Raw genomic sequence first — 65107 nt, 5'->3', positions numbered from 1 at the left:
ACATGTTTGATTCAAGAAATCATATTTATACACACCAAGAATTCAAGTATTATTCTAATTGAATTAGCAACCACTTAATATTGACAAAGCTGGTCAAACATGGCCGCCATCATTGTCAAAATGGTACACGCTATTTTTATATTAAAATATAAAATGAAGACATGGTGATACCACATGTTTTAATATAAGTAAACAATAAATGTAATACATTCAACTATATAGTTTTTTTTTTTTTTTTAAATTCACTTGTATTATAATATACTGCACAGTACCATCACTATGTATCACTATTCTTCGATGAATTTTGACCATTTTCGACCAAGGGAAGCCTCGAAATTGGTCCCTATCATTGTAGATCGTGACTAGGTTTATGATTGGTAAGTTTTTGGGTGGTTTTAGTGGTGTAGGAGCTTGGAAAACACAATGGAAGGTCACTGTTCATTCCGGAAATTTCCCATCCATGGTCGTTTGGCCTCTTTCCAGCCATTTTTTCGACCAACCCCGATCTCCATTGGGCCTCCTAAGGGTGAAACGCATTGCAAGGATCTTCGAAGCCCGCGAGGCAGGTTCGACCCGACATCATGTTCTGTGAGTGGGCATTTGCTTTATATATATATACAATTTCCAGAAACGTTTTTATATGGAACTATGATTTGCTTGCCATGTCGTAAATAAGTTACATTTTAAATATTGCATTGTTACACTTGTGAATTGTATTGTGTAATGCTACGGAGACTTATGTAAGCTTCAAGTGAGTATTATGTGATTGAATGGGTTGTATGGCATTGGTATGCACACATTTATTTAGAGCTCATCATGGTTGCACCCCGGTATTAGTGCTCCTGCTCGGGGCTAGGGCTAGCCCTCACGTGATTGTTCACCTCCCACATTGCACACTCACCTTGGATCCAAGTCTAGTGTCAGCCTATCATACAGACCATAATAGGTGGTTCCGACTTGTAGGTGACCCGCGAATTATTGCACAGCCTTCATGTGATCATAGCACTTAAGCGTACATATTTATACCCAGCTTGTTGTATAGGTCACTCTAGGTGACTCCGACTCGTGTGCTAGCCTAGATTGATGAGCTACAAGTCCAATCGTACAGGTCATGTTAGGTAACTCCGACTGGCATACTATTTTATATTGGTTTCACACCTAGCTTACATTTATTATTGCTGAGATATTATGACATGGCATACTTCAGTTTTCGCTGCTCTTATGCATTGGTTTTCATACCTACGTAGTAGTATTTTCTGAAAATTATATGGGTTTTACAATGAGGGGTTAGTACTTTCAGAAAAGAGAAATGTGTTTTCTAAAGCTTTGTTTTTGCCCACTCACCCTTCTGTTTTTCACGCCTCTAGGTTCTAGTAGCAGAGCTTTTATGCCGACAAGGAATATTGGCAAATCTTGGTGCAGACGAATACCTTCGATGGTATAATTCTCACCCTATTATACTATACTTTACTTATGCTCTGACGTCACATGTGAGATGGGTTCAATCCCACTCCACCAGCGCACTCTTATGTTTAGGCACTTTTAGGTTTAAATTTATTCACATCTTCCACACAACTACACTTCATGGCTTCGTCACCTTCTAGGTGTCGGCCAACACAACTCGATTCAGAGTTCTAGTGGACATTCCGGGTTGGGGTGTGTCAGTTTTGGTTATAAAAGAATGCACATATATATTTGGAATGAGCATTGAATTTAATTTCTTTTTATATTTACTAACACATGAATATTTAAATGATACACATAACTATTGTCCCAAAAAATGCCATTGTCTCAATTATACACATAATTATAATATTTAAATGATACATAGCGTCTCAAAGAGATTGTATTTGAGTAACAAAGTTAGATTTGTTATGCCGCATAAGAAAAAAGCTACTCCAACGGAGGTAGCAACCCAATATATAAGGTTAGTTTCTACTTCTTCAAGTTAGCAAATTGGATTCCACAATATATTTTATTTAAAATGATTGTTTCGTAAAGAATTTGAAAATAAAATTCGAGCCCCACAAGATTAGATAAAGTTAAGATATTAATATTTTAAATTTAGGCTCAAACTTTACTTCTAAGGTCTTTAGATCATCTTCAATAGAAAGAGCTAAATATAGCATTGTCTATAATTATAGCCTTGCAAAAATTATTTTAAATGAACAATGTAAGACCATACCCATCAATTTGGTCTCCATTTCTGGTGGTTGGAGCTTGACATCTCCTGAGCTCTTCCATGGCGAAACCACCATTTCCGTCCAACTAAATACCAACCGCCACGATCGGTTGATAGCTCTCATCCATGGGTCCTGATTGCCCGTTGGTGTAGCAAGGGTGGCATGGGCATGCCACTTTTTTCTGGCGATCTACTACATTGAATTGTACTCCCAGCGTTGTAAATTACCTCATGTTGAATTTTGAGCCATTTTGGTGATTGTCGAAAATTACAGCAAGGTGGCACCGCTGGTTGCTGCATGCAGCAACATATGACCAAAGATCGGACCTTATTTTTCTAAGCTAATTGCGATTCTCTGAATCCATATTTGATATTTGTTTGATGTGATTTCATTGTTTGAGCCTAGTTTCGTGAATATCTGCCATTCGACCCTTGTGCTAGGCAAAGATTTAATTGTTGGATTGTCGAGAAATTATAATATGTTGTTGTGTGATTAATGTGAGGCTCTTAGGAATTTACTGATCGAAAATCTGATGTGCGGATCTTCCATATTGATTTATATAGAGTTGTTGACTCTACCGTTGACCAAGTTGATCGAGGGTTGACTTTTGGTTAACATTGCTCTGAATCATTCTTAAATGCGTAAATTAGTATTACTAGGGGCCAGATAAAGCTTAGTGGCCTACTTCGGTCAGTGGGCCATCTTGGGGATGTGCATCTCAGTTTGCATACAGGTGGATCCTTAGCGAGATTCACGTGTGTATTGGATTTTTAGGTAAGATAAATGATAAATGTGATTGCTAGTAAGGATATGAGTTGGAGATCATATTAGAATTATCAAGTAGAACTTTTGTATATGTGTGACTAGATATTTGGTTGTCATGTGTAATTGATCATGTATGTACTCACAATGTAAATCATATTGTTGAAGTCGGATGTAGAATGTATGACGCATGTTGTATGATATATGATGATGTGACTGGACCTTGTAGCAATGTGGTACATGGATAATCTGCATTTGGGGACCATATTGTTATGTGTATGCCTATGGTTCCGCCTGGTTACTCCGCATTATAGAAGTGACTCCGCCTGGTTAATTGGTAGTGGGAGGTCACTACCTAACTGGTTACATTATTTCTATGGGTGGTTCCGCCTAGTTCATCCGCATTGGGGAACCACAATATTGGAGACATGTCTATAATCCTGCTTGTTTAATCTGCATTAGGGGCCGTACGCACTCTACGTGTGACTTTGCTGATTAATCTGCATTAAGGGGCCTCTGCCTACTTAATCACAGGGGGACTAAACGCACTCTAGGGGTGACTTGGAGAAGTCACTACCTACTTGATGACATTATATATATAGATGATTCTGTCTGATTAATCTGCATTGATGGGTCACTGCCTACTTGATTACATTATATCTCTTTCACCTAGTTAATCCGCATCAGGGAACCATACTATTGGATGCATGCATATAGTTTTGCTGATTAATACTCATTGGGGGACCATGCGCATTCTAGAGTTGACTCCGCTTGGTTAATCCGCATTGAGAGACCATAGGATGGAAACCTGTGGTTTTACCTGGGTAATCCGCATTGGGGAGCCTTATCTTCGTTGAATTTTATTGAGTGGTCCGAAATCCCTTTTCCTATTCGGTTCCGTTGAGTTGGTCCAGAATCCTAGATTCTCAAGCATAGAATTTTTTTAAGTTTACTCTAGTGTTGTGACTTTAGGTTACAATGCTGGATATTTGGATTTCAAGTAGAGAACTATGACAAACATTATGGAGTTGGCTTGTTAAACTTAGTGAGGTGATGTTTGATCATAATAGTTGATTAACGTAGTTAAATGCTAATAATGTGTATTTTTTATTCATTGAATCAACTATTTGTTATGATGGTGGAAATTGCCGTTGGAAAACAGTGCGTTATATGTGAAAAGTGACATGACAATCTTGGTTGTTATAGGAATTCCTTAAATAGTCTGAAATCTAGTAATTCGTGCTTGTTAAGTTCTATTAAGTAATTCTGGAGCTTTATATTACCTACAAACCTCAATCCAGAAAATGAATAGGGTCGTTGCCAAACACCCCAAAATGCTGACACTCCAAAACAAAAAGGCCTCTCCAGAGAGGGTGCCACAATTGTCAAAATTGCAGTCACGAAGGCAGCGCGAGTTTCAGTGAGAGCACTGAGCTTCAGCAGTCGAAAAAAACCAGAGCGGTGAGGTTCATAGAAGCAGCAGAAAAGGAGTAAAAAGACAGAAATTTAAATCTGACATGACCTTCAGAGCGTCACGCATGGCAGCTCGATCCTTCAGGCTCCTCTCACATTTGCCTTCCATGCACGCCCCAACTCCTCTTCTCTCTCGCCAGGTAACCCACCACCTGTTTGTCATCTCTCTCTCTCTGTGTATTTATGTTGCCCAACAGTTGCAACACCCTCACGCTCTTAACTGTGAGCAGCACTAGTAAGTGACTCTCTCCCTCTGCTTGCATTGTATGATCATGGATGTGTATATTTTGGGTTTGATTAAATTTGAGTTTGGTTTTGGATATTGACTATCAATTTGATTGAGGTTGATCAGGTTGGCAATTGCCTCAATGTTCTATGCGAAATATTGTTGCTTTATGTAAATTTCTGGGTTTTTCGTTTTAAAGTTTCTAGCTTTGCTGTATCCCCATTCGATTGCTTTGTTATATGATCGAGATGGGTCTCCGTGATGATGGATTGGATTGAAAATGGGATGTTGCTAAGGTTTGGGATGTTGAAGGTATTAAATTTGAATTGTTCACTGAATAGTTTATTCTCTCATAGTTCATTCATACAAGGATACAAGCTTTATACAATCAGATGCAGCCTATTCTAGGAAATAAATCTCTAATTACAAGTTGATTGCAATCTGGTCCTAAGATAGATTTAACCAGATCATTGACTATTTACATTCCCTACAATCATGTTTAACCAAATATACTTTCCTTTAACACTCCCCCTCAAGTTGGAGCGTGGATGTCAAGAACGCCTAACTTGCGGAGAAGCAAATGGAAAACAGGTGTTCGCAGTGGCTTAGTAAACATGTCAGCCACTTGTTCCCCAGTGTGCACATAGGCTGTCTTGATTTCTCCTCTTTGAATCCTTTCACGAATGGTGTGACAATCAAGCTCAATATGTTTGGTGCGTTCGTGAAACACAGGATTCACTGCAATGTGTAACGCAGCTTGATTATCACAAAACAGCTTCGCCGGACTAGGATGGGCTATTTGCAAATCCTTCAATAAGTATCTCAACCACGTGAGTTCACAAGTTGCTGCAGCCATGGAACGGTATTCTGCTTCGGCAGATGATCGTGCTACCGTGACCTGTTTCTTGCTCTTCCAGGATATGAGTGAGTCACCCAGAAAAATGCAATAACCTGTAACTGAACGGCGAGTAGTCGGACACCGTGCCCAATCCGCATCACAATAGCCAATCAAGCTCAGCTTACTTTGAGAAGGAAATAGCAAACCTTGTCCAGGAGCATTTTTAAGGTATCGAAGAAGTCTATGTGCTGCGTCAAGGTGATGTCGTCTAGGTTCCTGCATGAATTGACTCAAGGTGTTGACGGCATATGTGATCTCTGGCCTTGTAATTGTCAAGTATATTAATTTCCCAATCATTCGTCGGTATTGCGTAGGATCTTTGAGAGGGTCACCACCAGTGGGTAGTAGCACTAAATCAGGTTCCATTGGCACCTTGGATGGCTTCGCACCAAGTAAACCCGCCTCTTCCAGTATGTCAAGTGTGTACTTGCGTTGACTGATGGTAATTCCAGCTTTAGACCGTGCAACTTCAACTCCGAGAAAGTACTTTAGGGGTCCAAGGTCTTTAATTCGGAAGCAGCGGCTAAGGAATTGCTTGAGATCATTGATTGCTCCATCATTATTTCCTGTAATAACCATGTCATCAACATATAATAAAACAATGGTAATGGAGCTGCCAGAGACCTTGGTAAACAAGGAATAATCCGCCCGAGATTGTGTGAATCCAATGTCGTGGATGGCTGAGGAAAATTTCTGAAACCAACTGCGGGATGCTTGCTTAAGTCCATACAAAGATTTGTGAAGTCGACATACAACGCGCTCCCCCTGTCGACGATAACCAGGTGGAGGAATCATATACACTTCTTCGTGAAGTTCACCGTGAAGGAAAGCATTCTGTACATCCATCTGATGTAAGGGCCACTGACGGACAGCAGCAACAGTCAATAAGCATCGCACAGTGATCAGCTTAGCAACAGGGGCAAAAGTTTCTTTATAATCGATGCCTTCGCGTTGAGTAAAGCCCTTGGCAACGAGCCGGGCTTTGTACCGCTCAACTGTACCATCTGAATTGTATTTTATTTTGAAAACCCACTTGCATCCAATGGCACGATGACCGGCAGGCAGGGAAACCATGCTCCATGTCTGATTTTCTTCGAGAGCTCGGAGTTCAGTGTGCATGGCAGCGATCCAATGAGGGTCATGGCGAGCTTGTTCATAGGATGTGGGTTCCATATGAGAAGAAACATTATGAATGAATGTCTGATGAGCAGGAGATAAGGAGGCATAAGAGACATACCGGTGGAAGGGATGGCAGGTGCTGGACACGGAGGAAGAGGCGATGGCAGGTGCAAGCAAACCAGCATGATGGGCCACGTAATCGTTGAGATACGCAGGGGGTCGTGTCAGCCGGGAGGAGTGTCGAATGGGGGGGTGTGGAGATGGTGCAGGTGGGGGGACAGGGGGGGATAAGGTGGGGACGGTGTCGGGTAGAGATGAGGAAGGTGTGGGATCTTGGGAAACTGGAGCGGGGAAAGTGGGATGTTGGGGAGTGGGGTGGGCCAAGATATCGGGATGTGGACTAGGAGGAAGTGGGCCGAGAGTGAGTGGACTGGGTAAAGAGGGTGACGAGTCCGAAGAGATAATGGGAAGAACAAGGGAGTCAGCCTCATGTTCAGGTGGTGAGTGGGAAAAAGGAAAAATGGTTTCATGGAAGTGGACATCGCGGGAAGTAGATATTTGATGCGTGTCGAGGTCATAAACCCGATAACCTTTTTGACCAAGGGGATATCCAAGGAAAAGACAACGGCGAGCACGAGGGTCAAACTTGTGTTTGGGGTGAAGGTTGGTGACATAACAAAGACAACCGAAGACGCGAAGGTGAGAGTAATTTGGCAAGTGACCATGTAAAAGTTCGTAGGGAGATTTATGGAGTAATAAGGGTGTGGGAATGCGATTGATAAGATAGCATGCGGTTTGAACACTATCTCCCCAAAATTTTAGTGGTAAATTGGCTTGGAACCGAAGTGCACGCCCAATGTTCAAAAGATGGCGATGTTTACGTTCAACAACCCCATTTTGTTGAGGGGTGTGAACGCATGAATGCTGAAAAATAGTGCCATAGGTGTCTAAGAAGGTGCGCATGGAGAGAAACTCTCCACCATTGTCAGCGCGTAGGATTTTGATGTTTTTGTGGAATTGAGTCTTGACCCAAAAGAAGAATGATTTCAATAGTGTTTGTGTATCGGATTTAAAACGCATAAGGTGCACCCATGTAAAACGAGAAAAATCATCCACGATGGTGAGAAAATAACGTGTCCCGGAATATGTGGGAACTTTATGAGGCCCCCAAATGTCACAATGAATTAAGTCAAAGGGTGCAGTGGATTGAATTGAACTAGAATTAAAAGACAATCGAGTTTGTTTGGCCAAAGGACAAACTTCACAAACATGTTTGGAATCGAACATAATCTCCGGGATTGTTGTTGACAAAAAATGTAAAGGATGTGTAGAGGGGTGACCCAAGCGTTGATGCCAGAGACTGGTGGTGCAGCTAACATGGTTGGTAAGATGGGGATTTTGACTTGGCGTAAGATAATAGAGCCCATTAAATTGCTTGCCCAGGCCAATCGTCCTCTTCGTATCCATGTCCTGTATGACACAAAAATCCGGGAAAAATATTACGATACAATGGAGAGCCCGTGTGAGTTTACCCACAGACAATAAATTGACACGAAATTTTGGAACATGAAGAACTCCATCAAGTAATAACTCATGTGATAGCTGTACGGAACCAATACTCTTAATGTCTGCCGTGCCCCCATTTGGTAATCCCACAAAATCATTCTTAGCATCAATCTGATTATGTGTTAAGGGTGAATGTGATATGTGATCAGAGGCCCCGCTATCTATAATCCAGTAAAGATTTGAATGCAAGTCATGTTCCGTCATATTACATGTGGGTGTGATAATACCTGTTGCATTCGCAAGTGGAGGAGTTTTACCAGTTCCAGATCGAAGCAAGGCAAGAAGTTGATGGTACTCTTCAGTTGTGAATGTTGGCCCATTGAAGGATGGAGCCTTGGGTGCGTCGGTATGAATGGCCGGTGACTGGGACGCTTCGACATTGTGGGCTGTTGGATTGGGGCGTTTGTTTCTGGGCAGCACCTGTTTCCCATGCCATTTATGACCTTCAGGAAACCCAATGAGGAAATAGCAGCGCTCGACGGAATGCGAGCCATCACAGTAGCTACATTTTGACGATTTGCGGGTATTGGAACTCCCAGGTGCAGACCATCCCTTCGGCGTGGTGGACCGATGTGTTTGCATTGCATGCGCACCAGGTTCACGATGATTTGCCACATCCATTTGGCGTTCGTGTTGCAGAACCAACCCGTGGACACGTCGAGTATCAGGGAGCGGATTCATCATTAAGATGGAGCCGCGTATGGTTGAGTAAGTCTCGTTCAAACCCATTAAAAATTGCATGACTTTCTCTTTTTCTTCCCTTTCTACACGAGTCTTGGATCCCTCACAATCACAAGCAATTGGATCATAATACGAAGCCAATTCATCCCAGAGAGCCTTTAACTGGGTGTAATAGTCTGAAACAGATAGTTGTCCTTGTCGGTGTTCGACGATTTCTTGTCGAATTTGGTAGATCCTGGAATCGTTTCCTTGTGAGAATCGATCCTCGAGATCCTTCCATGCTGCGGATGCAGTTTTGCAGTAGAGTACGCTGCGTGCAATGTTGCTTTGCACAGACTGCCAAATCCATGACAACACCATGTCGTTGCATCGCTGCCAAGTTGAAAATTTGGAGTCCGTAGTTGTAGGGCACTTGATGGATCCATCAATGAATCCAAGTTTGTTCTTGGCATTGAGGGCGATGCGCATAGATCGACTCCATTGTCCGTAGTTGTGTCCGTCGAGGAGTTGTGAAACCAAGACGAGACTGGGTGAATCTGAGTGGTGTAGGATGAGGGGGTCGGATGCATGTGGCACCATCTCGGCTGATTTTTCATCGCCCATGTTGGTTGTGTATGCTGGAAAAAATTTGGGTTTTGTTTGTAGCGGAAGTGGAATGGACGCCTAGAGTCACCAGGATCGGTGCTCTGATGCCATATTAAATTTGAATTGTTCACTGAATAGTTTATTCTCTCATAGTTCATTCATACAAGGATACAAGCTTTATACAATCAGATGCAGCCTATTCTAGGAAATAAATCTCTAATTACAAGTTGATTGCAATCTGGTCCTAAGATAGATTTAACCAGATCATTGACTATTTACATTCCCTACAATCATGTTTAACCAAATATACTTTCCTTTAACAGAAGGAGCATTCCAATTTTTATTGGAACCACTAAATGCTGATATACTTTGGTTACGTTCTATGCATTTTGAATGTGTTCTCAGACTTGCAGGAGGATGTCAAGTGTTTTCATGCTTACACTGTGGATTAATATCTATTTTTTTCCTTCGCCATCCTACAAAATTAAGGGTCGTCTTTTATTTTTTTAATACATACAAGATTATTATGTGTTTCTTGATATGAGGATATTTCTTCTTCTTCCCACTCTAGTAGTACTGTTTGATTATGTTTGGATTATTCTTCGTTATAGTCAAGAAGTTGTAACATGATCTGATTTTGTTGTCTACAATTTATTTTTAGAATTGTCTATCTTGAAGTTGTATTCTTTTGTGTGTATATATATCAAAGTTTGAATGCCGGATTTGGATGTGTCAGATTAGCATGGACATGAAAAGCTTTGTCTCTCAGCTTAATGGTGCTGGTCTTTTGCGTAGCCAAGGCCTTATTGGGGAGAAATGGTCTGATGCATATGATGGGAACATTATAAAGGTATGTACAAAAGATCTCTTTATTTGCCCCTTTGGATGACTGGTTCTGATCCTTAAAATATCCATCTATTTCCTATCATGCAGGTTCACAATCCAGCAACCGGCGAATTTATAACAACTGTTCCATGCATGGGTCAAAAGGAGACAAATGATGCAATATCTTCAGCCTATGGTGCATTTAGTTGTATGGGAACTGATCCATGTAGTGAATTTGTGATTACATTAGACGCTTGAAGACATTTATCTTCTGCATTTAGCATACTTCTTTAAACTGAGTTAACGGTGCTTATGTATTCATCACTTTGTAAATATGGAGGGCGTCATATTTAACATAGCTTGAGGTTGTAAAATATTCTTTTATTAATTTAAATATCTAAACTTTCTTCATGTAGCTTGGAGCAAGCTCACTGCTTCTGAAAGGAGCAAATATCTGAGGAAATGGTATAATTGCTGTTCTGTGATTCTATATCTGTTTGTTGTAGAACTATCATTTGATCTTGAATCTTGATATTCATATTCCTTCCCTTCCTTCAAGGTATGATCTACTAATTTCCCACAAAGAAGAGCTTGGGCAACTCATTACCTTGGAGCAAGGGAAACCTCTAAAAGAAGCGATTGGTGAGGTATCTTACTTCAGAGTTTTGTTTAAGGAATTTAAGCAATCAGCTTTAGCTTTGAATGCATTGCATTTTCATTCATCGTCATCGACATGTCACACAGATTGATATTGCAGGTGAACTACGGGGCTGCATTTATTGAGTTCTATGCTGAGGAGGCAAAACGTGTATATGGTGATATAATTCCAGCTACTCTTGCTGATCGGCGACTGTTTGTTTTGAAGCAGGTGATGCATCTTTGATGTTCTGATGTCCTATATTTACTCTGAATTAGAACTAGTTCATCCAATAACCAAATATTAGGAATATTTTTTATTTGTTTGCTGAAAAATTCTTTAGACAAGGAAAGACACAAAAGATACATTTCTGTTTATGTTAAACTTGCTGTTCAATCATATAAGTACATCAACAAAAAACTCTTCAAAACCCGTCCAATGAACAACTTCAGGGTTTTGAAGATTGCTATTATATGCTTACCGTATAATAGACCAACAGAAAGATGTTTGGCCTTCTTTTTTGGTGGAAGGCAGGGGGCTGTATTTAGTTTTATGTTAATTTGTTGACCTCTTATTAAATTTTAATTTGCAGCCTATAGGTGTTGTTGGTGCAGTTACTCCCTGGAACTTCCCATTGGCTATGATTACCCGCAAGGTATTTTAGTATTACTGAATTGTGCAGATTTCATTGAGGGAAAGCATTCCAATCATTTAGTGCATGACTATCATTCACAAAATCTCATATTCCACTCCCCACTTTGTTTAAGGTTGGTCCTGCTCTTGCATGTGGCTGCACAGTAGTCATAAAACCCTCTGAGTTTACTCCCCTCACAGCTTTAGCAGCAGCTGAGCTTGCCCTTCAAGCTGGAATACCACCGGTAATGTTTCTTACATGTACACACACACACACATGTATACACTTCATATTAAGGTTAATGTACATTTTTTTCACTTAAGTGCTGGAAATGAATGTCTTAATTTCTTGGTTAGTAGTATTTATAAAGCTGTAGGTATTTATGTTTTAACAATTATGGTTTTATGAATGGTTGATTTTGGTAGACTTTTCCCATCATGGCCACAAAATATGTTTTCCATCTTCACTCTTCCAAAGAAAAGAACAGTTGAGACCAAATATCCATTTGGAGATTCAATCATCGATGGCTTTTTACTATTCTTCATCTCAGTGTTGAGTATTGACAATTTTTATTTTTAGAATGAAAATTCTTGATGCATGACCATGTTCTATGAAACATCTGTTGTAGCTTCGTGTTGATTTTACATCTTCTCTAAGGAACATATTGGCTTCCCAAACTTTGCTTCAGTCATCACTCATCAGTCATCGCAGTTGACTTTTACTGACTCTTCTGTTTCTAATAGTGTTTACCCTTTGTTATATAGGGTGTGGTGAATGTGGTTATGGGAAGTGCTTCTGAAATTGGGGATGCTTTACTTGCAAGCCCACAGGTGTATAGTTTATACATAAGCCAGTCCTTTCTCAAGTGACACAATAATGCATTTTTCCTGTGGAGGTGTATGGCTTTAGAAACTATAAAACATTAACCATTCTTGTATCATACAACTTATCTAGGTAAGAAAGATCACGTTTACAGGCTCAACAACAGTTGGAAAGAAGTTGATGGCCGGTGCAGCTGGGACTGTTAAAAAGGTAAAGATTTAGGTTATTGGATATAGAGTTTTGGAAAGTTGATGGTCCGAGCAGTTGAGGAATCATGTGGTAAATTGCTTTTATTTGTTGATTATTTTAGGTATCTCTTGAACTTGGTGGCAATGCACCTTGCATAGTCTTTGATGATGCCGACCTGGATGTGGCTGTGAAAGGAGCTGTAAGTAAAACTGTCTAAATGCATTTTAATCGTGTTGTTTCCATATTGTATCTATGTTGATTTATTTCACTTTTGTACCTATTTTAATTATTTCCCATTCAATTACTTTTCTTTGACTACTTCGTGGAGGAGGCTTTCTCCAAGTCCAACTAGGACCTAAACTTCTCAATCTGCGATAGGGTAACATTTTATCAGCTAACATTTGCATTCATTAGTTACTTACTCAACATGGAAGTAATATATGCATCCAACCTGATTGTTTGGTTTCTATTTGGTTGTTGATTCCGAAGAATTAAAGCATCAATCGTGCACAGTAATGTTTTCCTGAATAGGAAGTGTCGAGTGAATGTTGTAGTTTCAAGTTTGTCTAGCTATGTACTAGCAGGAAATATGTTCCCATTTCCGGTTGACAAAGTTAGCTACAGCTATATTCTATTTGTGCTGTTGGTACCTTGTACCTTTTTTTTGTTTGTTTGAAAGTACTTCCTTTTTACATTCATCAGCTGAACCATCACCCACGATTTGTTTTGTAGCTTGCAGCAAAGTTCCGTAATAGTGGACAGACATGTGTTTGTGCAAATAGAATTATCGTACAAGAAGGTAGGGATCGGAACACATTTAACTAATAAGTTACAAACTTTATGCTTTTTGAAATCATACTGCTGTTCAGTTTGTATTACTTTTCTAATTGAGTGAATGCTCCCTCATGTATAGATTCTGAGACTAATCATTGGCGTATGCTTCTATAAACATTGGAAGTTCAGGTGTCTGTTTTTCCATTAAGCAGCAACTGCTTTCAAATGGCATGTATGAGATTGTGATAGTGAGGCCAGCTAATTCTTGAAAGTCCATGTTACAAAACGTGCTCCCTACTCCCTAGTTATTTAAACACCATTATTTTTGTAGTTTGCAACTTTTATATCCTTTATTATTTTTCAAGTATTATGCTCACTACGGGGGGGGGAATTACATGTGATGGTGGTTGGGAATAACGGAATGTGTTGGCTTCTTTTATCAATAAAAATTGTTTTCCAAGAGTTCCAACCTTTTGGATATATTGCTCTTATAAAAAACAAGATTTTGTATGCAGACTAGAGTGGGTAGTTGTGATGTTAGATCTGTTGATTCTGATTTTAATGCTTAAAAGCTCTTGTTCCTGTCTGAACAAATCCAGATTTTTACTCAAGTTTATGTCCTGATTTTGATTCTTGCGTACTGAGATTTTCATGCAATTTAGGATTCAAAATGTATAGTGCTGGTTTGTAAGTAAGTTTTTATCTGTTCAGGTATCTATGAGAAATTTATGGATGCTTTTGTGAAAGCTGTCCAGAATCTGCAAGTTGGGAATGGCTTCAGTGAAGGTGTGGTGCAGGTAGTCTCTCTCATGCATTTTGTTCTAACTTCTATCGTTATCGCCCTTTTGGTTTCCAGGGTTTACACTTGGATCCAACACGATGTAACCATGGTTTAACCTAATGCTTTCATTTTTTTGCAGGGCCCTTTAATCAATGAAGCAGCAGTACAAAAGGTTTGCTTTTCTTTTTCAAATTTGTATTCCATTAGAATTGATGTATGACATCTTCCCTTCAATCTTTATGGATTTCTGTATATCACTTTGGGAATTCACATTACAGGTCGAATCATTTGTTCAAGATGCTGTATCAAAGGTTAGTTTTCTACATTTTCTTTTATGATGTTGGTACCATAAGAATATAACCTTGACCTGGAAAAACTATGTGACTTTGTTGCGGCATTCAAGCTGGTTGGAACTAAGATCAGTTTGATGAAACATTGACTGCCATTTATCTTCCTCTTTACTGTTATGTTGCTATTCCACTGTTTTTTGTGTTGCCTTACTTATTCAATTAGTTGAGGACATAAAATAAAGGAAACTTTTCATTCAAACAGTACTGACTCGAATTCTTTAATGATTGATCCTTTTTAGGGAGCACAAGTTGTCGTTGGAGCCAAGAGGCATAGCCTTGGAATGACTTTTTATGAGCCTACAGTTCTCAGGGATGTCAAGAGTGATATGCTAATATCAAGGTAAATACTTGGAGAAATTATATGATATGTTAGCAATATTTGAGTTCCATAATCAAACTATTAGGATTTTTTATTTGAACTAATGAACCTTAACACTCGTCACTCTGGCTGAGATGATCGCAAGGGTGCTTTGGGGTCTGCAAATTTTTATTTGGTTATGCTCAACAACTATTGGCTTCTGTTATTTAGTAGATTATGTGCACTCAAAAAACATTGTATCTTGGTTCAGAGAGGAAGTATTTGGGCCAGTGGCACCCCTTTTGCGTTTCAAAACTGACGAGGAGGCTATCCGCATTGCTAATGACACCAATGCAGGTTCTTTTTCGAGCTTCTTTTCCTATTTTGATACCTTGTCCTCCATTAGACCCTAGAGAAACTGGTGAACTTTTTCACTCAAAATTGTATCCTGCTGCTCGTAAACACATTCCCTACATGCATATACAGGGTTAGCTGCTTACATATTTACAAATAGCATTCAACGTTCATGGCGTGTCTCTGAAGCTCTTGAATATGGACTTGTTGGCGTCAATGAAGGCCTAATTTCGACAGAGGTGGGTCCCAAACTGCATCCACCAGCAGTTTTCTTTTCTAATTATTGTGTTATTTATGAGATTATCTGAATCAATGAAGGTGGCTCCCTTTGGAGGTGTCAAACAGTCTGGTCTTGGACGAGAAGGTTCCAAGTATGGGATGGATGAATATTTGGAAGTAAGTTTACTGAATATACCACGTTTTGTTATAGTTAACATAACATATCGAAATGGCCCGATGCATCAGTAGATTCAAATGTTGCAAAAATGTCCGTTCACGCCTGTACTTGTAGATGAGATAATTAGGCACTACATACAATACTCTCCTAAGAACGATAATTCTATGTGTAATGTTAAGGCAATTCTCAATGCTGCATTGCAGGTTAAATACGTGTGCATGGGGAATATGAGCGGTAACTGAAGTGCTTTGTTTCTAGCTGGATCATTGCCAAGCTTAAAACGCAAGTTGGAACTTGATGTAACCTTTGTTACTTCGAAAATGTGTTGTACTGGGAAATTAAGTGTCTAGTTTGATGAAGTTTTGCTACAACACAAAATAAAAGTCTTCGTTGTAGTAGAAAAGTATGTTTTAAGTTCCGTTGTAATTTTATGAGAACATAAATAAATTTTCAGTTTTGATGTTGCAATCATAGTTGGTTTTTTTTTTTTTTTTTTTTTTTGGTACCAATTGAAATCCATAGCAAAATTTCTAGGTATCCAAACGACCATTGTTTTATGACATTTGAATTTGGGGTTTTTTTTTTTTCAGAGTAAACTAGTGGATGAGATTGAGGTTTAACCTCAAATTCAATTGGCAACAGGGGATTAACCATACTCCTTACACAGTTTTGCAAGGTTTCTTAACTTTTGGACGTGGAACATTTATTCGCATTTCCGTACGTTATTAAATTTAAGCTTAACACATGAAAAGACATATTGGTGACGTAGAGTATGCGTTGTCATTGGACTTCACATCCAGATAAGATTAAGGAAGTTGATTTTTCACCCAAAACTAATTGGAAATTGAGGGAGTGCCTAACACTAAAATATTTGCAGAGTTTTGACTTTCAGATGGGAGACATTACTTCACATCGAGCAGACTTAATGGCAGTTCCCAAACGATCGTGGGCCAAATTAAAATATCAGAATAGGCAATGCCCAAGTAATGGCGAAGTTGTTACAAAATTGGAGGCCCCAAACTTTACCACATTATCTACTAGCCAGGCTCGGGCTGTAAACAAAGTCTCATATTGCATTGAACTAGGCCTAGCGGGGTTGGGCTAGCTAACCCACATTCCATAGGAACTTGTCTATTTGCTTGCTTTTTCTCTTTTTCCCCTATTTTCCCCTTAGTAAAAGATAAAAAGTACAATAGAAGCTCAGCAGCTTGTCTATGTGTTCTGAATTGATTCAGTTAGTAAAAAAATTAGGCTTATTTTAAGTTACGCCACCTGAAACTCGATTTTATCTCACTTTACTTTTTATAACTCAAAAGTCACTATTTTACTCCCTAAAACTCAAAGTTTGCTTTATTTTGCCCCTTGAACTCGATTTTGATCCCATTTTGCTCATTGAAACTCGAAAATCGTTTCTATAAAACTCAAAATTCAATCAACATTTCCTTATATCTGTTAATTTCTTATGTGACTTTGATATGGGTGCGCCAGGCTAATCAATTTATTTTTTTATATTTTCATCTTTTCAATTTCTTTTAAACTCAATATTCTCTTATTGTTAAATGTTAATGCATAATTGAGATTTATAATCAAATTTATTATACATGTGGCATAGTCTTATTGTGTGTTGGGTCCCACATATGTTTTAGGAGGCGGCGTATAATTTTCAGGGAGAAAAAAGAGTTCACAATTCAAAGTGAAACGAATTTTGAGTTTCAGGGAATAAAGTGGTGACTTTTGAGTAACAGGAGTAAGGTGAGACCAAAATGGAGTTTCTGGAAGCGTAGTTAAAAATAAGCCAAAAATTATTTAAAGATCATTTGATAACTATTTTATTTTCAATTTTAGTTTTCATTTTTAATTTTTTTTTCAAAACAAAAAATAACGAATTTGAAAATTCAAAAAAGCAACTTTACTTTTTGGTTTTTCGTCTTCAGTTTGTGAAAATTTAAAACTAGTTACTAAATGAGTTTTCAATTTTCTAAAAAAGTGATATCAGAAGTTGAAAATGAAATGATGTCTCTTAATGTATTGTGATTCGTATGAAAAGATGTGAAAATGACCATGGAATGTCATATATTCCCTATGTTAGATATGCTTTCAAGATCAAACCTGTTTTTTCATATCGTGATCATCTGAACCATTATCTCTGCTAGCAAAAAAAAGAAGAAAAAAAGAAATATAAAAAGAAAAACATCATCATATATAAAAATATATAAAAGGAAAAACATCATCATCAGTTCATCATTTCATCATTCACTTACTCATTGATCGAGTTGCTACAACGAAACCATGCATGCATGGTTGATGCATGCATGCATGCAGATGCAGCAACATGCATGCAGGCTGTGTCCAGCAATCCAATCCTCCTTGGGAACTCGATAGAAAAGCGGGAAGCTTTGTAAAGTATTCAAATTGTACAATAAAGTAGGGTCCCACAAACTCACCTTCTAAGGAATATATTCATTTTATCGAATAATTCTCTATAGATCACATAAAAAGATGCTTGAAATTCAAGCAAACATGCCCTTAACACTAAGCCAACCCACTTTTCCACTCGTTTTTGGCTTTCAATTAAAACCATTATAATTATCAACTAAAAGTTAAATCATAACTTTGCTTGAATTATAATATAATCGGTGGTTTAAAGAAGAATATCTCCAATTCTAATTGAAATGCTTTGTTTCTCTGTCACACATATTTTTGGATAGAGGAGGTGCCAAAATTATAAAAGCAATTTCGTTTGCATGCAAAGGGTGGTTGGGGAAGGTCAAATCTAAGGAACTCGAAATCAATCTATGCTGCAATGTTTGATTTCCTACCTGGCATGCATGCATAGCTTTGATTTGAACAATTGGGTGGGACCTGGTCAACATCTTTTACTAAATGGGACCAAATTATATACAAGATAGGACGGTCATAAAATGTAATATATATCTTGTAAAATATTGAGCTTTGTGTAGCTCATGGAGTTCTAGATCTTTAGGAGAAGAATCTTCCTTTGATTGTCAAAGAAGAAAGCATTTATTCCCAACTGAGATTTGGGCAAATACTATTGAGAGTCATTTGTACGATTCTGGTTATAGACGAAAATGTACAGACGAATTAAGTTAATAAAATCGTAGTTTCGTTTTATTATTTCAAATTTTTGGATCCTAGATGACGTGAATTTATTTGTCAAGTCTACCTTCTCACTTAATTACGATAAATAAGGAATTGACACGTGAGTTGATAACTAAAACTTGAGAAAAGTAACTTGTGACACAAGACTCAAGAGTATTGTTGAATATGCAAGATACTTATAGCTCAAGTACTTAAGAACATTTACTTTTATACTCAAAATCTCCAGCTCCAGCTTGATCCCCCATCTTTGGGTGAAGTACTAGAACTAATTAGCATAGATAATGACTTGGGTAGATATTTGACATTTTGCATGAGAGAGAGAGGAAGAGAGATTTATTATGTTCTCTATTTTGTGTTTTTTCTTTAATTTCATTTATTGGGTCCAACCTTCATGTTGTTCATACCCTAAATTATATCCTTTAGTAGAGTGAGTGGGGCAATGTGGCTACTTATTAGGTTTGACCTTACTTGAGTTGCTTTGCTTGTTGTTGTTTGGATTGGAGTAGAAATATATTGCATTGCAGCTGAGCAGCAGTCTTGAATTCCTGGAAAGTGAGATAAGGGATTGAGGCCCAGCAAATTAAGCTTTAGAAGAAGTATAAGGCCAAGGTCCCCTACTCCTGTCATCAAAAGCTTCACAGTACAACACCCTTTATGCATTGATGTTCACGTCCCCATATATTACCAACCACAAACCCTAAAGTTTGGTTCCTTATTTTCTTGTTTTTTAGTGCTTTCTCTCCTCCATGATAGAAAATCGAGCGCATTCATTGATCTTTAATCTTACAAATAAAACAGATTAATTTGGTACTTCATCTTCATATTCAATCTTGAGACTTGTTTGATGAGGGTTTTGCGAACAATATTATTTGGATATACCAATAGGCATGTAGAAAACATCTCCTACGCAGCATTGTATACATCCTGGAGTATTATGGCATGAAATGTTTAACATAAATTGGAATGCATGTGAAAAACTGTATATAACGGAATTAATTCCAACATGGTTGATGTGATTAGGATGCAAATGGAGGTGCAGAGAAGACTGCATGAACAATTGGAGGTATATTTCAACTCATGCATTAGTATTCTAAGTAGTTCAGTGATCAAAAGCATTGTAGAAAACATGTCCTACGCATCATTGTATACATCCTGGAGTATTATGGCATGAAATGTTTAACATAAATTCGATTGATATGAAAACCTATAGATAAAGATTATGTTAACCCACCACGTAGATTGATGAGAAGAGAGACTTTACATAGACTTATAATTAAGTAACTTGTGCTACTCTTAATATCGTCAATTGATTTTATAATAGAACCTTAACTTCCTTCAAAGAGTAGAAATAATTTAACTTTAGAATAAGATCTAATGGGTCACATCTATATTGCCATTTCGATTATATATCTTACTGATAATCAAGTTCTTGTAATCATATATATGTCCCAAAAGCTTGATACAATGCCTAACCGTGCATTCAATAATGACAGAGTCAGAATCTTCAAAAAAATGAGAGCTTAAATAAAATCGAATGACATAAAAAAAATACTAATATATTCCTTTTTATTTGCTCCTAAACACTCATTGAACCATCTAGGAGCATGAAAAACAGGGGCCAAAAATTAGAACACTAATGGGGTTTTTGGCATATGAATCTTACATTAATACAAACATGAAAAAATGGTAATGATACTTGAAATCTTTTTGTTGGTAATGACATAAAGGATGTGTCTTTGTGTTCTAAACACCATATGATGCTGGAGATATAGGTTATAATTGGTTCAAAGTAAGTATACTGAAAAAGATGGTGAAGATTTAATTATATATGTAATGATGAGGGAAAGAGGAGCATATATATATATATATATATGCAGTGTTATATGTATAATAGATATATGGTTTCAGAAAAATAAGGGGGTAAACTAAAGTACAACATACTGCCCATCATCATTGACATTCATGAGGGGTCTCGCTCATATCTTAATGCAAAAAATAAAGGTTTCACATGCTAATAGAATATATAACACTACAAAGATCTCTTCCTCTTTTGGAGATAACAAACTAAAGATGCACCACTCTAAAAATACCAATTAAATTAATACTCTCTAATTACATTATAATATGATTGCATAATAGTATATTTAGCGTAGAATTGGTGGGGAGAGAGAGAGTGAGAGAGAGAGAGAGTATCTTTTAGCAAAGGAAGACCAGCAGCACAATGTAGAATAAGGTGCGCTTTAATTTTTTATTTATTTTAAATGATAAACAATTTTCTTTTAAACAAGGTTAGCTTGTCTCCCATGCTTTCTAGTCCTTGAGAGAGAAACCAAAGGCAGCCCACCTCCTCTTCTTCAAAACCGCACCCTATTCTTCCCTATTTGCATCGCATTTGTTCTTGAATCTCTCGGTATTCCCAGAGCCCTCAGCTCTGAGTGAGAGAGAGAGAGAAAAAAAACCCAAAAAAGAGAGAATAATGTTCCAACACCAACACCAACACCACAAGAAGCCATCAACTATGAATTCCCATGACAGACCCATGTGTGTCCAAGGGGACTCTGGCCTTGTTCTCACCACCGACCCTAAGCCTCGTCTGCGATGGACCGTCGAGCTCCATGAACGCTTTGTCGATGCTGTCACTCAGCTTGGAGGACCAGACAGTAATACCATCATTTCAAGTCACCTAGCTTCATCATATATAAAAATTTCATGCATATTATGCACATAAGCTCATTGATTTCTCTCTTAATTTTTCAGAGGCTACACCTAAAACTATCATGAGGGTTATGGGTGTGAAGGGTCTTACACTTTACCACCTCAAGAGCCACCTCCAGGTTTAATTTTCATACAAACACAATGTTTTTTCAAACTTCTTTTTCTTTTCTTCACTTTTACAAAATTCCAATTTTCGGGTCGGCTATTGATATTTCTTTTTCTCTCTTTTCCCTTCTTATTATTAATTTCTTTGGTTTCCCTTGTATAGAAATTTAGGCTTGGAAAGCAACCTCACAAGGAATTCAATGACCATTCAATTAAGGATCATGGTATGAGTTTATGTGACTCTTTTCTAGGGTTCCTCACAATACATATACATGTGTACAAATTTTGGACTGTTTTCAATTAACAAATTATTATTTTTCAATAAATAGCATATCTGATTTCTGTTCATTTATTTTCATGGCAGCATCTCCACTGGATCTCCAACGAAATAGTGCATCTTCTTCTGCCATAATAAACCGCAGTATGAATGAGTATGTATATATTGTCTATTCTTGTTCTTTCTCTTCTTTTTCATATATTTTAGTAATTTTAAAATCTTGAAGTGAAAATATGTACAATCTTTAAAAAACTCGGTTGGCTATATATCCTTTCATGCTTTGTTGGGGGGTGGGTTTGGATTTTCTTGTTTAATGCATGTGAAAAACTGTATATAACGGAATTAATTCCAACATGGTTGATGCGATTAGGATGCAAATGGAGGTGCAGAGAAGACTGCATGAACAATTGGAGGTATATTTCAACTCATGCATTAGTATTCTAAGTAGTTCAGTGATCAAAAGCAAGGTTTTGGACATATATTTCATGACCTTGATCCTGATTATAGCATGTTATACTATATATATAACAGGTCCAAAAACACCTTCAATTGAGAATTGAGGCTCAGGGAAAGTACATGCAAAGCATATTAGAGAAGGCCTGCCAAACCCTTGCTGGTGAGAACAATATGGCAGCTGCAGCAGGAAGTTACAAGGGTAATATTGGAAACCAAAGTGTTAACCCTACTGACATGGGATCTTTGAAAGATTTCAATTCTCCTCTCAACTTTCCATCTTTTCAAGACCTTAACATCTATGGAGGAGATCACCTTGATCTTCAGCAAAACTTGGACAGGCCACCTCTTGATCATTGTTTCATGCCGAATAACGATAACAACATTTGCTTGGGACCAAAGAAAAGGCCTAGCCCTTATAGTGGTAGCGGCAAAAGCCCCTTGATTTGGTCTGATGATCTTCGGCTTCAAGACTTGGGAACAGCCGCATCATGTCTTGGACCTCAGGATGATCCCTTCAAATCATCAGATTCAATTCAAATTGCTCCGCCATCTATCGAGAGAGGCTCAGAGATCGATTCTATTTCAGACATTTACGAATCCAAGCCAATGCTCCAAGGGGATGACAAGAAGTTTGATTCAGCAAATAAACTTGAAAGGCCTTCGCCACGGAGAGCACCACTAGGCTCAGACAGGATGAACCCCATGATCAACACCGGCGTTCGACAAGGAAGAAATTCACCATTCGGGTGAGCCCAAAATCAATTGATATTAAGCTTTGAAGTATGAGATCGATCTAGGGTTTTGGTCCATAACATGAAGGTTTCCTTCTTCTTTTTTCTTTCTTCTTTTCTTGTACGATGTTCATTAAGGTTATTAGGTCACGTTAGGGTTTCTACTAAATTAAAGTATGATAAATGCCATGCATGGCAAACCTATAAAGTTACACTATTAATTTTGTCAGCACATTTGTTACTTAATGTGATCCGATCCTGTAAGTGCTTGATACTTAATTTCCCCATTTCCATGGATGTCATGGAAAATTTGATCTTGACATGAATAAAACTATATATGAGTAGCAAGGTGCAACATTAATTCCACAATACTATTCATGAATATACATAACTTTTTAAATAAATAAAATTGCGATCTGCAGGTATATTTTCTTTGTTTATTAAGTATGATTGAGAAAGCAAAGTACTGTAGAGTAATTAATATATTGTTCCTTATTACTTGCAAGTAATACAACTTCGTACTTTTTTCAAGTGATATACAGCATGAAAACTTTCATGTCTCTCGTAGCTATTAATCAAGATATTTTATTTGAAAATTCATCAAGCATTCTTTAATTTCTTTTTTAATTAAAAAGAAACTTAGCTGCAACTTCTAGTTACTAACATTTAATTAGTCTTAGGAACGTTATAGTTGTCACTTAGTACTACGGTTTAGTGATATTCTTCTTTACTTGTAAGTGATGAGAGAAGTTTTAGGTTCGATTCTTGCCAAAGGTGAATTTGGACCATATCATAACGGCTAGCCTGGTGTGAGGCTTAGCCCACTCCCTCACCCCCTTGGTGTAGATAATATCATTTCTCGTCTCTTTAGTATGGATAATATCGTTTGTTAAAAAAATAAAAAAAATAAAAAAAAGGTTATAGCTTAGGTCATTCTACAGTCGGCGGATACTTTGGTTTTTACGAGCTTTTGAATTCCATCATATATAAGGGTAAGGTCAAGCAGTTGGAAGGTTTTTTCTGTCCCCCCCTCTCTCCTTTTCATTTTTGGGTTGCAGGTAATAGTGTATGGTCAATGTGATCTCATGTATGTTGTAGATTAATTAATTGTATTGTTAAATCATGCAGGAAGACTAGCAAATAGCAATAATGCTGCTTTTTAAGTTAGTTACTCTTCTTATTGCAGACAAAACTATTGGGATAATAACCTAGAATTTAACAAAACATAAACCCCAATAAAGTACAAGATCGTATAAGCGCTAACGAACACATGCATAGAGCACAGTAAAGAAAGAAAAATTGATTTATATAATTTTTAAGGAACAATACTCAGTTGGCATGGGAAGATCTTATAGAGGACAAGCTCCCTTTTAAAGATGAGAAAGAATTTCTACAAGAGCCGACCAATAGTATCTATCTTTCAAGGCTCCTTTTTCACTCCTTAGTCTTTCACATTCCTTGGGTGTCATACAAGGAGGACAACAAGTGTACCTTTCATCATTTTTTTCTTTACTCAACAAGTAGTATGCACATGACTCTATCCTCTTTACCCAACATTTTTTAACGCAACTACTTATTTAGATGATGTATATAGTAATTTATTTTATCTCGCAATTCACGAAAAATCAACACACTTGTTAATACAACTGTTAGATACATTGAGTTCCACATGCAATCATAAGGTTCACATCTATTATATAAATGTATCAACAAATGTTGGTATTGTGTGTCTAAGTTTTATTGAAAGAAAATAAAAGTCCTCTTGATTGGTGTACTTAATTTGATTTTTTTTTATAATCATGCATGGATTCCAGTTACTAACATTATTAGTAAGACAGATCATGTGAGTATCTAACTGCCTCTAACAGGTGATCTTATTAAGGACTAACTAAGTAGATTAGATCCATGTAGAGTGAGAGGGGGTTTGGATTTCGTGTGTGGAAAAAGAAAGTGATGCCACAATAGCTTTATTGGTTGCAGGGAAAAATTTAGCCACTGCAAGTTGGCAGGAAAGCTCCTGTCCGATCTTCACATAGACACAACTCAGGAGAGAGAGAGAGAGAGAGAGAGAGAGAGAGAGAGAGAGAGAGAGAGAGAGAGAGAGAGAGAGAGAGAGAGGAAAAGATGATAAAGCCTAAAAGCAAGGAAGAATACGCACTCCCATGCGTGCACATATCGAGGAAGCTTCTATCTTTATGTGGGCAAAGTTAAAGGGTACTCTCATTGCATCGAAAGCTGCTGCTGATGATGCATGGCTATATATATGAAGCTATCTTGGTTAATTAGGTTTTTCATTTTAAATAATATTACAGTAGTTTGCATGCAATAATAATATCTCTGATGTTGATTAATTTATAAGGAATCATGATCAGCATATGATTATGATTTGAGGAAGCTGTTATTCAAGGCACATTCTTCCATGCATGCAAATGCAAATCATTTGCAGTACTTCTCCAATTCACAAGTACTTTGGATTCTGCATCTTACTCATTTGGCAACTTTGGGTCCTTTTAGTAAAGAATTTTTCTGCTTCTTACAAAGTATACACCAGAAGCTTCTTTTGTACCCCCACAACCAACGCCCCCCCCCCCGGCCCCGACTGGGGGTCTCTCGGACCCTCGCAAAGCATACCACCACCACTAAGTCACCACCTCTTGAGAATGGCATGCCTAGCTCTCTGCGTTTTCACCCCCTACCAAAAAGAGAAAGCAATCAACGAAATAAAAATATAGAAAAACCAATTAGCATTTATTTGATCCATAGAATAAATGAAGGAGAAGAAGCTTATAATTTCTAATTCAAAGTTCGAAAATAGCTATTTTGTATTTGATCATATGGGTTTGGCACAATAACGAGTAGAGAGTGATGATCTTGAGATGTTGTAGTTTGATTGATGCACATATCGGCTAACAAGAAAAAGAACTTTTGCTTTGTATTTAATATGCTGCACATGTGTACACACACACACACACACACACACACACACATATATATATAACATCGCACAAATTGGTAATGATCGGATGCAATATATATCATCCAAGTTTAATTTAAGGTGCTCATATATTTAAAACACGTTAGAGTACTAACTTGGATCGTCAAGGGGGAGTTATGTTTAATGCTTGTAGCACACTAATAAGACCCTTACTAATATAGAATGCATAATTCTAATAGGATACGCCCATCATAAGCTCATGAAGAATCCTTATGCATCTATACGTCCTTAAATTAAGTCCAAATAAACTCGGAACCCCTTTTGCCTATATTTACTCAAATTCACTAAACATTAGTAGATACAAGATATTCAAAGTTAATATTTCAAACTCCAATTGAGTTTTCAAGCAATCCATAATTGACTAGGAGACATTGAGTAGCAATGCGATTTCTCCCAATAGGTGCGGTAATTAAAGAAAATATTCCAACACCCAGTTGTGCATATTATTGTGACATATGACTCTGTTGATGAAGAAAAATATGTGTGCATTAGAAAATTATGTTGCTAACATGTTAGAAATAAAATATAAAAAATAAGATAGAAACTGGAAATATCAAAGTGTATCATTTTCTTCTCAATAGATCCCTATATATAGGATTAGGCCTTTCACAGTGATTCAAGTGAGTGTGATACTTATATATAGGAATTAGACATCCTAAGTTTAATTTCTATAACACTACCGTTGTATTAGTGTGAGTTCAATATATTGGTACCACACTTATGAGTTTGATATATTGGACTCATGAATCTAATATATTGAACTCATCGATTCAATAAATTGGTGTCACACTCAAAATTCAGCCCACTGTAGACATGTGATTCTTATATGAATTCAAAATATTAGTATCACACTAACTTTTTTCAGCCTATTGCGGAAGGCCTTAGGGCTCGTTTGGTGGGCTGGATAGAGCATGTTATGTTCAATTAAAAGGGTTATGTGTCCAGTTCGATGTTTGATGACGTTAAATGTATTTTGGACAGGTTAGGACCGATTGGTTATGAATCTAAAATAAGAGGGGTTATGTAACTCACCCTCATATACACAGGTTACAATTATGTCTCCGAGATTTCCTTCTTAATCAGCATGGTTTCTTCTTTGTTGCACTGAACATTTTCTTCCATTTGACCTTCGATCCTCTTCTTCGATTTAGTTGTCGTTCTTCTTCAATTTTCCGGCAATCGTCTTCGATTTCATGGTCGACCTTTTTCTTCAATTTTGTAGCGATCTTATTCAATTTTGGCGGCAATCTGTTTCTTTGATTTCAGGTGTAGTGGATTGTCAATGGGTGGTGGGTTTAAGGATTTCTATTTGTTTTGATTTGCAAGTGTTACAGGTATGGGTTAAGTGGAGATCATTTTTTTTTCCGTTTTAGTTTTTATCAAGGTTTTAAAAGACTCTAGGCGCTAGTCGGGCAGCGGGCTGGGGCCTAACGTCTAGGCAGACTAGGCTAATTTAAGTAAATCTATTATATTTCGTGTAAATAAGTGTCTATTTATACTTAAAATATATATAATTTCATCATAAATTACAAAATAGAATGAGATATATATTATGAAGTATTGGAACATAATGAAAACATGGGAAACAAGCCTATAATATGTGTTCATTTAACTATTCGGCAAGTCTCTTACAATTTGTTGAAAAAATAACATACAAAATGAAAGTTATCTATTTTCTATCTAAGCGAGTCCCAACCTAGGTGGGCTAGGCGTGTGCCTCAACAAGTCTAGGCGCCTTTTCTTAATTTTCAAACACCTAGACAATAATCGGGGCAGTAGCCTACCGCCTAGCGCTTGTTGGATTTGGCATTAAATCAACATGCCTAAACTAAAACAAGGATTAGGATATCCTGGACGTAAGATATTTGGATTTGTGTTTCCTAGTTGGTTTGGGATTTGGTTTTAGTATAGGATTTGGTTTCTTATATTCTATGGACTTTGTGTAAACCTATGACATCTATTAGTATAAATAGATGGCTGTGGGATAGAGTTTTGTGTGTAAAAGTTTTTTAGAGGCATAAGTTTGTATACTTGAGAACACTTTATTTTTGTGAGTTCTCTTGTATTTGTTGGCATTCAATAAAGCTTCGTTGTAAGATAGGTACTCCTATATTTGAAGAACTTTAAAATTGTTGTGTTTTGTTTATTGCTTGATTGGTTTTTGGTTCAATTTACAACATGTGGTATCAAGAGCTTAGGTTCTTTCATGGGTTGTGACTATCAAGCAATGACGAAGACTGCTAACTCTACCAGTGGTGATGATGTTAAAGAAAAGTCTGGCACTAGTGGAACCAAGATGACGATTCAGAGCACTAGGTTTGAAATTGAGAAATTTGATGGAACGAACAACTTTGCTATGTGGCAATGTGAGGTTCGAGATGTCCTGATACAACAAGGTTTGGTTGTTATGTTAGGAGACATGCCGTTTTCGATGAAAAAAAAAGAATGGGAAAGATTAAATGCTCATGCATGTTTTACAATTTGGTTATACTTGGGAAAGCAACAGAAGTATGGTGTGATGAACATAACTTATGCGAAGGAATTGTGGGGTGCATTGGAGACAAAATATATGAAGAAGAGTGCAGAGAATCAACTGCATCTCAAGCGCAAGTTGTACAAATTCCAGTACAAAAAGGGCACAAAGATGATTGGCCATCCAGAATAGTTTAATAGGCTTCTAGCTGAACTGGCAAATCTTGAAGAGATAATCAAAGATGAAGACAAGGTCTCAATCCTGATGAACTCATTGCCTGAATCCTATGAGCCTTTTATAACTACTTGGATTTATGGCAGGGAGACAATTAAGTATGATGAAATCTCATGTGCTATTATGAATCATAAGGTGAGACACCTTAATAGGTAAGAAAGGAATAACTTTGAAGCTTTGATGGTGAGAGGGAGATCGAAAGAAAAGAAAGGTTCGTACGAAAAAATAGTAGGTCTCGTACTAGAGGAATCTTAAAGAATAGAAAGTTCTTGGAAAAAGATGAATGTGCTTTTTGTCATGAAAAATGACACTAGAAGAAGTACTACCCTAAAATCAAAGAAAATACTAGAAAGAAGAAGGATGACTCAGAAGCAAATATGGTTAAAGTTGAGGATGAGGAATTTTTCTGTGCCCTAACTGCATCGAGCACTATGGATTATATGAAAGAATGGTTGCTTGACATAGGTTGTACCCATCACTTGACTTCTCAAAGGCATTGGTTTTCAAGCTTCAAAGTTATGAATGGAACTGTGTATATGGGAGATGATAACCTATGTACAACTCAAGGAATTGGAAGTATCAGGATTAAACATCATGATAGTGTGATTCGAGAATTGCATGGTGTAAGGTACGTTCCAAATTTGAAGAAAAATTTGATCTCAGTAGGCATTCTCGAGTCACAAGGCTACAAGTTTTACTCCGATAACAATGTGCTCAAAGTTGCTAAATGAGCACTTGTCATAATGAAAGGGCCTCGGAATGGCTTACTTTATATGTTACAAGGAAAGACTTTGGAAAATGGAGTGGCTATGGTAGCTGATGAAGTGCAAAGTCATAAAAATGACTTGTCTGCATTATGGCACATGAGGTTGGGACATGTAGGAGAAAAAAAATTGCAAGGATTGATCAAGCAAGGGTGTTTAAAAGGAGCAAAAACTGGAAAGATAGAGTTTTGTGAGCATTGCGTTCTTGGTAAACAACAAAGGTGAAATTTGGCTCAACTGTTAATCAAACGAAATGAATTTTGGACTATGTTCACTCTGATGTTTGGGGGCCTGCAAAGAATGCTTCTTTAGGTGGAAAAAGATGGTTTGTATATTTTATTGATGACTACTCTCGCAGATCATGGATATATACGATGAAACGAAATGACGAGGTTCTTGACATCTTACTGGAATAGAAGAACATGGTGGAGAACAAGACTAGAAAGAAGATTAAGACACTGAGAAGTGACAATGGAGGGGAATATACCTTTGATCTTTTCTTCAAAGTGTGTAAAAAGGAAGGGATTACTCGGCATTTCAGTGTTAAACATACTTCACAACAGAATGAGATTGCAGAGAGACTAAATAGAACATTGCTTGAGAAAGTTTATTGCATGCTATCTCAAGCTAAGCTGCCAAAGAGATTTTGGGCAGAAGCTTTGAGCTATGCATGTCATGTGCTTAATCGACTACCATCAATAACATTGGAAGGTAGAACACCCTTTGAAGTGTGGTCTAGAGAACTAGCTCAGGACTACGATAAGCTACGAGTGTTTGGATGCAATGCCTATTTTCATGTGAAGGAAAGCCAATAAAGTTGTTTTTATGGGATTCAATAATGGTGTGAAAAGCTTCAGACTTTGGTGTCCGAAGTTGAACAAGATTATAATAAGTAGAGATGTGACATTCGATGAAAGTCACATGAAATTGAAGGAAAATGTTCAGATGGTGAAGTTTAGGGAACGAGTAATTGTGAATTTGCAGCCAAGTAAAGAAGCTCTAGAAGAAGAAAGATAACGTGATCAACTTGAACATGAAGAGAGTGATCGCAAAGAAGAAACACCATCAGAAGAACTAAAGATATAAGATGATTGCATAGTCAAAAGGAAAGGAAAAAGAGACATATCCCTTCCTACGAGATATAAAGATTGCATACCCTGCATGGTATGCATTACCGGTAATTGAAGCTGAAATTCCCACTAATTTTGAAGAAGCAGTAAATAGTGAAGAAGAGAGTAAATGGTATGATGCAATGGGCAATGAGATGTTTTCCCTTCACAAGAATAAAACTCGGGAATTGGTGGAGCTACCTAGAGGAAGGAAAGAAATTGGCTACAAGGTTTATGCAAAGAATGATGGAGTGGATGACAAGAGTTTGGTAAGATTTAAAGCTAGGCTAGTGGTTAAAGGATATGCTCAGAATGAGGGAATTTATTACAATGTGATTTTTTTTTTCTCTGTGGTTAAGCACTCTTTCATTCGAATATTGCTTGCCCTAGTTGCACTTTCAACCTTGAATTGGTACAACTAGACGTGAAGACTGCATTCCTTCATGGTAATTTGGATGAAGAAATTTATATGAGACAACCCGAGGGGTATCAAGTGAAGGGCAAAGAAAGATTGGTTTGTAAGCTCAGAAAATTTCTTCATGGTTTGAAGCAGTCACCCAGGCAATGGTATTTAAGATTTGACAAGTTTATGAAAGGTCAAGACCATACAAGAAGTCACTATGACCACTATGCTTATCACAAGAAATTGAAAGATGGTTCGTTCATATACTTGTTAATCTATGTGGACGACATGTTCATAGCCTCAAGCAATATTTCAGAGATAGAAAAGTTAAATGAGCAAATGAGAAGGGAGTTTGAACTGAAGAATCTCGGTGAAGCCAAGAAAATATTGGGAATAGAGATCACAAGGGATAGACAAAAAAGTTTGGTGTGTTTGTCTCAGAAGCAATATCTTGAGAAGTTGTTACAGTAGTTTGGAGTAACAAAAGACACTAAGCCTGTAGGAACTCCATTAGGTGCTCACTTCAAGTTGAGCAGTCAACAATGTCCCAAAACTAATGAAGAAAAATGAAGATGAATGGTATTCCATATGCTAATTTGGTTAGAGGGTTAAGAATGCTATGGTGTGTACTTGTCCTGATATTGCATAGGCAGCTGGAATTGTTAGTAGATTCATGCATAATCCTGGAAGAGAGCATTGGAATGTTGCTAAGTGGATACTAAGGTATTTACATGGAATAAAGGACAAAGGTATTTGTTTTGAAAGATGTGATGAAGGAATTGATAAGTTCTCAGTTGGATATGTGGACTCAGACTTTGCTGGAGACTTAAACAAGTGAAGATCGACGACTGGGTATGTGTTTACTATGGCAAAGGGTCCTATTTCTTGAAGATCAATATTACAACCAACGGTGGCATTATCAACCACAAAAGCAAAATACATGGCGATCGCTGAAGTTATCAAAGAAGCAATGTGGACTCTAGGGTTGTTAGGAGATTTAGGTGTAGAACAACACAAGTTAGATTTATATTGTGACAGCCAAAGTGCCATTTATTTGGCCAGATATCAGGTACATCATGCTAGGACTAAGCACTTTGATGTACGATATCATTTTGTGAGAGAAGTGGTAGCTGAAGGTGAGATTCGTCTAAAAAAGGTTGCTACAAAATATAGTCCAGCTGATATGTCGACAAAGGTGGTTAATGTGGCTAAGTTCGAGCACTGCTTGGATTTGGTGCAGTTGAAGCAAGTTTGATCTTGATGCCTCGTTATGGATTTCATGCCAAGATGGAGATTGTTGGATTTGGCATTAAATCAACTTGCCTAAACTAAAACAAGAATCAAACAAGGATTAGGATATCTTGGACGCAAGATATTTGGACTTGTGTTTCCTAATTTTTTTGGGATTTAGTTTTAGTATAGGATTTGGTTTCCTATATTCTAGGGACTTTGTGTAAACCTATGACATCTATTAGTATAAATAGATGGATGTGAGATAGAGTTTTGGGTGTGAAAGTTTTTGAGAGACTTAAGTTTGTATACTTGAGAATACTTTATGTTTGTGAGTTATCTTGTATTTGTTGGTAATCAATAAAGTTTCCGTTGTTAGAGAGATACTCCTATATTGGAGGAACTCTGAAATCATTATGTTTTGTTTATTGCTTGATTGGTTTTTGGTTTAGTTTACAACAGCGCCTAGACAACATTAGGTAGGAGATTTTTAAAACAGTGGTTTTTGTTAGAATAACATGGTGAGGTTTCTCTTCCCGTTCAAAGAGTTGAGCAAGAAAACTCCCAGCCTATCCCAAATTGAATTTGGTTGAGTTGTCCGCATCAAACAACAGACACTACCAACCTATCCACTCCAATCCTAGCCTAATCAATCCAAACTACCAAATCCAACCCTAGGCGGGCCACCAAACGTGCCCTTAATACTTTTCTCTATATGGATAACCACATAATTTAGAACAAATGCAAGCACTCTATTCCAATCAGTTTTATTAATACTTTGCACAAATTCTTAAATTGCCACTGGAAATTCACTCATGTCACAATTTTCACCTGAAGGGGATTTAATTGCAATCAACAATCTATCGTTAACTTAGTCAAAATTTCGATTAAAAAAATTGAAGCAGTGCATGTTTTGGTGACCTCTTTTGGTGGCAGATTGCAATTAATTAATTATAATTCAAGTGATACATTGCTTCAGTTTTTCGTTTTCCATTTTCAGGTTGCAAATTGCACTTTGGTAAAACTATAGGTGGCAAATCAAAATGTTTCCCTTATTACTTGTCATGGTGAAGAGATATCGAGTTTTGGATGCATCTAACGAGTTGAAATAAAGGTTTGTATTTGAATGAAGTTATGGACTATTTTGAAGCTTTATTTCCTTGTGAAAGATGTATCTAGCTACAAACAAAGAAAGGTTTTTGCGAATTTCGCCTTGTGCGTTCAAAAACTTAGAATCGACTATGATACTATTTATGTGAAATATTTTATCATTTGGAAAGAAACTGGAGTGTAGCCCAAACCAGTTAGCAGTTCTATGCATGGATCTAGCTAGTACGTATATGTACACTATACACACTTGTGACATTGTGAATAACATCACACATTTTCTTATGTCTTATGTTTATAATTATGGTATATGGTTATGTTTGGTTAATATGTTAGGCATTCTTGGTTTTTTTGAGGCACAATACTTTAGGGAACATGCTACAAACAAACTTCCCAAATTTACAAAGTTTTGTGCGTGACTCTCAAGAACGAAGGCTTGCAAATGACCTCTCCATCGATTGACGCTAGACCATTGCCCATTTTCATCTTAAAGGAGGCCAGCCATATCTATTTATTTTTTGTTTTAGAGATTTTAAACCATGGATTCGGTGGGCTTCATGCTTGGACCTCCTCATGACAAAAGGGCCTTAAGTGTCTGAAGGAACCGAAATTTAGTCAGCCGAAGGAAAAATAAAACTATATATGGGCTACTCTGTTAGATTAGATAGCCCACCTGAAATAAGAAAGTTAAACATTTCATGTTCTTGATTGCCACTTTTCTTGATTTTGACTTTGCCACGCATCCATTGTGGAAGGACAATTCATCATTTCAATTTTTTCTTATCAAACCACCAAATGTAAATTTGGAGAACTTTAATGATTTAATGTACAATCACATTTATTGATTACATTTTTTGTTCTTATATATAATGAATTTAACCTGTATTTAGAGAATATTAATTATTTGCGTACACATTTCATTTGTTAATTGCATTATTGATCGCATCTACGTATATAAGAGACCTGATTAGTGATTATGGTACAAATAGTTTAAATAAACAAGGCCACTTCCTAAATGCTTTAGATTTAGAAAGAAAAAAAAAAAGGACAATGCATTAGATTAGAATACAACAAGATCCCTTATTCCACCCCATGCTTGAATTTGTCATTTTAAGCTTACTTCAAACCCTACTACATACTACATAATACACTTGAAAAGAAGAAGAAAAAACCCCCAAAATATTACATCACATTAACAAAGTGTACCCACCAATATTTTTGTAATTAAAACCAAACTAATATCCTAGTAATTAAGCTCCATCAGTTCGTGAGTAGACAGTTAATGATCATGGTGGTGATGGTACAGTACTATCAAATATATCAGCAGGAGCAATGAAATAGTCCATGGAAAGCCCTGGTACATTAAACACAACATCATCAATGCTCCAAGCTTCTTCCATCCTAGTCCTTGTGTATTCCATCGACACCTCGCCACACCGGAAAACTGTGGCGATCGAGCGGCCCTGATGAGCAATGAGCACACCATCCACATCCCTATAGTCAGCAATGCTGCTTCCTATGGTGGTCTCCCAGTACACAGTTTCATTTTCTGGGTTTTCAACTCTGGTGAGGTGTGAGTCCTCTAAGTATATGAGGAGGCCACTCTTTTGGCAAAAATATCCATACAATGCATGCCTGATTACTTCTGCAGGACCCTCACTTCTTTCCATCACCGCGCTCGATCGGCGGAGACTTTTAGTACAAAGCAATCATCGTCTCCGATTCTTTTCTCTCCCAAGCATTGTGCTTTGGAAAACAAGCTTGCTGTGCTCTTTGGATCTAGGCCCTGCAAATTAAACATAGAAATATTTGTCAAATTTCTGAAATTATGAGTATATATCACCAATGTATACTTCATTTTGACTGAATGGCTCATGCACATTCTCATCGTATTATTGATCTCTTTTAATGCCTTTTTATCTTAGTTGAAAGTATTTTCTACAAAGTATTGATCAACCAATACTAAGTATATATATTAGGTAACAGTTTGTTTTTTTTTTTTTTTTTTTTTTTAATCGAAGGGAATTTTTCTTAAAGAAAAAGAAAAATAAAAAGGAAAAAAAAGGAGAAGAACGAAAAAGAAAGAGCATGTAGGTACGCTGCACCAGATCCGGCAGCATTTACTAAAGTGCAAAAGAAAAAGATAAAGCAAGAAATAATACAGAGACACTTTAGTTCAGCATATGTGGTAATCCCAAGAACAAGATGTACATAATACATATGACCGGTATATGACGTAAGAACGGCAATCACGTGCCATTCTTAGGTCGCTTTGGAGCTGTACCAAAAAAAAAAGTCTGTAGGGCAAAGCACGCGACAGTTTCCCTATCATTGTCAGCCAAGTATCATTTTATTGGGATTGTGATTTGTTCCTCAATCTCTATCTTTGTTTGGTAGAGGCTATTTCGAATAATTGAACGCTACGGTTCCTTCTCTTTATAGTCCAAAATCAAAAGTTGTTTATGCCCAAAATCTTAATAGAAATCATTAATATGTAGCATCCTAAATTTAGGATAAAATTTCTTGCATGTAACAAGAGTATATTTTACATTTTAACATTATTTAGTGGTATGATTTATGCAAGAAAATTATTGTGAGAGGAACACTGTATATGTATACCTGTATGAGGCGACGCAGTGGGCGCTGGGGGCCTTTGGCTGCATGAGTACCAAGCCAAGGAGTGTGCCTCCAAACCGTTTTGCCATCACTACCAGCCACCACCTTGTTGCCTCCAACGACCAACTCCAAAGACCACATGCCAGGCAACATTTGCCAAAGAACAAAGCACCCGCTTTCCCCACTTCTTGTTCCCGAAGTCTTCACATTTCTTCCAGCAGAAACCTCAGTTTCACAGCAAACCATTTTCACACTCCCACTTGCATACATGTTTTTGTTACACTTCTGTTGCTTCAAGCACCCCGTGGCTGCCAAGTACTGCTGTATAATGTAATGCGCTATAGAAGTTTCCTACACGTTATTTAACAAAAACTAAATTAACTAATTAATTACTAACTAAAACAATATATACCAGAAAATTAAGAGAAGATTCACTCATGCATATGAGGTTCTGTGTTCAACACCCCTCTATTCATGTATCGCCTGTACAAGATAATGAGAATGATAATATAATGTGGGTTTTTTAACTTACAAATGGGATGTCCTTAATGTGAAGGAGGTGATGATCAACTGGATCATTGGCTTGTGGAATTGGAGCAAGAGGACAGCCTAAAACACCAAGCAAGAGCCTCAAGTCTTGTCTTTTGGCTGGAATAGTACCACCACCCCCATATCCTGAGGCCGATAAGTTAGTCCCGGGACTAGGAGGGCCACCCTTTTGTACCCTAAACCATTCACGTATGACTTCCCAAGAGCTCTCCTTTTTGCCACCTTCCTCTTGCATTTCGGGGTCCGGCCCTTCCATGAGCGGCGTCAGTGGCTGTGGACACCATATCTGCTTCTTCCTTGCTTTCGAGGCCATAGTTACTTGATATGGAAGATGAAGATATATGGTTGAAGAGAAAGATGGAAAGAATGAAGGGATTAAAGTAGGGTTTGGGGTTGTGAGGTTTTAAAAGAGAGGGAGATTATGTTATATGAAGGTGGGATTGCAAGAGAGTGAGAAGGGGATTGTTTGGGGATGAGAGAGACAAAAGGGACAGCTTATCTGTCCAACGGCAGAGAATGGTAGGGTTATAATAAAACCACACTATCGCATGTTGGCCTGTCTATTACTTTATTCTTGCTCTCTTTAGGTCTCTCTCTCTTGTCGTTTTATTTCTATATTCATTATTCTCTTTCTCGAGCTGCTCAAGCCTCTCTCTTACCCAACTGAAGAGAGAGAGGGTATGTTCGGATTGGCCCATCTCAAGTAGTAAAATACCATAATGCCCTTTCCAAACAAGTTATGGAGTATTATTTCTGATTCTGGTTTTTGGCAAGTGCAATCATAAAGTTGCTAAATGGTATATAGTTGTAGTACGAACATAATGACACAGCTCTTGGTAATACACGTCGTAGTCTCATTTGTTAGACTAGACTATTGTTTTTTTTTTTTTTTTTTGTGTGTAAAAAGACAAATATTTTAACTACGCGAAAGAAATTCGAACTCGAAAATAAGAAGAGTAATACGCTTCCTCGTTAAATGCATGTATTGGGAACTTGGGAGTACTTTTTTTGTGAATTTACACAAGGTTATTATGGTAAGTTGGTAACACAGGCTGAATGACTGCAGGGCTTTGCACCCACTCCCATATAGGACAAATCTACCAAATCTTCTTTTACATGTTAATTACTCTCTCAGATCAAATTATCAAAATCAAATCCAAAAACAAGGATCTCGTTCTGCTTAGCTTAAGCACTTTAGTCCTCGGTATCTGCCTCTCATCTTTTGATTCTTCTCTCGGTCAAAACACTAAACACATGTTCGCAGTTTCCAAAATGGGCCCCACCCAACCCAAGAATAATATAATTTGTCAACGTGGCCGGCTGTGGAGCCCTGATGGAATAGTGGGGAGAAGGTGGGGCCTACAAGAGTCGGGCCGGATGCTGGTCCCAAATCCAATTAGGGCAAATACAAATGAAATGATATAAGCAAGTGGCAGGTGGTGGTGGTGGTGGTGGAAGGTCGGCATCAAAGACAAGGGAATTGAAATTTGAAGGGTATATGACGGATTGAGGAGAGGTTGGGTGTGTGTGAGTGGTGTTGGAGAGGCGGATGTGATGGGTTTAAGGTATGGGTGATCTTTCAAGCCAAGCTCTCTCTTTGTTTGTTTAGATTATATTGGGAAAGGTTCAAGTGTGGCTTTCAGTTGTTGGGAGAGGTTTGTAATTGCCACGTTGGCTTAGATCCTCAAGGAATTGTGCATTTCAGCCCGTGTGGCATATGAATTTGGGATAACAAGCTTGTCCATCATTGTCAATGTCCGGAGACGTTTGGATCTTTACTCAAAATTTGTATCTCAATACTAAAAAATAACTACCTAGGAACTTAGGGCTTGGGTTCTTTGATCTTTGGTCCATAGCTTGGATCCTTATCTATAGTTTGTTAATGCCCATTCCATTGGTTGGGAATGAAAAGGAGCAATCCTAAATATATGTAGGATTGACAAAATACACACACACACACACACATATACACATATATATATATGAACAAAACAATGGAACGATCATTCTATACGAATATAGAAATGTCATTCTGCTGTTCAATCCAACAAACCAAATACCTTTTTCTTATCTATAGTTTGTCACTGCCGGTTCTATGGGCTTTTAGTGTTTTTATGGTAAGTTTTTTGTTATCTCAAATCCCACCCCTCCACCTATGGTTTTGATGAATTTCTTTATTTCTCAATTTTGAAATGATAAGCTCCACCACTAATCATAATGCAATAACTATTATTATTACCATTTTCACCATCATGTCGCCATCATCACCTTACCATAACCACGCCTCCACCCCTATAGCCACCACCCCCGTCACTTCCATGAGCATTATCGCCAACTGTACTATGACTACCACCGACACTACCATGATCAACAACAATCCTACTATGACCACCACTGTCACCATCTTGACCATGACCGGCACCTCCACCACCATCATCACCACCGTCCCCATCCCTACTCCTCCACCACTCCAACAACACCCTGCCACCACAATGACCACCTCTATTATTATTGATGTCACTAAAGGCACCAACTTTACTACCATCATCTTGCTAACAATTACTACGTGACACTTTCACCACCATCGTTACCACTACCACCTTATACGATGTAACGCCCTGCCCCAAAATAATTATTTCGGAAATAATATCAGTGATAAGTCCAAACTAAACTCTTGTTTAGTTAACTACCATTAAACACAATTCTTTATGTACATTTATTAATCACAAACCAAATCTATAACCAAAGTTTACTTACCAAAAACATAAGATGAACCTTCATCTTATTCACCAAATTTCTTTTCATAATTCAAATTCCCAACAAAAATTTTTCTCAAATTATTTAAGAAATTCTTAATTTCTCACAAAACCTATAGCTAAATTTATTTGACCAAACAAAGGTTAAATTTATACTAAACACCCAATCCCTTTTCTTCTTTCAAATTTTCGATAAAGGTTTATCTTAGTTATTTTTAAGGTTGCAAATGACTACCGTTAGACTGTCTACGTACCCTTGAACGGGATCAAGCCCTTCGTAGTTCACCATTCAGTTTTAATCCATTTCCGATTATATTCCAAATAAACGAAATATCCAACTTTAGTTCTAATGATTGAATCACCTCCAATGGATACCAAATTCGTATTTAGAATATATCCAAAATTGTACAAAATGGTAGCATCGGCCCACTGGCCACGCGCCTACCGTGGGTGGCGGTTTCCGGCGAGCAAAAACCCCAAATTCCGGCCAACACTAAAAATTACCAAATTTTACAGGAAAGTAGATCTCAGTGAGGGGAGAATTTTTTATACTTGTGGCCAAATCCAATTTGGCCGGGAAACACCCCAATCTTCCTCGAACCACCGGAAAACCCTAAAAATGGGTTGTTTCAATCCATCACTTCCGGTGCTCCACCGCTCCTAAGGTGGTTTGGGCTTTGTTCTTGGGATAAGGGAAGTTCAATGGTGGTGGAGATCGAAGGAATCCATTTCAAATATGGTGGATTGAAAATATAGGACCCTTATACCCACCGGTGCATTTTCACCAAATTCAAACCATTTTCATAAATTTTGGGGTGGAGTGGATGGAGGCAAACACTATTTTCAAGTATGGATCATTTTGGCACCGGTACCGTCGTTAATGGTGACAAGAATCGGAAAATATGACCGGGTCAGATCGGCGAGTCATAGGGGATCCGGTTCTCTCTTTCTTCTCCCTCCTTTCCCCTCCTTTCCTTGTTTTCTGATTGTACAGTCCCAATCCCTCCCCTCTCTCCTTTCTCTCCTTCCCCTTTCATCTTAGCCACCCACGTGGCACTCCCATTGCTCCAGATTTTCTAGAGCCTTCTAAAATAAATGGAAAAATGACTATTTTGTCCTCAAATCCAATCGTTAATAACTTCTTCGTTATAATTCCATTCAAGAACGGTTTGCGCCTACGCTCTCATGAGATCAAGCTCTATTCGAAAATATAAATGGTGACCTCGAATGGTCTATAGATTTTAATTAATTAATTTCGAAACTTCACTCTTTGTAACTAGTTTAATTAAAATCTAAATTCAAATAAATTAATATAAATTCTCGAGAAATAATATAAAATCTCAATAATACAAATACGTAAATTATAATAATTTCCGGAAACAAAATTTTAAAATTCCTTACTTAAATTTGCATAACCATAAATCAATTTATTTTTTATTTTCTCCACATATTCATAATTATGAATATCTAATTTATATATTTAAATTTTCAGGGTATTACATAGGACCACTTTATCATGGTCATCATCAACATTTTAATAGTAAAAATTTAGGGAATTGTTATTAACACTCCAAAAATCTCATTTTGCACTCCAAACTTTCTATAATTAGAAAGAAATAAATTGGTCATTAAATGTCTATGACAATCCATATAATCTAAAAAATTATAGTATTGAACTCTCTAAAATTATGCAAAAGTTCCACAAAAGTGTATCATAAAAAGCATATGAAATATTATGGAGTTTATTTTCTTTTTTGGCTGAAAAATATTATGGAGTTTATAATAGTCAATAAAAGTCTACTTACATGGTGATATAAAAAACTCAACAAAAGTCTATATAAATCTTAATACACTACACCCAAAATATATTTATTCTCAACTTTCACTACTATAAAAAGTCATCAAAGGAAATATGCACGTAAAGCAATGTCTAACAAACTAAGGGAAATTTTGTTTGAACTCAACAATTCGTCATTTATATCCAACATTCTTCTACACTCTGCAATTTATTTTAATGAAGTTTTGATTCTCCTTGCTAACAATGATTTTATGTGGTCTCGCTCTTTCGGATAACTTTATGTGGCTTTGCTATTAGATGATGATCTATTGTAATCATCGATACGAATATGTTGCGTCTAATGTTGTGTAATAGATTAGTATGGGTGCCGTGCGTAGTTTTCATATATGCGGTAGCCATTTAGAGATTTATTATAGTTGTCTTGTTTGAACAAATTAGCTCAAATCATTTTCTTAATCACTAAAGCATGATGCCCAACTAACACCTCTATTTATTTGAGATGATCAATGAAATATCAATCTATCATTTTTGTCAAAAATTTTCTTTTATGATTCTCCCTAGACTGGCATTTATTCCTAAAAGCTCTCATGCAGAGTAAACCCACAAACCACATCAAGATATCTTGTCTTCTTCCTCATGACATTATCATTCTCTCCTCTGGTCAGGGAAAATGAGGAGGTATACACTTTTTATGGTGCAAAAATAATTAGAAAGAAAAAAGAAATTGAACATGTGGCACATTCTGATTCTGCCACATCTGTTTTGTGGCTTGACCCAAGTGCCTCTCTCTATGAAACTCTGACTGAATAATATAGACTCGTCCCAAAATGTGATCTAGGTCGAAGCTCACAACTCGTAATTCAGAATTAGAATAATGAACAAAAATATATCTTAGAAAATCAGAATTTATTTTTCCATTTTCTTTTGTATGATCAGTTGGCCTCTTCGTTATGCCAAGGGACATACAGCACTTGAACTCTCCATCTGCTACTTGTTATTGTACACGTCATATCTACTGACAACAAACGTTGTTGTTATTGGTAAGGACAAGATAACAAACTTAAATATTGAAAGTGAAGGTGCACACCTTGTACAAGTGTCTACGAAGAACCGATGCAATGCAAGAAGACTAGTAGGTTTAGCGAGTCTGTCAAAAATTAGTGTGTCGTAAGAATATGTGGGAAAAAATAACTTAAAAGAGTGAGTTTAGCGAGTCTGTCAAAAATGCTCTAGCTAGCAGCTATATCTAATGGCTGATCCAACCCCTTTTGGCCTTGATCCAAACATGGAAGACCCAGAAACTCTGAGGACCAATCTCCTCAATTCCTTGGATCAAATAATTGAGCAAAATCAATCAAGTTTTGGGTGGAAACAATTCCTCCAAGCCATCCTTGTCTCTTTGGCATCACTCTTTGATGGTCAACAAACTTTCATCAGTGTCTACACAGATGCAATCCCTACATGGCACTGCTCCACCACCACCACCACCTCATGCACCACAAACTCCAACATCTGTGACCTGGCCGACTCCGATTGGTCCTGGGATTCAACTTCCTCCACCACAATCATATCTGATTGGAGCCTCCAATGCTCTAGCTCATTCATCAGAGGCCTCCCTGCCTCCTCCTACTTCTTGGGCGGTGTGGTCGGTGGGTTCCTTCTAGGAACCCTAGCTGACTCCTCACTCGGTCGCAAGAAGCTCCTCTGATCTCTTGTGTAACGATGTCCTTAGCTTCGTTTATCACCATTTTCTCCCCAAACGTTTGGGTTTACTCAGCAGTCAGATTCATAAGCGGGGTCGGCCGCTCCTCAATTAGTACATGTGTTCTTGTCTTGCTTATGGAAAAAGTTGGGAAGAAATGGAGGCCTAGAGTGGGAATCATGCAGTTTTTTTTCTTCACTCTCGGGTTTTTGTCACTACCACTGATTGCTTATCTCAACAGAGCTAACTCATGGAGAGCCCTGTACTTGTGCACTTCGATTCCTGCAGTTTTATACTGCTTACTGCTTCAGTTCTTTGTCAGCGAGTCTCCGAGATGGCTGTTCATGAACGGTAAAAAAGAGGAAGCTGTAGCGATACTGTTGAAATCTGCCGGACAAAATTACCCAAGTGAGTTAAAATTGTTGTTGGTCTCATCTCATGAGGTGGAGGTCGACTCTTCAAATACCAGTAATCATCCGTACAAGTCAATGAAGGACTTGTTTGCAAAAAGATGGGCTATGAAGAGAACCCTAACGGTAATGGTACTAGGGTTTGGAATCGGAATGGTGTACTATGGAATGCCATTAGGGGTTGGAAGTTTGGGGTTTAACATTTATTTGAGTGTTATGTTTAATGCTTTGTTAGAAATACCCTCGTATCCAATTACTTGCATTATATTGGAAAGATGGAGTAGGAAATTTTCAGTGCTCGGATTTTGTTTAGTGAGTGGAATTTGTGGAATTGTATGTGCAGTTGTAGGGCAAAAGGGGGTGAGAATTGGGTTGGAATTGGCTTCTTTCTTTTGCTCACGAACGGCTTGGAATCTGATTTCTATGTTCACAGTTGAGTTGTTTCCGACTTGTGTGAGGAACTCTGCTACATCTTTGCTGCGGCAGTCTTATGTGTTGAGTGCTGTTTTTAGCTCGATGTTAGTTTCTGTTGGGAGCAGCAATGAGTTTCTTTCTTACGGCGTGTTTGGATTGGCTATATTTTTTTCTGGATTTTTTGTGGGATTTTTGCCGGATACAAGAGGTGGAATGCTTTGTGACACCATGGATGAACAAGAACGCAAAGAGAATATGATTTTGAGGTGAGATTTTGGGATTTTGAAGTTAGTTTATTAACAATTTTATCACTTGGATCAGTTTATTATAATAAAACCAGATCTTGGCATCTTGGTCCAGTCTGTGAGTTAAATTTGGGCAAATATTTTGGCATGTGCCCTCCTGTGTCTGTGGATTTGATTAACGTTTTAAATAAATGGTCTCCCAGCTTCATCAAAGTAACACGCTATCTGTAATTAATTGCAAAGAATTTTTCATTCGCATGGAAGCCTGGCCTCCATATGAAGAGAGCAGAGCCCTGAATTTGTAACACATGAGGAGATTGCAAACTGGGACGTACCTTATGTCCCCTACTTTTATTTTATTTTATTTTTAACAAACGATATTATTTACGCTAATGGAAGGAAGTGAGTTTAGCTTGCACAATAAGTTAGCAATAATGTGGTTCAATTCGCCTCTGGCGAGAATACTGATCGGATGGGATATTGTGAAGGAGAGGAGGAAGAAAAGGATCGGATGTAACGGTAAAAATCAAAGCTTTGCATTTTGGACAGTTTTAAGTCCTTATATGTGATTTTATTAAGGGTTAAACTTGTGAATAAATTTTTTTATTAAGGAGTGGTTGGAAAAATAAGAGACAAAGTGGCCATATTTACACTCATTTTTTTATTTTTAGTTTTCATTATTAAAACATCTCATTTTGGTCATTGAGATGTGAAATCAATAGAAATTGTTCCTAAATTGTTCACCATCAATCATTTTGGCCATTCAAGGAAAAATCTTTGTTAAATAAAAACTAAAAAGACAAAAATACCTTCAAATCTTATAAACTATGGTGTTTAGGGGTATTTTTGTTCTTACTTATGAATTTTTTAGGAATAATCAAAATGATTGAGGTGGACAAAATCAGAGACCACTTCTATCGATTTTGAACCTCAAGAATCAGAATGAAGAATTATACCAATCTCAATGATCATTTTGAACAGAAAGCCAACAAAAATTAAAACAAAAGCCAAACATGCCACAGTGACGCGGTCATTGAGATGAGGTCGTTATAAGTGGATATCTCCCACTAGTATTTGCATGGTGACTATTTCTAATTTTTGCTGCATAACTGTGTAAGTTGACAGTCTCACTCTGACCTCCTATCATCACGCTTATCTGATTATCTTGATCCTCGATTCCCGTCATTGTAATGTTCACCTCCTCATCTCCTTCTCATCTATAAAACCACTCCAATTATTTTCAACAACCTCCTCACTCCTGATCGCCATTTTCCTCACTCATCCACACTCCTAATTGCACTCATTTTCTCTATCCAGAACCACTCTTTGCAACAATGGCAAAAAACCCAGTTCGAGTTCTTGTCACTGGTGCCGCTGGTATGATCATCTTTTCAAAATTAACTTTCTTTTTCCAGTATTTTTCCCTGTTTGGATTGAAATAAAATGTGGATGTACTGAGAAGAATTCAAAATTTTGGTTATATGCATTTGATATTTGTTATGAAATCATTAAATTTGGGATTCTAATTCATGATCCAGAAAACCCAAATCTCCTCCCAAAGTCTAGCACCATTATTTAACTTTCCAAGATTTCATATTATTACTATTATTATTATTAATTTCTTGTATTCCTTGGTTCTGGAGGAGGCCAAACAGAAGGACATGTTCTTTTCTTTGGAATATAATTATTAAGAATTCTGTATTTATAAATATCTTGTGGACTTTGTTTTGGTATCTGATTGCTTTGTTGAAGAGGTGTCTCTGTTCGCTGTAGATTCTTCTTCTCATGGATGGTATTTTTAGACCTCTATAAAAACTTAGGGTTGGATTATTTTGATTTTAACGGGAATTGTTTGTTGCATATCTGTTTGTTTCTTGAGAAAATGGAGAATATTGTAGCTACTGCTTCAGAAAATGGAGAATATGAATGTGGTACTGGTTCAGAAAAGTTTGATTGTTCTGTTCACTATTGCCTTCTTTTGGAAGCTCGTAAAATATATGTGGAGCTTCTTGAGTATGGAAAAGGATCCTGTGATTGTTTTGGTCACTGGTGCTGCAGGCATGCCATATATTCTCATATCGATAAACCAGTCTTGGATGATTTCCTGAATTTATAGCTAATCTTAATGTCCAATTTTATGATATTGAAAATACTTGCCATACAATTCTAATAATTGTCTGTCAGCTTTTTAGGGTTATGAAAAGGGTCATGCTTTTAAATGTAAAACTTGTGTTCGGAATTCGAATTCTTGAAAACTCGCTGAAGGTTCATACTTGATGTTGAACAGGGCAAATAGGGTATGCTATTGTTCCGATGATTGCGAGGGGGGTCATGCTAGGCCCTGACCAACCTGTAATTCTGCACATGCTTGATATTGAACCAGCAGCTGAAGCCTTGAATGGGGTGAAAATGGAACTAATTGATGCTGCCTTTCCTCTTCTCAAAGGTAAAGTCTGATCTTGAACGCATAATACTCCCTTTGAGGATCATTCTTATTAAACTTTGCCGTATACATGTTTGTAGGTGTTGTTGCTACAACAGATGCTCAGGAAGCTTGTAAAGATGTCAATATTGCAGTTATGGTCGGCGGATTCCCACGGAAGGAAGGTATGGAAAGGAAGGATGTGATGTCAAAAAATGTATCAATCTACAAGGCTCAAGCTTCAGCACTAGAAAAGCATGCCGCTTCAGATGTCAAGGTGAGAAGCAGAACGAAATACGTGCATACCACATTACTTTTTTATTATCTTTTATTATCTTAAGCTGATGCAGTTTCATTGCTTCTACCATAGGTTCTGGTGGTTGCGAACCCAGGCAAACACTAATGCACTCATCTTGAAAGAATATGCACCTAAAATCCCAGAGAAGAACATCACATGTCTTACAAGACTAGATCATAACAGAGCTTTGGGACAAATCTCCGAGAAGCTAAATGTTCATGTTGGTGATGTAAAGAATGTTATCATCTGGGGAAATCACTCTTCAACTCAGTATCCTAATGTCAATCATGCAACTGTCACCACTAGCAGCGGAGAGAAACCTGTCAGGGAACTTGTGGCTAATGATCAATGGTAACTCTAATTTTTCTGACCTTAAAATTTATTATAAATATTTTGAAATGACAAAATGCTCAAATATAAACGTGGAGAATTTTGGGTGTTCAAAGCTAGAAACTCATCCTCTCCTTCGCACAAATTCTTCATCCGAGTTTGATAAATAGAAAGGGCCAGTATGAAATGGTGTTTATTTGTTGTTCAACCATGGAAGGACAAAATTTCCGACCTTTCATTCATCAACTTACTATTTTGTGTCACTAATAGGCTGTCATTTTTTGTTCTTTAGGTTAAATAGCGAGTTCATCACCACTGTGCAGCAGCGCGGTGCAGCCATTATTAAGGCTCGGAAGCTATCCAGTGCATTGTCTGCTGCCAGTTCTGCTTGTGATCACATACGTGATTGGGTTCTTGGGACTCCTAAGGTTGCTTGCTATCTTTATCAGTATTCTTTTCTTTCAAAGCTAACTTTTTTTTTTTTTTGTTTCTTCATATACTTTATACAAATTTAATATTTCTTTGCTTCTATGAATGTCATCCAGGGGACATGGGTTTCAATGGGTGTGTACTCTGATGGTTCTTATGGAATCCAGCAAGGCCTAATCTACTCCTTCCCTGTTACATGTGATAAAGGACAATGGTCAATTGTGCAGGGTAAGTTATAAGATCATGACCACTGTTTATCTTCCTTCAGCGATTAAAATCCGAGTGTTAAACTCAAATCATGTTTAGGCAGCAACAAATTACTGTCATTAAGGATAGTCAAATATCTTCATATCCGAGAAATGGTTCTGGAAAATAAAGTTGGAATAGATTCAAACGCATTGAGCTGATACTTGTCGTTGCTGAAAACTTCATATTTACGGTTCATGGATAGATTTAACCATGTATCGATCCATTTGATATTTCAGCATTCAATATTCTGAAGTGTTTAAGACATTGTCTACGTAAAAACTCATCCTCTATATGAGGCTGTTTCTGTGCACTCACCAATTGATCAACTTTTAATTATTTTGAATGCAGGACTCAAGATTGACGATTTCTCAAGGGGAAAGCTAGATGCAACTGCAAAAGAGCTCATCGAGGAGAAAACATTGGCCTATTCATGTCTCAATTAATGTTGAACGTTTCTTTTCTCATGGAATAATGGTAGGAGGGACTCAATAATCCATCAAATAAATTAAGAACACAAAATTGTTATTCAATGTTAGTTTTTCTTTGGTAAGATTTGTTCATCACATTGCATGCATGATGCATATATGCTCAAAACAATAACTACTGCTATATACTCGGAACATAAGACCCTATTTGAGAAAACATAGGATGTGATTGGGGGTTGATCACTTAGGGATTTTTTTTCTTTCTATACAATGATACTGCTGTAAAAGGAAAATGAACACCATACCTCGGGTGCAGGGATAAACACTCTTAACCATTTCAACTACAAGTCACTTGGATAACCTTGAGATTTAGAACTGGGATTTTTTTATAGTAATTTAGTAAATAGCAAGTGGGACTTTGTGTTGATAAATTTCAACACTGGTACTGTGCGGCGCAATAGCCAGTAAACAAAAGGGAATAGATTGGATTAGTTGGCTTCATTTTTTTACTGCCTCTACTGCATACAATATTGTGTTGCTGATTTACACAACAGAGTCTTTCCCCACATGTGTGAGGATCTGTGCTTGCAACCTCATTGTTTAGGCAGGCCTTGGTGTTTGTTGTCTGGACCAGTGTTTAGTCCATTGCCGGTGGAGCTCCAGTTTGTGTTACCATGGACCAGCAAAATTATATATCCAGTGGGATATACAAATCATATTTTTCTCAGTAATTATGCAATAAAATCCCAACAAAATCATATATCCAGTGGGCTGCAAAGTATATATTTAATAATAAAAGATTTTGCTAGCTAATTTGCAAGCGGTGGTGATCATCTTGAAAACCAAAAGCTCAAAACCATTGAAGGTTGTTCCGGTTAAGAGGCTATGCCAGAGTGTTGCTAATTAATTTAATTTCATCAGTTTCGACCTACCACCCTTTTTTGTATGTTTCTCTTCACGAATGTTGAGCCTTGCGATTTTCAAGCATTAAAACGTTTCCATGTGCAAGGCATGATTAGGTATAAAATTCATGTGGTCTGACACACATTATCATCAATTTATTTGCATTATAACTAGTTTTCTATTAATATTATACGATCTGAGCTTCAAACAATATGTGTCTTGTGTTGCTGTGTTAGTATTAAATGGACTTCCAAATATTCAAATCCATGAAATGATCAAATCTACACTACTGAGTATTTAGGTATGTATAAAGATACAAGTACTTTTTCCAACAATAAATCTTGTTTTCATTGTGGTGAGAACAAACTTGCTTGCAACGGATTCATACTCTTATTAATCGTTTTTATTTAACCCATTACATGACTTGTCACGTGATAAGTAAATAGAGAAATATATGCTAAGATGGGTTAATAACGTGAGATATACTTAACTCCTCACGTGCATGTCAGGACCTATTGACGACCTAACATTTTTTCCTCGTATACAAGCGTCATTATCCAAACCGTTAATTATCTAAAGATCATCTCTTAGAAAATCTATTTAAGGTGAAGATTATTTTTAGTCATCCATATTTGTTGAATAAATAGATGATTCTGATAACAAGTAATATCATCGTGATTTACTGTCATCTAGTTTGATTTGTATGAATAACTAAATAGTATTTAAATCAAATGGAATATTTTTTAGAGATGATTTTTACATGATGACAAATAGAATAAATAATTCAAATTATGAAATTATATGATTAAATGATGTCATGAAAATTTGACTTGTAAGGAGCCAATATCTAGTAACGTGAGCCACATTGTGCGCAGCCGGCTAAAAACTTCATACTTTACACTCAATTGGATGTTTGCCATTTATTATCGCACCTAGACTATTAATATTAGATGTGATATGCTTGAGAAACGATGATACATCTCTATCTTTTATATCTGTATAATCCAACTTTGGTGTGTCTTTGTACTAGCCTACCGAATTAATGAAACAGCTGTATGATACATCGTTTTTTATTCTTTCACATCTTCATTTATTTAAATGGCAGTAAGACAATAAGCTACATAATCAATGACAATTGACAACTAATTAACATTATCGACGACAACTTTGACAAAGTTCGCCCAGAGTTCAAACCATTTTTTTTTTGTTTTTTGTCAATTCAAACCTTTTCTTTTTAGCTCCGTTTGTTTCCTCTAGCTATATAAAAACCTTAATTGTATTTAACTATCATATCTCAAACCTTTTCTTTTAGCTCTGAACCAAATGGCCGATTCAACCCCTCTTCTCTCCGAACCAAACTCGGATGAGCCACAACCCCCTGTGCTCCACAAACACCTCCCATCCCTCGACTCCATCATCGAGCGGTGCATCGGAGATTTTGGATGGGCCCAATTTCTCCAAGCCATCCTTGTAGCATTCTCATGGTTCTTTGATGCCCAACAAACATTCATCGCTGTCTTCACTGACTCTGTGCCAACATGGCACTGCGCCCACCTCACTGAGCTACCCAACTCATGCAACTCAGCCTCCAACATTTGTCAACTTCCTCAAAACTCATGGGCCTGGGACAGGGCCAAACACACTTCCATCATCTCCGAATGGGGCCTCGAGTGCTCGTCGTCACTCATCACGGGACTGCCGGCCTCAGCCTTCTTCATAGGCTGTTTAATTGGCGGGCTGACCCTGGCCACACTTGCTGACACCTCACTAGGTCGCAAAAACATGCTCTTTCTCTCATGTCTCATCATGTCTTTATCCACCTTCCTCACTGCCTTTTCCACCAACATATGGATGTACTCCGTCCTCCGATTCATCACCGGGTTTGCCCGTGCCACCATCGGTACTTCCGCCCTTGTCTTATCGACAGAGCTCGTCGGAAAGCGTTGGCGAGGACAGGTTGGTGTTATGGGATTCTTCTGCTTCACTCTAGGGTTTCTCTCCCTCCCAACTATAGCATACGCTCATAGAGCTCACTCATGGAGAACACTCTATTTTTGGACCTCAATCCCCACATTATTGTACTCGATAACGGTTCATTTTTTGGTTCGTGAGTCACCAAGATGGCTCTTCGTGCGAGGTCGAAAAGAAGACGCAATTGAAACCCTAAAATACATTGCACCCGTCAATAGTACTACAACCAAAACAGCACTTACCTCGAGCTTTATTTCGAGCTTGTCCTTTGAGCATGAAACAGGGAACGTCGATCTCTACTCTGCAATCAACGCTTTGGTGAAGCGAAAATGGGCTTTTCGGAGATTGTCCGCGGTTATGGCAATCGGCTGTGGTATTGGAATGGTGTATTATGGCATGCCATTAGCTTTGGGAAGCTTGGAATTCGATCTCTACTTAGGCTGTCACAGCTCAACGCCTTGTCCGAATTGCCAGCTTCATTAATCGCATTATTTTTCATCGACAAAATGAACAGAAAAACCTCAATCTTGGTTTACACTGTTCTTAGTGGGTTCTGTAGCATCATGTCCGTGTTAAAAGGTATCCATCCGATATGGACAGGGTTGCAAATAGGGTTCGAGCTGGTGTCTTTTTTCAGCGCATGCTTGGCTTTCAATGTGTTGCTTCTATTTACAATTGAGCTATTTCCCACTTGCGTGAGGAACTCGGCTCTTTCGATGGTGAGGCAGGCGGTGGTGTTAGGAGGCGTTTTTAGTCCCATGCTGGCGGCCTGCGGGGAGAGACAACGGTGGGTTCTTGTCGTATGGAGTGTTTGGGGTTGTGGTTGGGGTTTGTGGGTGGTTTGTGGTTTGTTTGCCAGAGACAAGAGGGAGAGGAATTTGTGATACTATGGATGAAGAAGAGTACAAAGAGACAGCTGCTTGTAATGCGGTTGGTGATCATGTCTAGATTGATTTCCCAACTAGTTGGCTCTTTGTCTTGTAAGGCCTCTTAAAATATCTAAGGTTTGCGTTTTTGAGTGGCGGATGACATGTAGAGGTAGAGTTTGGTTTGAATTGTCTTTGTAAAGGAATTTTTTGATATAGGCGCCTCAGTTTTGAATTTTCTAGATTAAACATCCATGCTTTTTAGTGATTTGATTAAACTTTTTTTGTCATAATTTTGGTGCTATATGCACATTAGACCGTAACACTTTTCCTATAATCTAGCATTTTGATTACACTCTCCTCCTTTACAGATAACTGTAAAAAAAAAAAAATAAAAAAGTTGGTTGGATTCAATTTATTTTCACAATAATTCTACAATTTAGCCATAATTATCTACGATTTAAGATATTTTCTTTCCAAAATAGTTTAAAATATTTTTAAATCCTCCAAAATCAAACGTACCGAAATAAGTTTTGTTTTTAGTACGATAAGAGAAAATAGGATTGAGAATAATATAAACATACCAACACACAATGTGTACAAAATGAAACGTACCAAAATAAAAATAATGTACCAATATTAACAATATATATCAAATCAAACGTATCAAAATTGCAAATAAACATACCAATCAATGATTTTTGTACGTACACGCAGATAATATATAGGTAATGTATTGTACCTAATAATAATTCGTCAACAACTATACTTAAAAAAAAATACCAAAAAAATTATAATTTCACAAAAAAAATTGAAAAAAATTACATGGAGCTTTATGTCGATCACCAACTATTTGAAAAAGAAAAAACCATTTGGAAAAACAAATAAGATTAAATGTTTGCATAACATAACAAAAAAAAACATATTTGGAAGAAGAGAAAATATAGTTTAATTACTAATATCATCACTAAATAAGGAAAAATGCATCAATGCAGATAAAATGATAAATTCAAAAATTATTTTAATTTTAAAAAATAGAGGTGACTAAGGGTAAAAGTGTTTTAATTAAATTTTAAAAAGGCACAGATGTTTAATCTAAATAATATAGAAAAAATGTAGGTGTAAGATCTCACATCGCCCAGGAGAGTGATCTTTATATGTATATTTTCATCCATACCTAGCACAATGCCTTTTGGGAGTTCACTGGCTTCGGGTTCCATAAGAACTCCGAAGTTAAGCGAGTAGCGCGCGAGAGCATTCCCATGATGGGTAATCCACTAGGAAGTTCTCGTGTGAGTTCCCATAAATAAAACCGTGAGGGCATGGTCAGGGCCCAAAGCGGACAATACCGTGCGACAGTGGTGGAGCGGGCCCGGGATGTGGTGGACCCTAAGCCGAGATGTGACAATTTGGTATCAGAGCCTAACTCTGACCGTGGTGTGTCGACGAGGACATCGGGGCCCTAAGGAGGGTGAATTGTAAGATCCCACATCGCCCAGGGAAGTGATCCTTATATGTATATTCTCATCCCTACCTAGCATGAGGCCTTTTAGGAGCTCATTGGCTTCGGGTTCCATAAGAACTCCGAAGTTAAGCGAGTAGCGCGCGAGAGCACTCCCATGATGGGTGATCCACTGGGAAGTTCTCGTGTGAGTTCCCAGAAACAAAACAGTGAGGGCATGGTCGGAGCCCAAAGCGGACAATATCATGCTACGGTGGTGGAGCTGGCCCAGGATGTGGTGGACCTCGAGCCGAAATGTGACAATTTGGTATCAGAGCCTAACTCTGGCTATGGTGTGTCGACGAGGACATCCGGCCCCTAAGGGGGGTGGATTGTAAGTGTCGACGAGGACATCGGGTCCCTAAGGAGGTGGATTGTAAGATCCCACAACGCCCAGGGGAGTGATCTTTATATATATATTCTCATCCCTACCTAGCATAAGGTCTTTTGGGAGCTCACTGGCTTCGGGTTCCAGAGGAACTCCGAAGTTAAGCGAGTAGCACGCGATAACACTCCCATGATGAGTGACCACTGGGAAATTCTCGTGTAAATTCCCAGAAACAAAACCGTGAAGGTGTGGTTGAGGCCCAAAGCGGACAATATCGTGCTACGGTGATGGAGCAGGCCCCGGATGTGGTGGACCCCAGGCCGCAATGTGATAGTAGGGGATTCTAATTTTCCCTTAAGAATAAATATAATTCTCATGCAAATTTAATTGTGAAAATTAGATTGTCATCCTTGAATATGATCTTCTAATACCCTATTTTGTTATTTAAAATTTATAATTGACATGTCATCAAATTTGTGCCACTAGGAAAAATCGTAAAGATGTAGTCGGGACTCAAAGCGGACAATATCGTGCTACGGTGATAAAGCAGACCCAGGATGTGGTGGATCCCCGGCCGCAATGTGATAGTAGGGGGATTCTAATTTTCCCTTAAGAATAAATATAATTCTCATGCAAATTTAATTGTGAAAATTAAATTGTCATCCTTGAATATGATCTTCTAATACCCTATTTTGTTATTTAAAATTTATAATTGACATGTCATCAAATTTGTGCCACTAGGCAAAAAGAAAAAATTTAAAGAAAGTTTAATAATTTAATAATGCCACAAAACAAGAAAACATATTTAAAATATAATTACATTAGTTAATTAACAAAATTAAAATTAATGAAAAAAAATGAAAAACTAAATAAGCTCCACTAACCTTATTCCCCAGTTCGCATCACATTCTCCAACCCACCATCCAAACTCCACTAACTTAAACTCCAGCGAGAGCGGCGACTCCCCATGCGACTGAACTGCAATTGACCCAAACAAGTTCTTGCACCCGCTCCGAATAAGTACTCGAATCGCAGAAACTCCGACTGGTTGAGACAGGTTATGCAAAATCAACCAGCGACCTGCAACTCTCTAAATTAAATTGGGCTTGAAGCTAAACCGGCCTCCCCCGTCGAGAGAGTTTGCCGGAGGAGGAGGGCGGATTTGGTCAAATATCATACTAACTTCGCTCGACATGGCGGGGTGCGGTGCTTCGTCAAATTTGATTTGCAGGTGGCGTGCTTCGTTAGATTTGATTTGCAGGCAGCAGGTTGGAGCAGCGATGGATTATTTCTGGGTTAAGATTGCATCTCGGTGGAAAAGGAAGTGGTCGTGGGATTGGGGGACTGGAGGGGGAAGAGGAAGATGGTTGTTTATTGTTTAATCCTTTTCATTGGTGTATGTTTTGTTTAATTAACTAATGTAATTATATTTTAAATATGTTTTCTTGCTTTTGGCATTATTAAATATTGAACGTTTTTTAAATTATTTATTTTGCCACGTGGCACAATTTGATGATATGTTATTAGAACCAGGATCCTGGCCGGATCCCTTCCCTAGGGATTCTAGGGATCATGCAATCGTGTTCGTTTATTGTATATCGTGCGACCAGTTTTCGTTAGGTACTATTTATATTTGAATTTTAAATTTTAAATGATTTATAACCACACGATATACGATGAACGGACACGATTGCGTGATCCCTAGGGAATGGATCCAGCGAGGATCTTGGTCCATGTTATTAAACATGTGGCCCTGTTTTTGCCACGTCAGTAGTTAACAGATAAAATAACAGAATTTTAACGAAGATCTGACATTGCAACGAATTTGTAAATTGAGGTATGTCATTATAATGTTTAAAACATGATGTATGAAATTGTAACGCGACCCATAATTGAAGTAGTTTTGTATAATTTACCTTTTCGTTTATTTGTACTTTCCTAGATTCTTTCCTATGTAAAACCTCTAGAGTTCGAATCCTCTTTTGAGCAACAAAAAGAAGGAAAAGGATCCCCTACGTATCCATTATGTGGGGATCTTAGGATTCTCATATCTCAGCCGTTTATCTTATGTCTTGCGATCAGAAATCATTTGACTTATTATTTTAAATTAAACACAAATAGTACATGACGAAAACCTATTGCACGATAGACGATGAACGACTGAGATATAGGGAACCTAGGATCCCCACATAATAAATCCGAAGGGGATCCTTTTCCCTAAAGAAAAATGGGATTTGTTGTTTTAGGGTGGGATGGGGATAATGTGTTCAGTCCCTTGACCATCTACAACCCAATAAAAATTTGGCTCCGCTTAAAACCATTTTTAGTTTTTAGTTTTCGATTTTGTTTGGAACAAATGAGAAATACAAGAAAGAAAATAAGGACAATCAAAAGCGATGAAGGATGGTGGGAAGAAAGTGGAAATATGTACATGGAAAAACACACAAAATTTATTTATATATACTAAAACTCAAACTCCCCTGGTATTATTTTAGAGCAGTAAAATGGCGAGAATGCCTCTAATTTTTTCCTTCCTCTTCGTTTTAATGTTGATTTTGTACATTGATTTGACCGTTTTGTCCTTGTTGCGTGCACATCTCTCATTCCTCCGCCTCTAGTCCGTTTTTTTTTCTTTTTCTTTTTTGTGGGTTTTGCTCTGCTTTTTCAGTACGTACTTTCCACGTGTTGATCATCGGTAGTGTTTCAAGATTTTTCCCTCCTTGTTTCGTTTTCACTCCTCTCTTTGTTTACTTTTTCCTTTCGTTTTCTACTTCTCTCTTTAGCCTCTTTTTGTTTCGTCTTCAGTTTTCTGTCTTCATCTTCTCATCCTTGGTCCAGCGCTCCGCACTCCGCCTTCTTGTCGTTTTCTGGTTAGTTGTGTGTCTTTTTGGTTGCCCTTTTTTTTTTTTTTATATATATATTAATTTTGTATTTAGAGTTAGGTATTTTGTTTGAATTTGGGTTTTATCACATCCCCGCCCGGGGGGGCCACTTCCCGGGCCCGCTCCACCACCGTAGCACGATATTATCCGCTTTGGGCCCCGACCACGCCCTCACGGTTTTGTTTCTGGGAACTCACACGAGAACTTCCCGATAGGTCACCCATCCTGGGAATGCTCTTGTGCGCTACTCGCTTAACGAGTTCCTACGGAACCCGAAGCCAGTGAGCTCCCAAAAGGCCTCGTGCTAGGTAGGGATGGGAATATACATTTAAGGATCACTCCCATGGGCGATATGGGATGTCACAATCCACCCCCCTTAGGGGCCCGACGTCCTCGTCGGCACACACGCGACCAGGGTTAGGCTCTGATACCAAATTATCACATCCTGGCCCGGGGGGGCCACTTCCCGGGCCCGCTCCACCACCGTAGCACGATATTGTCCGCTTTGGGCCCCGACCACGCCCTCACGGTTTTGTTTCTGGGAACTCACACGAGAACTTCCCGATAGGTCACCCATCCTGGGAATGCTCTCGTGCGCTACTCGCTTAACTTCGGAGTTCCTACGGAACCCGAAGCCAGTGAGCTCCCAAAAGGCCTCGTGCTAGGTAGGGATGGGAATATACATTTAAGGATCACTCCCCTGGGCGATATGGGATGTCACAGGTTTAGTTGATTTTCAAGGTTTCGAGTTGGTTGCCCTTTTTTGTTTTTAATTTTGTATTTAGAGTTAGGTCTTTTGTTTGAATATGGGTTTACCTGATTTTGAAGGTTTAGAGTTAACTATTTCCTTTGGATTTTTTCTGGGGTGAGGCTTATATAATAGTAGGGTTTTCTTTTTGTGTTGGGATTCTAAGTGTGATTGTGTGGTTTGATTCTCATTTTATTTTTAGCAAACGGTGTTCTGCGTTTTTTTTTTTTATTTTTTTTTTATGTGTCGTGGTTGTGATCATGGGTGTATGATTTGGTTCGTTCTCCCAGTTGTTGTGTTGACGTTTTCATGCTGGTTGTGCTTCAGGTATGTCTTTTTTCTTTCTCTTTTTTTCCGCTTAATTTTCCTTATTTTTCTGTTCTAGGATGAATCTGGTGTTTAAATTAGAGCAGAGAAAATAGACAATAATAAATAAAGAATCAAAAAGAAGGCTTTCTTGCGCTTAATATGTTTGTAAGAAATTGATTAGCAAATTCATTAACAACAATATGTTAAATGTTGCAGTACTTAAATATTTATTGGTGAGAATTTTATTAACTTAATGAAAAGTTGCAGTACTTAAATATTCATTCTGAGTAAAGAACTAACCATCCCTGCATTATCCATTTCTGTGCCTGCATGCCTGCTAACTTTCCAGCTTGAATTTGACGATATTGGAGATCCATCAGGGAACATCTCTTGATAGTATTTATACAACGTTTTGCATCCCATGTCACCCAGCAGTCATTAATTTTTTGTATGTAAATGCTGGTTCCACTTGAGATGTAGATGCAAGTGTTAGAATTCAATCAATCACTGTAATATTTTTTTGTCTATCTGTAAGGAAACAGGTTTTAATCTTTTGTATCTGGATTGGATTTGATATCATTCACGTTTCATTCGTTCAACGGTCTTGATTGTTATTTTCAAGCCAACTACTACATTTCCCAACAAATTTACAAAGAACAACCAAGTTGGATTACATCCAGATTCCGTCAAATTATATCACTATCGGTATTGCAGCTGCCCACCTTACAGAAATTACAAGGTTTGCTCCACTCTATACTTCTTTGATACATTTCATTCAAATTCGTATATTTCAGTAAGAAACAAACTTTTATCTATTTCTTGAGTTAGACAGAGTTGTAAATAGATTGAGTTAAGCAGAGTTGTAAATATAACTTTCTACATGTTGTATGCTATTTAACAACCCGTAGCATTGCGTGGGCACCGTTGCTAGTGAAAACTAAAACGAAAACAATTTTGAGTAGGTTTTTGCTTCTCTCATTCTCCTTCATTACACCCTCCTCCCTCCTTTCCTCCACCCGTCATCTCACCATTCTTCAAACATCTTTCCTCCATATGCATTCCGTCTATCTTTATCAATAAAAGTTGAAAACTATAAACTAAAACCAAAATGGTTATCAAACAAGCCTTGAATTGCCTATCTTGATATCTGCACTAAATTTTAAGTCTTGTTCAGGTTGGTTTGTACAGCACTGGTAGCTCATCTCACTCATGAAAATTAATGCAACAAACCCGCACCAACATGCACGAACATGATAAACGATATGTACAAAATCCGCACCATAATCAGCTCGCTGAGGAAATATGCTATTCGCATTCAATCAAGAGGAAAGACACGCTCTCCCTCCGGAGGCTTTAAGTGCTTCAGCAAAAGTGCAATGATGCATAGAGAGCAAATTATTACCAGAAAAAAAATGGTGCAACTCTTCTGCGACCGTTGCAGACGACAATTTAACACAACTTTTAACATTTTCTTTTACTAATGACAACGAAACAAGCTCAGTACAAGAACTATGAGCACAAAATTCTGAGGAAAAGAAAATTGAACCGCAAAATCAAAGCATAATCTACGACTTATTTTTTCCGTACGAGCTTAGGTGGTGGCCATTTTCAGCATTAAGCGTCAAACAATAAAAGTTCTGAGGTTACTTATAGTGCTTGGAAACCTTATCCACTAGTTTATCCATGAACTGGCATTTCCTGTCAAATCCCCAACCAGGGTTACTCTGCACATCAAAGGAAAGTGATGTGCAAATGCTTAAGGAGCATTTCTCGCACGAACATTTTAGTATAAACAAAATAAAAATAGACGAAAACAAAAAGCAAACCCTAAGTTGCAACATACGAATGTTAAAAGGAATTGCAAAAAATCTGTAGTCAACAAATGTGTACATAATTGGCATTGCATTTTAATATTACGTCGTAAAGATGATTAATTCTTACTTCTACACCTCGACCGAAGGCCAATAAACAAGCAGTAAAATGTACTGACATGCTTGTGAAATGCTATTTAAAAGGAGTGTTTTCTAGTAATATCAAACATTGTATCACTTTAACAAATGCAATGCTTCTAAATATGTTGCCTTGACGCGTGTACATATACAATATCCCAACAGAGCCTTTACAATGTATCCTAGTATACAGTCAAATCCACGTCGCCAAACTCTTCTTTACAGACAGTCCTCACAGTCTCCCACTATGCAGTGAAACAATTCCTAGACAAAATAAACAGTACCTCCAAAACGTGACACAAGATGGTTTGACGAAAGAACCAACATAACCAACAAGCCAAAAAAAATCTTTAGTCAACAAATGTGTACATAATTGGCATTGCATTTTAATATTACGTCGTAAAGATGATTAATTCTTACTTCTACACCTCGACCGAAGGCCAATAAATAAGCAGTAAAATGTACTGACATGCTTGTGAAATGCTATTTAAAATGAGTGTTTTCTAGTAATATCAAACAGTGTATCACTTTAACAAATGCAATGCTTCTAAATATGTTGCCTTGACTCGTGTACATATACAATATCCCAACAGAGGCTTTACAATGTAACCTAGTATACAGTCAAATCCATGTCGCCTAACTCTTCTTTACAGACAGTCCTCACAGTCTCCCACTATGCAGTGAAACAATTCCTTGACAAAATAAACAGTACCTCCAAAACGTGACACAAGATGGTTTGACGAAAGAACCAACATAACCAACAAGCCAAAAAAATTAAATTATAATGCTGTTTTTCATACATAGATGAGCAAGAGATAACATGTGCACAAGGAAAAATACATACCTGGAGAGAGAGTACTTCACAATCAGTGAATTGTTTTACAAATTTAGATGATTTACTGTCATTTAGTTTGATTTGTGTGGAGAACTAAACAGTATTTAAATTAAATGAAATATTTTTTAGAGATGATCTTTACATGATGACAAATAGAATGAATAAGACATTATACAACATCATCGATAATTTGATTTGTAAGGAGCCAATATCTAGTAATTAACGTGGATCACATTGTGCACAGCCGACTAAAAACTTCATAATTTACACTCAATTGGATGTTTGCCATGTGTTACCGCACTTAGTCTTATTACATGTGATATGCTTGTGAAACGATGACACACAGCTATATGATAATCTCTTTCTTTTGCATCTGTATAATCCAACTCTAAGGTATGTCTCTGTATCAAGTAGCCTGCCGAATTAATGAAACTGTATGATACATCGTTTCTTTTCACATCTTCATTATTTATTTAAATGACATTAAGACAATGATTATGCTACATGATCATTGACAAACATGATCATTGACAATTGACAACTAACATTATTCACGACAACTTTGAGAAAGTTGGCCCAGATTTCAAACCATTTCTTCTTTTTTCTTTTTCTATTTTTTTTTTTTTTTTTTTTGTCAATTCAAACCTTTTCTTTTAGCTCTCTATAAAAACCTTCATTGTATTTTACTATCGTATCTCAAACCTTTTCTTTTAGCTCTGAACCAAATGGCCGATTCAGCCCCTCTTCTCTCCGAACCAAACTCGGCAGAGCCAGAACCGCCTGTGCTCCACAAACAGCTCCCATCCCTCGACTCCATGATCGAGCAGTGCATCGGAGATTTTGGATGGGCCCAATTTCTCCAAGCCATCCTTGTAGCATTCTCATGGTTCTTTGATGCCCAACAAACATTCATCGCTGTCTTCACGGACTCTGTGCCAACATGGCACTGTACCCACCTCACTGAGCTACCCAACTCATGCAACTCAGCCTCCAACATTTGTCAACTTCCTCAAAACGCATGGGCCTGGGACAGGTCCAAACACACTTCCATCATCTCCGAATGGGGCCTCGAGTGCTCGTCGTCACTCATCACGGGACTGCCGGCCTCAGCCTTCTTCATAGGCTGTTTAATTGGCGGGCTGACCCTGGCCTCACTTGCTGACACCTCACTAGGTCGCAAAAACATGCTCTTTCTCACATGTCTCATCATGTCTTTATCCACCTTCCTCACTGCCTTTTCCACCAACATATGGATGTATTCCGTCCTCCGATTCATCACCGGGTTTGCCCGTGCCACCATCGGTACTTCCGCCCTTGTCTTATCCACAGAGCTCGTCGGAAAGCGGTGGCGGGGTCAGGTTGGTGTTATGGGATTCTTCTGCTTCACTCTAGGGTTTCTCTCCCTCCCAACTATAGCATACGCTCATAGAGCTCACTTATGGAGAACACTCTATTTTTGGACCTCAATCCCCACATTATTGTACTCGATAACGGTTCATTTTTTAGTTCATGAGTCACCAAGATGGCTCTTCGTGCGAGGTCGAAAAGAAGACGCAATTGAAACCCTAAAATGCATTGCACCCGTCAATAGTACTACAACCAAAACAGAACTTACCTCGAGCTTTATTTCGAGCTTGTCCTTCGAGCATGAAACATGGAACGTCGACCTCTACTCTGCAATCAACGCTTTGGTGAAGCGAAAATGGGCTTTTCGGAGATTGTCCGCGGTTATGGCAATCGGCTGTGGTATCGGAATGGTGTATTATGGCATGCCATTAGCTTTGGGAAGCTTGGAATTCGATCTCTACTTAGGCGTCACGCTCAACGCCTTGATCGAATTGCCAGCTTCATTAATCACATTCTTTTTCATCGACAAAATGAACAGAAAAACCTCAATCTTGGTTTACACTGTTCTTAGTGGATTCTGTAGCATCATGTCCGTGTTAAAAGGTATCCATCCGATATGGACAGGGTTGCAAATAGGGTTCGAGCTGGTGTCTTTTTTCAGCGCATGCTTGGCTTGCAATGTGTTGCTTCTATTTACGATTGAGCTATTTCCCACTTGCGTGAGGAACTCGGCTCTTTCGATGGTGAGGCAGGCGGTGGTGTTAGGAGGCGCTTTTAGTCCCATGCTGGCGGCCGCGGGGAGAGACAACGGTGGGTTTTTGTCGTATGGAGTGTTTGGGGTTGTGGTTGGGGTTTGCGGGGGTTTTGTGGTTTGTTTGCCAGAGACAAGAGGGAGAGGAATTTGTGATACGATGGATGAAGAAGAGTACAAAGAGACAGCTGCGTGTAATGCGGTTGGTGATAATGTCTAGATTGATTTCCCAACTTATTTATTCTTTGTCTTGAAAGGCTCTCTTAAAATATCTAAGGTTTGCGTTTTTGAGTGGTGGATGACATGTAGAGGTAGAGATTTTGGTTTGAATTGTCCTTGTAAATTATCTGATTAGGTTTTAAGTAATGTAAATTTAATTGTGAAAATTAGATTGTCATCCTTGAATATGATCTATTAATACCCTATTTTGTTATTTAAAATTTAATAAATATTTCAAACTACAAAGAGCTTGTTTGATAATCATTTGGTTTTTAGTTTTTCAATTTCTGTTTTTTGTGCTTGAGATGACACACCCCGACCCAGAAAGTCCACTTGGACCCTGAATCGAGCTGTGCTGGCCGACACCTAGAAGGTGACGAAACCATAAAATGTGATAGTGTATAAAAAGTGAATAAATTTGAATCTAAAAGTGTCTGAGTACTAGAGTGCGCTACGAGTGGGAGCGAACCCATTTCACACGCGATGTCAGAGCATAGGTAAGGTACAGTAGTGTGGGTAAGAATCATACCCTCAGAAATATCCATCAATACTAAGATTCGCCACAGATTCTTGTCGATACAAACTCAGCAGCTAAAACCTGAAGGGCACCAAACAGAAGGTGTGAGTAAGCAATAAAACCAAGCTTCCCAAAGTTACTACCTCTCTAAAAGTAATGCCCTAAATGTAAAACCCGTATCGTTTTCCATAAGACAGTACCACATATATACATATATCCAAACCATACTCAGAAATGACCAAAACCACGGTTTGCCATCAACTCCACCATACATTAATAAGTAGGCCAAATGAACTAAATCAATACAAAGTGATATATCAGTCAGAGTCATCTAAAATGACATGTACAACTTATCCATATCTCATCAATCATGGCTAGCATATAAGTCGGAGTCACCTATAGTGACCTGTACGACTTATCCATATCTCATCAATATAAGTCGGAGTCACCTATAGTGACTTGTACGACTTATCCATATCTCATCAATCCTGGCTAGCATATAAGTCGGAGTCACCTATAGTGACCTGTACGACTTATCCATATCTCATCAATCCTGGCTAGCCAATAGCTCAATAAGTATACCTGCACACGAGTCGGAACCACCTAAAGTGGTCTGTACGACAGGACTGGGTGTAAATAAATACGCTCAAGTGCTACGATCACGTGAAGACTGGGCGAATAATCGCGGGTCACCTACGAGTCGGAACCACCTAAAGTGGTCTGTACGACAGAACTGTGCACCTACCTTGAATCCAAGGTGAGCGTAAGGTGCGGGAGGTGAACATCACGTGAAGGACTGTGCCCTGGCCACAGGCGGGAGCACTAACACCGGGATGTAGGTTTATGAGCTCTTAATGCATCTCAATATAACATGTGCAACTCATGGCAACCAGTACGACAGTATCGAAGTTACCTAACACATAACTGTAGTCATGCTATAACGCAATCGATTCAACTAGTACCATAAACTCACCTGAACTTACCTGGGTGTCCTGAGTTCACCTTTGCACTTGAAAGCATTCCCAATAATTATATGCAAGTAATATACATATTGATATACCATGATGCAATCTAATACTCAACCATGTCGAAACATTCTCAATTATAAACAACACGGAGTGAAGTGTACAATCAATAACGCCCTACTTCCGAACTACTTATTTTCAGGGATAATTATCCATGACGACCCAATTAACACTAATTTAGCTAACTAATTCATAAAACTAAAACTTGCCTTTACCAATTTCCTTCGCATTACTTAATTTCCCAAGCAAGGCTTTTGTCTCAAATATTTTATGGCTGCATCTAACGTCTCGTTAGACTGCCTACGTACCCTAAACAGGGATCAAGCCATTCGTAGTTCATATAGTACTTCAAGCATTCACAATAATTATATATGAAAGTAATATTCCTAATCAATTTAAAAGTGTCGATAGAACTCTCAATAATATGTACGATAAAAAGGAAAAGATGCACTCACCTGGAGTTCACGCTATGATTCTCTAGCGCACGCATCGAGGCGTCCTGAATGATTGGTCCCTGTGACCAATTATTAAATCACATCTCAGAACTCTTATCCGTAGAATATGTAATTCACATAAAACACAACCTCAACGACATTCTAAAATGGTTTGAGACCCATTGACCACAAGTCAACCGTCGATCAAAGATCGACGGTAGGGTTTACAACCCTGTATAACTTGACCCGGAAGATCCGCATATCAGATTTCCAATCCGCAACTCCCAACGATCCACAATATGTTTCTAGAATAACATATTAAAATTTCATTACGATCCAACGGTCAGATCTCCGCCAATTGCCTAAAACAAGTGGCCGTGAACATTTATTTTACTAACTTACAAATCCAATTCAGGAAGATCCGTAAGTCGGATTCCCGATCCATAAATTCCTATGATCTTTAAATATTACGTATTATAATGTATCCAGTTTTTGTGACGATCCAACGGTCGGATCATCGATTCACATTTTTATCAAGTAACGTATCGTAACGAATTTAGGTTCCAACTATCAACCTACGTCATTCAAATGAAAAAACTGAATTGA

At 37.9% G+C, this 65107-nt stretch overlaps 6 protein-coding genes and 1 non-coding gene across 7 annotated transcripts; 6 read left to right on the top strand and 1 right to left on the bottom strand.

The window, feature by feature from the left end:
- Window positions 1-4399: 4399 nt before the first annotated feature.
- LOC103953316 (succinate-semialdehyde dehydrogenase, mitochondrial-like) lies at window positions 4400-16022 on the top strand. The gene is made up of 20 exons (XM_009365058.3): window positions 4400-4558; window positions 10230-10343; window positions 10427-10526; window positions 10735-10783; window positions 10878-10965; window positions 11076-11186; window positions 11548-11610; window positions 11723-11833; window positions 12354-12419; window positions 12544-12621; window positions 12722-12799; window positions 13333-13399; window positions 14086-14171; window positions 14295-14327; window positions 14434-14466; window positions 14745-14845; window positions 15075-15160; window positions 15290-15396; window positions 15476-15553; window positions 15758-16022. The coding sequence occupies exons 1-20, from the start codon at window positions 4463-4465 to the stop codon at window positions 15794-15796; spliced, it is 1584 nt and encodes a 527-aa protein (XP_009363333.2). The 5' UTR covers window positions 4400-4462; the 3' UTR covers window positions 15797-16022.
- A 4946-nt stretch (window positions 16023-20968) lies between these two features.
- On the top strand, window positions 20969-23313 carry LOC103953315 (myb family transcription factor IPN2). The gene is made up of 6 exons (XM_009365057.3): window positions 20969-21334; window positions 21432-21508; window positions 21658-21718; window positions 21859-21925; window positions 22142-22184; window positions 22303-23313. Exons 1-6 carry the CDS (start codon window positions 21151-21153, stop codon window positions 22975-22977), a joined length of 1107 nt encoding a protein of 368 aa, XP_009363332.2. The 5' UTR covers window positions 20969-21150; the 3' UTR covers window positions 22978-23313.
- A 10994-nt stretch (window positions 23314-34307) lies between these two features.
- LOC103953314 lies at window positions 34308-36951 on the bottom strand. The gene is made up of 3 exons (XR_007252820.1): window positions 36422-36951; window positions 35893-36240; window positions 34308-35059 (listed from the first exon to the last, which is right to left on the bottom strand). It is a non-coding gene; the product is annotated as an uncharacterized LOC103953314 (transcript).
- Window positions 36952-42128: 5177 nt separating this feature from the next.
- Window positions 42129-43976, top strand: LOC103953354 (organic cation/carnitine transporter 3). Its single transcript, XM_009365097.2, is given in 2 exon segments — window positions 42129-42692; window positions 42695-43976. Coding segments are annotated over 2 exon segments (1545 nt in total). The 5' UTR covers window positions 42129-42241; the 3' UTR covers window positions 43789-43976.
- An 887-nt stretch (window positions 43977-44863) lies between these two features.
- On the top strand, window positions 44864-48021 carry LOC103953311 (malate dehydrogenase). Its single transcript, XM_009365052.2, is given in 8 exon segments — window positions 44864-45140; window positions 46051-46209; window positions 46287-46462; window positions 46556-46576; window positions 46578-46834; window positions 47106-47241; window positions 47359-47470; window positions 47840-48021. Coding segments are annotated over 8 exon segments (999 nt in total). The 5' UTR covers window positions 44864-45097; the 3' UTR covers window positions 47935-48021.
- A 1880-nt stretch (window positions 48022-49901) lies between these two features.
- On the top strand, window positions 49902-52011 carry LOC103953312 (organic cation/carnitine transporter 3). Its single transcript, XM_009365055.3, is given in 3 exon segments — window positions 49902-51234; window positions 51237-51560; window positions 51562-52011. Coding segments are annotated over 3 exon segments (1593 nt in total). The 5' UTR covers window positions 49902-50142; the 3' UTR covers window positions 51739-52011.
- An 8860-nt stretch (window positions 52012-60871) lies between these two features.
- Window positions 60872-62731, top strand: LOC103953308 (organic cation/carnitine transporter 3-like). The gene has a single exon (XM_009365048.3). It carries the CDS (start codon window positions 60934-60936, stop codon window positions 62524-62526), a length of 1593 nt encoding a protein of 530 aa, XP_009363323.2. The 5' UTR covers window positions 60872-60933; the 3' UTR covers window positions 62527-62731.
- The last annotated feature ends 2376 nt before the right edge of the window (window positions 62732-65107 follow it).

The sequence above is a fragment of a genome, unplaced genomic scaffold, assembly GCF_019419815.1.
Source record: "Pyrus x bretschneideri cultivar Hongxiangsu unplaced genomic scaffold, Pyrus_bretschneideri_v1 Contig50, whole genome shotgun sequence".
Classification (NCBI taxonomy): domain Eukaryota; kingdom Viridiplantae; phylum Streptophyta; class Magnoliopsida; order Rosales; family Rosaceae; genus Pyrus; species Pyrus x bretschneideri.
Note: the sequence above shows the minus strand (reverse complement) of the source record. Positions and strands in the feature narration are given on the sequence as shown.

What these genes read in the sequence shown, in the direction of transcription:
- LOC103953316 (XM_009365058.3), top strand. Translation starts at nt 4,463, where the DNA reads ATGACCTTCAGAGCGTCACGCATGGCAGCTCGATCCTTCAGGCTCCTC. An exon ending in GACTGTTTGTTTTGAAGCAG is followed by an intron (nt 11,187 to 11,547) that starts GTGATGCATCTT and finishes TTTAATTTGCAG; the next exon opens with CCTATAGGTGTTGTTGGTGC. An exon ending in ATGAAGCAGCAGTACAAAAG is followed by an intron (nt 14,328 to 14,433) that starts GTTTGCTTTTCT and finishes TTCACATTACAG; the next exon opens with GTCGAATCATTTGTTCAAGA.
- LOC103953315 (XM_009365057.3), top strand. Translation starts at nt 21,151, where the DNA reads ATGTTCCAACACCAACACCAACACCACAAGAAGCCATCAACTATGAAT. An exon ending in TCAGCTTGGAGGACCAGACA is followed by an intron (nt 21,335 to 21,431) that starts GTAATACCATCA and finishes TTAATTTTTCAG; the next exon opens with AGGCTACACCTAAAACTATC. An exon ending in ACCTCAAGAGCCACCTCCAG is followed by an intron (nt 21,509 to 21,657) that starts GTTTAATTTTCA and finishes TCCCTTGTATAG; the next exon opens with AAATTTAGGCTTGGAAAGCA.
- LOC103953308 (XM_009365048.3), top strand. Translation starts at nt 60,934, where the DNA reads ATGGCCGATTCAGCCCCTCTTCTCTCCGAACCAAACTCGGCAGAGCCA.